General features: G+C 51.0%; 2 protein-coding genes across 7 annotated transcripts; one reads left to right on the top strand and one right to left on the bottom strand.

Moving 5' to 3' along the window:
- Positions 1 to 4858: 4858 nt before the first annotated feature.
- Positions 4859 to 26081, bottom strand: Taf5l (TATA-box binding protein associated factor 5 like). 5 transcript variants are annotated; one of them, XM_026413336.2, is made up of 5 exons: positions 25792 to 25870; positions 18693 to 18837; positions 17070 to 17174; positions 11532 to 12253; positions 4860 to 6774 (listed from the first exon to the last, which is right to left on the bottom strand). In XM_026413336.2, the coding sequence occupies exons 2-5, from the start codon at positions 18832 to 18834 to the stop codon at positions 5977 to 5979; spliced, it is 1767 nt and encodes a 588-aa protein (XP_026269121.1). In that variant the 5' UTR covers positions 18835 to 18837; positions 25792 to 25870; the 3' UTR covers positions 4860 to 5976. The 5 variants fall into 5 exon arrangements, with proteins under 5 accessions (XP_026269149.1, XP_026269121.1, XP_026269130.1 ...); XM_026413345.2 differs by lacking the exon at positions 25792 to 25870 and adding an exon at positions 25441 to 25578; XM_026413353.2 differs by lacking the exon at positions 25792 to 25870 and adding an exon at positions 22884 to 22979.
- A 116-nt stretch (positions 26082 to 26197) lies between these two features.
- On the top strand, positions 26198 to 48146 carry Urb2 (URB2 ribosome biogenesis homolog). Of its 2 annotated transcripts, XM_026413118.2 has the most exons (10): positions 26198 to 26322; positions 27665 to 27803; positions 29222 to 29398; positions 31326 to 34635; positions 37558 to 37718; positions 39194 to 39304; positions 40575 to 40817; positions 42938 to 43025; positions 45501 to 45640; positions 47736 to 48146. In XM_026413118.2, the coding sequence occupies exons 2-10, from the start codon at positions 27678 to 27680 to the stop codon at positions 47931 to 47933; spliced, it is 4554 nt and encodes a 1517-aa protein (XP_026268903.1). In that variant the 5' UTR covers positions 26198 to 26322; positions 27665 to 27677; the 3' UTR covers positions 47934 to 48146. The 2 variants fall into 2 exon arrangements, with proteins under 2 accessions (XP_026268903.1, XP_026268910.1); XM_026413125.1 differs by lacking the exon at positions 47736 to 48146 and having other exon boundaries at positions 37558 to 37722; positions 45501 to 45585.
- The last annotated feature ends 11594 nt before the right edge of the window (positions 48147 to 59740 follow it).

Genomic DNA, 59740 nt, shown 5'->3' with positions numbered 1-59740 from the left:
CTTCCAGGCACTGCCAGGCTCACCTCACCCCTGCACCCTGGAGAGTTTCCAGGCACAGCCAGGCTCACCTTCTCACCCCTGCACCCTAGAGTGTTTCCAGGCACAGCCAGGCTCACCTCACCCTGCATCCTGGAGAGTTTCCACGGACAGCCAGGCTCACCCCATCCCTGCACCTTGGAGAGTTTCCAGGCACAGCCAGGCTCACCTTCTCACCCCTGCATCCTGGAGTTTCCAAGCACAGCCAGGCTCACCTTCTCACCCCTGTACCTTGGAGAGTTTCCAGGCACAGCCAGGCTCACCTCATTCTTGCACCCTGGAGAGCTTCCAGGCACAGCCAGGCTCACCTCACCCCTGCACCTTGGAGAGTGTCCAGGCACAGCCAGGCTCATCTCACCCTGCACCCTGGAGAGTGTCCAGGCACAGCCAGGCTCACCTCACCCCTGCACCCTGGAGAGCTTCCAGACACAGCCAGGCTCACCTTCTCACCCCTGCATCCTGGAGTTTCCAAGCACAGCCAGGCTCACCTTCTCACCCCTGCACCCTAGAGTGTTTCCAGACACAGCCAGGCTCACCTCACCCTGCATCCTGGAGAGTTTCCAGGGACAGCCAGCCTCACCTCACCCTGCACTTTGGAGAGTTTCCAGGCACAGCCAGGCTCACCTCACCCCTGCTCCTTGGAGAGTTTCCCAGCACAGCCAGGCTCACCTCACCCTGTACCCTAGAGAGTTTCCACCCAGGCTCACCTCATCCCTGCACCTTGGAGAGTTTCCAGGCACAGCCAGGCTCACCTCATTCCTGCACTCTGGAGAGCTTCCAAACACAGCCAGGCTCACCTCACCCATGCTTTTATCTTCAGCCACATAAGGTTTCCAAGTCCAAGGGCCTTCCAACCACTCCTGCAGCAACCTGATGTTCACCTTCCCAACTGGGAGCAGGGATGTTACTGGGGTGGGCCTCTGAAGGGCAGACCTAAGTCAAGGGAAGTCAAAGGGTTTCTGGGAGCTTCATATGGGATCCTAGAGTGAGGATGGTGATAGTGGTGCCACTAGCCATGGAGCAGGGTGTCTCCCCTAGGTGGTCCCAGGAGCCCCCTTGCAACCATGGGCAAAGCCAGCCACAGAGCACAGAGCCACTGCAGAACAGGTGGGCCTCCAGACTTGCCAGCATGTGAACCAGTAAAATCCTCCATCTAGAAACCACTTGGAGTCCATCCAGGCCTCCCTCGGGCTCCAGGCACCTCAGTCCAACCACCCACAGGACATTGGCTGGGTTCTCTCATAAGCACCTCAAATTGAAGAAGCCAACACTAACCCAGGGGGGGTGCAGTGGTGTGCACCTGTAGACCCAGCTACTTGGGAGGCTGAAGAGGAGGGTCTCTCAAACTCTGGGGCACAATACACTCCTGGGTAACGTTAAGACCCTGTCTCAAAAAAAAAAAACAAAACAAGCAGGGCATGGTGCTGCATGTCTGTGATCATAGGGACTCAGGAGCCTAAGGCAGGAGGATCACAAGTTCAAGGCCAAACTCAGCAACTTAGTGAGACCCTGACTCAAGTAAGTAAAATGGGCTGGAGTGTGACTCAGTGGTAAAGCACCCTGGATTCAATCCCCAGGACCAAACGAACACAAAAATCTCATACAAAAAAAACCACCAAGAACTCCCCACAAAACACAACACCAGACCCTGGATCCTTTCTCACATCACATCCTCTTCCTCTGCCACTAGTGTTGGTTGGGGTAAGTGGTGCAGGTGCAGCTCAGTGGTGGAGTGCTCAGCATGTGCAGGCCCTGGGCACCACCCATTGTCAAAACCAAAAACAGATGATGCTTATGCCAGAAATCCCAGGCCATCATTTGTCCTCCTCTTCTCCTGCTGTCCAGTGCACAGGAAGTCTAGCAAGCCTGTCCCTGGAGGGCTGGCACGATCGCAGGTCTACCGTGGCCAGCAGCCCATCACCACCTCCTTGCCTCACTCTTACACCCTCCAACCTGGGCCCCTTACAGCAAGCCCCTTAAAACAATCAGCAATCCTTTCATTGTCTGGAAGAGTAGCTGTGAGGCAGGGTAGGTGGGGCGCTTACCCACTGCGGGACGAGTTACCTCGAACTTCCCTGGCTTAAGGAACTTCCCTGGCTTAAGAAGTCCTCATGTCACAGTCCTCTCTGGGCAGGAATCGGGCCTCTGCTGGGCTTTCCTGCCTCAAGGCCCCTCTGGGGCTGCAGAGTCAGCCAGGACCTCAGGCTTGCTGGAGGCTCTGGGAGCAACATTGATACCCAAGATCCCTGCTGGCTGGCAGCAGGATCCACATCTTTGCAGGCTGTTGGAGTCCCCATCATCTGTGCTAAGGGCTTGGCTCCGACAGGCTCAGGGAACACTACAGAATCATCCCCATGCTGGAGCAGAATCCCTGGCCACACCAAGGTGGACACTGGACAGCACCAGGCCCTGTCCTGTAGCATCTCGGTGGCCTCATCCCAAGGACAAAAGCTAGACTCCTCTTCCTGGCCTGTGTTCAGCTTGCTCCCGGCTGCTTTTGGCCTCCTGCCGAGTTGTACTTCCCCAGAAGCCTTTCCAGATCCAAGGTGGGTCGATCTTCCAGTCAGCTCGTACTTGTGAAATCAGGTTCCTGCAGGCACTGTAAGCACAAGGCAGAGGCCACCTGGGCTTTGCCGACCTCTGCATCGCCATCAGCTAACACATCCGGTGCTAGCAGAAACACACATAACTACATGAAGACACTTCTCTTAGGAAATGTTTACCCACAGATAAACTGTCCTTCAGTGAGTCACCCTGACAAGAACATGTGCGTTGGACATTCTGGGATGGAAACCTGATTCCTACAAGTAGTTTGAGTTGCCTGGGCAACATGGGTGTTGAAGAGGCTGACTGGCGTGGCCGGCACAGGGGAGGCCTCTGGGGCAATGGTTGGTGTGGCCAGCACAGGTGTGCTTCTTCTATCTAATGGGTAGTGCAGAATTACGTCTGCATACCCCATCGTTTTTAATGCAACCAGGGCATTTTAACAAATGAATCAAGACATGAAAGGAGGAATCCTGGTGTTTGCACACGTGGGGCTCTGAGCACATGATGGCTGCTCCTGTGCTGCTCTCAGGCTCCCTTGATTTTCCCTTTTCCTTTCAGGAGGTCTTCTGCTAAACTAAAACAGCACTCTGAGGCTGTTGTCCTGACACTCCCTGGCACACATTGCAGAGATGCATCATATTTACAGACTCCCTTTTTGGAAGGCTTTTAGTTTCATTTGTTTGATTCTAGGGATTAACCCAAGAGCCCTCAACTACTGAGCTGCACCCTCAGTCCTTTTCACTTTTTGAAACAGAAACTTAGCAAGTTGCTGAGAACTTGAAATCCTCCTGCCTCAGCCTCCTGAGTCTCTGGGATCACAGGCTTGGCCACCACACCCAGCTTAAAGGACTTTTATTTCTATGTCCAGGACTATCCTCCTAAGATCACCAGGACACCTGGGAGGGAAGCACACCTTGCCAGGCTCCCATTTTAGTTCATAACAGGATATAACATAACAGCTCCTGAGCACTTCCTCCCCACCATCCCCTGGGTGCTGCTGAGGGAGAAGGCACACTCTGCAGGGTGACCTTGTATAGGCACCAAGATACACAAACACACACACTTTTTTTAGTATTTTATTTTTTAGTTTTAGATGGACACAATATCTTTATTTTTTATTTTAATGTGGTCCCGAGAATCGAATCCAGGGCCTCACGCATGCCAGGCGAGAGCGCTACCACTTGAGCCACATCCCCAGCCCCTCACACCCCCCTTTTAATACTTGCACAAGTTTGGGGTAGTCATGAAGGGCAATCTGTAAAGCCAATCACCCAATGTTAATGCGGGTTCACTAGAGAAGGGAGCCAGGCTCATTCTGCAGGTCCTGAAAGCCCAAACCCATCACAGGACTAGTTGTGCTGGTGATGAGAAGCCTGACCAGCCCTAGTGGTTTGTGTGCTTGACCAGGAGATTCTGCATTGGTAAAATCATACAAAATCTTCCTACAGAGTGATACTTCACCTCTGAGAATAATTCAGCCACAGATACCCCCGAGATCTCTGTCACTCAGAATCTGCTGGAGCTTCCAGCTCTCCCCACAGAGCACATGAGGGCAGCCTAAGGGCTGCGCTGCGTGGAATGCTCCTTATGTCTCAGACAGGCTTCAGGAATCACAGCACTCCCAGATATTAGCAGTGCAGGTCAAGCTAAAAAACAGGAATAACATTCCTGTCTTCCTACAATATTTTTGGCAATTCTTGGTGTCATTTCAAAGTACACTACTTTTTTAAAGCTGAAACTAGCCTTATGATTTCACTTACCTGTACTACTTTATGAAAGTCTCAACATAGGAATCATGTCTCAAGGCATAGATAAGGAACTACATTATTCTCTACCAAATGAAGCTGCTGATTTGAGACAACTCTAGGCAACAGGGCCTCCAGCCTCTGACTACAGGGCATCTACTCCATCAGGGCTTATTAGCATCGGTTTCAATTTTGGCATCGTTTAGAAACCTCTTAAGTCTTTATCCAGAATTGTCTATAAGTTCAAGTTTATGAAATGACCTGGTTCTTATGCTCCTTACAGATCTTCAGAGGGTCTTTCAAGGAGCTGGAAGGAGGGCTTTCCCAACGACTCCACAGGTGGTAGAATATGTGCCTCGCAGGATGCGGACAGTGCGGAATGCCACCAGCAATCCAGGCAAAGGCCGAGAGCAACTGCACCTGAAGTGAACCCCAAAGAACCCAAGAACAGATACGATGCCGTGTCTGGGACTGTCCTGGCTGCCACCTGCCTTGCCGAGGCCAAAAAGAGGAGACACTGTTTGTTGAAACTAAATACATTTTAATAGAAAACAAAATACAAAATAACTCTTTTCAGAAAACAGAAATATTTAACCCTTTTCCCACACGTCGGAACTTGCTTTACCCTCAGCATAGCTGGGCTTGGCATGCCCCCAGGGCGGGCGCGACAAAACAAGGCAGGTCAGCGCAAAGTGGCCACCTTGGGAGGAAGATGCTGAGGGCTACCTTGACAAACAGTCCTTTGGAGACTTCATGTCTTGTGACTTATTCCAAATTGTTTTTTATCATAATCTTTTTTTATCTGGTGCTGGGGACTAAACCCGGGGCCTCACGCCTGCTAGGCAAGCAGTCTGCTGCCAAGTCACACCAGCCCACCATCATCTTTCTTTTTAGGGGAGAATTTCTGACAAAAGTGCAGCTGAGAAAAGGACTTTCCCTTCCCAGGGCCACTACAGAGCCAGCGCTCAGCGCCCTCACCTGCTTCCAGAAATGGGTCCCTGGCACCACCAGGCCACACAGAGACTTCCCTTCTCCCGACACACTGTGCTGCCAGCTTCTCTGAGTTCCCTGAACCTTAAAATTCCCAGGATCACAGCCAGTGCGAGGAGTCAAACCTGAAAGATAAAAGCAGAGAAGGGCCCCTCTGCCAGTGCTAGTTTCCTCTTCTCAATAATAATAATAATAATAATAATAATTATAATAACAATAATAAAAAAAATCCTGGTTCTCTGTCATGAAGGAAAAGGAAAGACTCTGCCAGGATAAGCCCTCCCCAGGCCCCACCCCAGTCTCCAAAAGGAGCCCCCGAGAAGCGAGGGGTAGCTCAAGTGACACTGTGCCGCTGCTGTGGGCACTCTGCAGCCTGCAGGCAGGAGAAGGCAGGTCAGTCAGGGAGGAGAGGGAGGTGCAGGAGGTCCTGGGGGTCCTCAAGGCCAGCAGCCGCCCTGGGAGCGGGCCAGTCCTCAGCCCACACTCGGGCACCAATGCTCTGCCCCCCCCATGAGCCCCATGGGCCTGCAGCGTGGTAGGGGCCCAGCAGGAAGGGAGGGGCTCTGTCACAGTCCATCAGTGATTCGGTCTCCACATGTCCACTGCTGCAGCCAGAGGCCTCTGCCACGGCTCAGTTCACCCTAACCAAGGTAAAAGGCTAATGCTCCTGATTTTCCTGTGTGATCCCCGTCACCAGGAGGAGGTTGCAGGCCATGAACTGCACACCCAGGACACTGCTCATGGGCCCCGTGTACACACCCACCAGCTCACTGGAGGAGCCGTCGGCAGGCGCACTGCCGCAGGCGCTCCTGATGTCCCAGACGCGCACAGAGTTGTCCATGGAGGCAGAGGCCACCAGGCCGCTGTCTGGGCTGAAGGCGAGGCTGGTGATGCTGTCCGTGTGGCCTCTCAGCTCCTTGAAGAGGGTCCCGGAGGCCAAGTCCCACAGCTTCAACCTCTGGTCCTCGCCTGCAGAGGCCAAGTACTTCCCGTTGGGAGAGAAGGCAACAGCCAGCACGGGCCCGCGGTGGCCTGTGAAGAGCCGCACAGAGTTCCCCTGCTGGGCGCTCCACAGCCGGACAGTTTTGTCGGTGGAGCCTGTGGCCAGGTAGTTGGAGTTCGGGTGGAACTTGACACAGTCCACATCTGCCAGGTGACCTGCGTATATCCTCAGGGGGTACGTCCGATCCAGTGACCACAGCCTGGCGGTGCGGTCGTGGGACCCACTGGCAAAGTACAGGCTGTAGGGGCTGACGTCTAAGTCCCACACCGGGTAGGCATGCCCTTGGTACAGCACAGTGTTGCTGAAGCTGCCCAGGTCCCAGTATCGGATGGACATATCTTCAGAGCAAGAGAGCAGCCCTGAGCCATCTGCGAGGAAGCGCGTGCTGTATACAGGTCCGCAGTGGCCCCGCAGCGTCTTCATCTCTGTGCCCATGCCATCGTCCTCAGTGTCCTGGGCATGGGGGTGGCAGGAAAGGAAACACATACGAGAGGGTGGTTAGTGGTCTCGTAGGCAAGGATCAGGAGAGGAAAAGGCAGCGCGCAGGGCTCCTGGGAGACGAAGCTGTGACCCTGAAGGGCAGCCAGGGATGGGATGATGAGTGGCTCTCACCACTTATCAACTAACCAAGTAACTGGTCTTGCAGCCAGGGGCGGGGGGAGGGAGGGGGGGATGGGGGGAAGCAGGGTCCCTGCTAAGAGCACTGAGCCCAGCTCACTCCTGGGTAAGAGCAGCTGCGCATCTCAAAGTCTGATCCAGAGGCAGCCCTTAGGGCCCCCTCCACACACTGTCTCCTCATCAGCCCTGGCTGCTTTATGCTCCCTATGCTCTGCCGCCTCTGGGAGTCAGTGATGAGGAAGCACCCGGAGCACATAAGCCTCGCCTCAGGGCTCAGGCACAACTCTGGAGGCTTTAGCCAAAACAAAGCCTGGCTGTGTGAGGCAAGGAGGGCAGCTGTCAGCATCAGGATCCCCCGCCACATCCTAGTGCAAGGATGGAGAGGAGATGGCCGCCCCGATGCTCGGAGAACAGCCTGCTTCAAGGCTTTACATTTTCCCATGGTGCTGGAAATTGAACCCAGTGCCTCACACATGCTAGGCAAGTGCTCTCACTGAGCCACAACCCTGAGAAGCGTTTTTTAGGATGCTCTTTTTCCTGCTTGAAAGTGGAAATGAACGTCTCCACTGTGCATGTTTCTAGAAAGTTAAAAGAATAAACACTGGTGTCCAAGAATGCTCCAATGGCAACTGCAGACACTCCAGTTTAAAAACACATCAGCTCTTGGGAGCTCAGCGTTTTACCAAAGGCTGCCCAGAATATCAGTAATTTCCTCTCTCAAGGGGTTACAGCAACACTTAGAAATTCCAAGCACGACTCACTGCCCCGCTAAGGAAGTCGCTGAGGACTGTAGAACCAAAGGAGACCCTGGGCACATGAGCAAAGACCCTTGGGAATGGACTGTGGGCTAAGGCATGAGGGTCTCCACCTCATTGGGCACTGAGCATATGCCTAAGAGACAATGCGCAGGCACTGGGCAGCCTGCCCCAGGCCTGGATACATGTCTGCCTGACTGCAGAGGCCAGGAACTAGGCACCAGAACATGCCTGCCAGCCATCACTGTCAGCCCTCTGCCAGGACCATGGCCCCAAGTGGTGGGGCTCTGGCTCCCAAAAGTGTTGACACAGCACCCCACAGTAAACAGGCATGCACCCCAAGCACAAGTGTCAGCTTGTAGTTTTTCATACAATAATCAGCTACACTATGCACACTGGGAACTTCACAACAGATGGAGATCTAAAGGTTAAGGGACCAAGCACGGTGGGCCCTCACATCGTCTCAGGCACTGGGGGCTGTGGATTGCTGGCCCCTCCTAGGCCACAGCTGCCCAGGCTGTCTAATCCTGCACTGGCAATGGGGCCATGACTCACACTTATGTCTCCTGGGGCAGACGCATTCCTGGGGTCTGCACTGCAGCCGGCAGCATCACCTGTGGTGGGGCCTGTGAGGAGTGAGATGGGGCAAGCCCACCAAACAAGAGTCCATGGCTGCCTGACCTGCGGCAGCAATGATGCCTACATGTGCCCGTGGCTCGTGGCTCCCGAGACTAGAATGGGAAGAGACCACTGTTTCACTGATGGCTTCATGATGCCAACACAATTGGACTATGACATTCTGTTCATGCTGGATCAAATAAAATACTGTTAAAATGGATTCTGACACTTTTTCCTTTTCTAAAGCAGCTAATAGACCACTCAGGTATAGGGCTCATATCATGTGCCCACTGCAGACCTAAGGGACAGTTTTAGGTATAAATTACAGGGCTGATTGCAACTCTGACCTCTTTACTTTTCAAATTCAAGGACGGTGGGGCAGAGCAGGAGTCCCCAGGCCTGAAAAACTGTGCAGAAGTGCTATGCTGGCAACCCCAGCCTGGAGTCTGCAGCCTTGCCCTGTGGCCAGCAAGGACTGGAGGCAGGCGTGGTTCTGCCTGGTGTCCTATGGAACACAGGCAGAGAATGGAGGTCTCAGAGAGCAGAGGTCTTACCCTGGGCACATGGCCCTGGGGAGCAGACCCTGCCTGGCCAATCGTACAGTTTCACAGCCACACGGGCACTGCCAAGTGGGGAACCGAGGAATGGGCCAGTGCTGCAGATTGTCATGAGACCCTTTTTGCCTAGAGACGATTGACATACACATGAGAGTTTTGGTTATTGTCTTATTATGATGATTGTTATTTAGAATTTTCTTGTGGTACTAGGGGTTGAAGCCAGGGCCTTGTGCTTGCTGGGAAGCACCTGGAACCAGGCTGCACACTAGTCCTGCTGTCAACCTCTAAGCTGAGAACCCAGACTGTCAGATCCACATTTCTGAAAAATAGAGCACCAGGGTTCTGTGCACATGTGGCCATCACTACTACCTGCCAAGACTGCCACGGCCTCATCTAGAAACCCTGCCTGGCCTGGTCAACCGGTCCTCTGTGTGCCAGCAACCCTGCACAACGTCTCCCATGTGACTGCCAAGCTCCAAGCTCCTATCACGGGGAGATGGGAACATGCTTTTCCCCACTGGCCATTTCTTTCACATGAGATGAGTCTTCCAGGCTCATCTTGCAGGTTTGTGGTGCCCTGGCTTTCCCAGTGGGGTAGCCATGCCCTGTGTCTGGGCTGCAGCCTCTTTCTTTGGCTGCCATGAACAAAGCTATGAAGGTTCTTACACCAGTTCTCGGAGGATTTACGTCTTCACCTTCCCTGGTATACACACAGAAATGGGACTGCTAGGTCGGTACACTTTCAGGCCTATCATCAGAACCTCAAGTCCACTAATTCATGCAACAATGACTGCGCGTCAGAAAGAGCAAAGCAGAGGCCGCGTGCTGGCTTTGTAACCTGGTTTCCATGGTTTTCTCTTCTTATTACCTATCTACAGCTTCAGGGCTTCACCTTGACTTTTACCTATTGGCTTCCAAGGGCATGTGAGCTGGAGACCCTTATAGTACAAGCCTTACTTTTAATTATAAATTCTAAAAGGAGAAAGCCAAGTCCAAGTTCTCTCTGGAGAAATATTAAAAAACAATTACCAGAACAAAATCATTCTTGGCTTCTCCCAAGATGCTCCTGGTTAGAAACCAGACACTTCCCCAAACTACCGTGACAAATAGGTGGAGTGCAAAAACTCAAGCAGGAAGCCCTCAGCATCAGCTCCTTGGCTAGAGGCACTTGAGCCCAGTGAAGCAGAGGCAGCGTCTGCAGCACCTTCGGTAAGGGTAGGCACGTGGGCAAGACACCCCACTGTGTCCCAGAGTGCCCTCCTGCTCCCCCACTTGCCTATCACCCGACAACTAGGCTCTGCCCCACACCACTTCCTTCCCACTGCTGCAGCCCAGCCCCAGCTCAGCTACCAGGACTAGAGGATGCGCAGCTGTGGGCTTCCTGCCCCACCCCAGCTGCAATCACCCATCATTCCTGCCTATTCCTGGAGTTTCTCGCATTAATCTTTAAACCTGGACCTCAAACACACATCCTCTGACTCCTAAAAACCCACAAGTCATTGTCCTTTATGTTAATTTCGAACACCAGATTTGTCTACAAAGCCGGCATCACCAAGCTCCACAGGAATGTTTTTCTTTTTCCTTTACAGAAAACTTAAGTCACGGGCTGGGGTTGTAGCTCAGTGGTGGAGTGCCTACCTAGCATGTGTGAGGCAGAGGGTTCAATCCTCTGCACCACATAAAAATAAATAAATAAATAAATAAAATAAAGGCTAAATTCTCTTAAAAAAAAAAAAAAAACCTCAAGTGGTGGAGGGCAGTGGTTCTCAGCTCTAGGTGAACAGCAGCTGGAACTGCTCCAATGGAGGAAGTCTGAAAATTCAAATTCAAGAGCAGTGAAAAGTGTACTAAGGGCACTGCAGACCAGGGAGCAGCGTGGGGTCCAGTCCCTTCTTGGCGGGAGACTGCTGCACTGCCTCAGAACCTCATGGCCGGGAGGGGGCTCCCGAGGTATCCAGGAGGTCTTGACGTCTTTGATAGCAACTCTACGTGCCCAGAGTGACTTCTCTGCTAAGTCTCTCCACGTTGTGCAGAACTCCCACCCAGGAACTTTGAGGCCATGCCACCTGGGTCAGTGGTGACCGGACAACACCACCCTGTCCCATGCTCTCCTAAGGTAGTGATGATGGTGACCAGGACCTTGGCCCTGGGCCTTTCACCACCAACTCAAAGCAGTAACAGCTTGGCCACAGCTGCCACATTGCCTGAGGGGCAAGTAGGCTCTGCCTGGGTCAGAGGGTGGACCCCTCCACGCCACGTTCTACTGTGCTGTGGTGTCTACAGCAGTACTGCCTTGTGAGAGAGATGCTACCCAGCACAAGTACAGACCTGGCCCCGCAGCCCACCTGCACTGCCACACACGCTCAGGGTCACCCAGACGCAGCCTCATCCAGTTTCGGCAATAGGTCTTCAATGATGCTCACGGGTGGCGTCGACCTTTCAGAAGGGGTAGGTACTGACCTCTGATTAACAGTGCTATAAAATACTGTGAGAAATGGCATCTAATCCTGGGCTGGGAATGGGCAGGACTTGGTGGCTAAGGCATGTGGCATGAGACTGGCTCTGTGTATGACGGGAGCAGGGGTGTCTGCTCTCTGGGAGCTCTGCCAGGTGTGGCAGATATTAGCAGTCAGGAAGGACATGTGGGGAGTGGTGCTCCTACCTCCTCCTCCAGAGTGTCACAAGCCAGGCGGATACGAGATGTGTCCACCTGGTGGGGCTCCGCCTTCAACTTCTTGGACCGTAGACTCCAGAGCTTGATGCAGGAGTTGTCAAACCCGGCAGCCAGCAGCCTGCTGTCGGGGGAGACCTCAGCGGTGTTGAGCAGTTGCTCCGTGTTGTAGAAGGCATAGAAGCAGATGGTGGTGAGGGAGGGAGGCCCGTCCTTCACACGCTTAATGCTGTCCTGCAGGACCTCCAGGGCGGCCTCATTCTGTAAGAGAGGGCTGGGCACATCTGGGGGCTCCAGGCTACCGCTCTCACCACGGGGGCCGCCACTGGCATAGAGCTGGTAGTCTGTCCTCTTGGCAGGTTGCACATCCAGGTGGATGTGGACGGCCAGCACCCTGCACAGTGCGGTGTTGTTGTCGCTCTGGAGGTAGCGCACCAGGTAGTTGTAGCTGTCTTCCGGCAGGCGGACCACGTACTTGTTGTCCAGGAATGCGCGGAGCCTGGAGTCGGACAGGACGTCCTGGACCGTCCGTGTGGTCTGCAGCTGCTCAATAACCTCTTTCTGGCCTGCGTTCTGCAGGAACATCCCATGAAAGCGGCTGTAGAAACTCTCCACCGTGCTCTTAGGGCTGTTCTGGACCAGGTTGAGATGGAGGTAGACGAAGAGGGGGTAGAGGAGGGGCATCACTTCATGGCTGTGCTGGGAATCAGAATCTGCAATGAGAAAGAGAGAGGGCTTTCAAGATGCAGCACGAGTAGACAAGGTGACCCAGCTGGGGAGCCCTGCCACACTGCTTCTCCTCCAACTGCGCCCTGATGCGGCAGCCCAGTGGAACTCTGGACTTCAAAGTTTTTCTGGTGGAGGAAGGAAAAGCAAGGGCCCTAGGGCCCAGCCTGGCCCAGAGTGTGAGGACATGCCCGGGCTTAGGGCAAAGAATCCCCCAGAGGCCCATGTCTCTCAGAGCAGAAACTCCAGGTGCGAGGGCTCTAAATGTATTTTTGGGAGAATGAATTCTAAATGGATGGCAATCACCTTAAAAACAATGAACACAAGTTCATTCAACACTCACATGGCCATGTGGCAAGAAGTTCTGGGGAGCAAATGGGTCTCCAGCTCCTCTTCCCCAAGCACTCTAGCTGCACACAGCTGGACTGAGGCCAGAGCACTACTCAGTGGGCATCCAACATGCCCACTCTGCAGACTGAAGTGTCTTGACACTGAATCAACCTACACCCAAAACCACCCGTCTGCATCTGTTGAGGGCCGCAACCCAGTAGGGATGAAGCATGGCATTCTGCTAGAAGGAAGTGGTTGAGAGGTGACTCTAGCGAACCATTGAGATGTTGATGGTTATGTTAAGCTATGTATTTAGTTGTATATAGACCCCTGCTGTCCGCCTCCAATACAGGGCATGCTAATCTTTGAGGTCCTGCTGGGGATCTCATCTATCAACTAGGGGTGGGTGGTGTGTGTGTGTGTTGAGGGCCACTCAGCATATGTTGTCTCCATAGGTGGAGCTGTTGGTTGGACACTTACGCCCTCTGGTGATAGAAAGGTTTTAGCAGCCCTCTGGTGATAGAAAGGTGTTAGTAGCAACCTCCCATTGTAACTTCTCTCCGGATAGCCTCTCCTTCTCTAAACTTTTTTCCCCTGTCTAACTCTTCCTCTTTTACTTGATTTAAAGTGTCTTCTCCTAGACTAAGCAAACAATGGTAATGTGCCAACTGGCAGAGTTCCTGGGCTTTCCTTTTGTATCTTTTTAAAATCTTCACCATGATGGTTCCGCTGTGATATATTTAACAACCCCTCTTTAATGAAACATGGGCTACACCTTTGTATTGTCTTAACGTATGCCCTAACTGTTCTTGATTTTACTGAGATGCCTCCTTCCTCTAGCACTTTACTTAACGCCCTTTCGGTTTGGTTCTTATTAATTTTTAATTCCATGACGAAGATATCCCTCATTAAGATAATGCAAAACAAAACCGAGACAAAATGAAACAAAAATTCATTATATCGCCTTTCTATCCTCCTGAAATGTCCATCCGTCCTTTCTCCCTATCTGTTCCTCAGAGGCAAATAGTTTTTCCTCAGATGTGAGCAGTTTTTTTCTTCTGTCTCACCCATCTCCAGGGACTGGCAACTTAAAACCAAAGTGAAACAAAACAAAAGAAGAATCTTTAAATGGTTACCATTCTCTCGCCTTCCCTCAGGGGCGAGCAATTTCACTTACCTCCAAGCTTCAGGCGTTCCTGTACCACCAAATGCCACAGTCTGGCTGGGCACAAATCAAGAGAGCCACTCAAGCAGGAACAAACACACCCCCCACGCGGGCCTTCCCAAACTCCCCAGGAATCCCTGTGAGAACTCCAAAGTAGCAGGCACCTGAGGTGGGCCTGAGGCAGGTCTATATACAACTGAATACACAGCTTAACATAATCATCAACATCTCAATGGCTCGCTGGCTTCACCTCTCAACCACTCCCTTCTGGCAGAATGCCTTGCGTCATCCTGTCTCGGCTGTGGCCCTCAACATGCATCCTCATATAGACATTGCTGGTTAAAATATAATTTTTTTCTTTTCAGCACTAGGAATTGAACCCTTTTTGTTTTGAGACAGGGTCTTACTGAGATGGTGAGGCTGGCTTTGAACTTTGATCCTCCTGCCCAGCCTCCCGGGTCACTGGGATGTGTGCCATAAAATCTAATGCTTTTTCAATGGTAATTTACAAATGAGACACTCTGATGCCATTAGGACCACACCACTCACTTTACTACTGAGACACTGAGACTTACTACTGGGACACTACATGACTAAGAAGGTTGAAGAAAACTTTCACAGGATAACGAGACCAGAGTTGTGAGATACTAAGTGCTCATGCTGTCAGGCTGGGCAGCAAAGCGAGAAAGTAGGGCAGCAGTATGGCTGCACGGCCACCAGGACCACATGGACACAGGCACAATGGCAGTAAAATCCAGCTGCTTGCTGTACTTTGAGCTCTGCTGACTACTTTGACTTTATTTGTCCTCATCTGAGTGAGTCTGGGTTTGTACAGACACGGCAGGTGTTAGGGTCACATGCAGGATCACACAGCATTCCAACTCAGCGCCGTGCCCTGCAGGCCTTTCCTTGGCACAAGCAGGCATGCTGAGTGGGAGAATCCACCTGCCTCACCTGGCAACAGCAATCTCCACAGTTCCCTCCGAATGTCCACCACCCAAAAGACAGGGAACAGTGCCAGATGTGGTGTAGGCAGCCGTCCCCTCCTTCACAGAGAGACCACTGTCTACAATGACAACAAACGCCCCCATTGCCCGGGGTGAGATGCCTGACCACTGTGCTGCTGGCCCACAGGTGAAGCTCAGAGCCTCTGGCTGGTCAGGACACAGCACCACTGCCCAGGGGAGCTGGACAGCTGCCCCACGTAGGGCAAGGAAGACTATGTGGCTGAAGTCATCCTGTGTCTCTTGGTGAGGTTGTCCCATCAGCCTGTGAAAACCACAGCCCAGTGCAGGTGGAGCATGCTCAGCATAGCCCCTCCTGGCAACAGGCCTGGCTCAGCCCACAGGCTGTGGCCAGCTGCAGGCATGTGACTGTCCCCACCTCCTGTTTCTCCTGCTTAGCTCTTGAAAGGCTGCTTCTCTAGAGAGGGAGCATGCTGGAGGCCACCCACAGCACGCAGGTGCGAGGTGGAGTGAATCTGTGTGTCCAGCTGGCTGAGCCACAGCACCGAACGTTTGGTCAGACATTATTCTAGACTGCTGCTGTGGAGGCATTTTTCGCAAGCAAGTAACTTCTAAGTCAGCTGACTTAACAGCTAAACAGACTTCAAGCAACAGCCCTCCACAACGTGAGTGAAGGCCTCAATAGAAAAGAACCCAGGTGCTCCAGGAAGGAATTCTGATCACAACTCCAGCTGTCGCTGGACCCCTAGCACTGCCTGAGACGACACCTCTCTGCATATCCTGTTAGTTCTGCTTTTTTGGGAATCCAGCTGATGCAGATTCTGATGCTTCTTTAACTATTGCAATTTGCAATGAGCTTTATGTACCAACTACAGGAACAGAAGCCCCAATCCTGCCTGACTTCCAGCAAGTCCTGCAGAGATGCAGGACCTGGGGAGGGTGAGGCACTCCCACCATAGACCCTATTCCTGAGTGATGTTTTCACTCTGATGAGCTCCTCTCCATAGGGGGCACCTGGCCTTCTTCCACCCGTGTCTCCCTGCGGAAGAGCAATAGCACCAGCTCATGCCAAGCCAGGATGACTATACTGAGGCGTGGGCCCACTGCAGGGCGTGTGAGCAGAACATGCTTATTGGGGTCATCAGAGGAGGCTGCCTAGGGCAGGTGTCATTCATGCCAGCAGCCACAGAAGATGTGGAGGAGTGGGAGGCTTGGGAAGTGACAGCCATGGGCACAGTGACAGAGGTAGTGGCCAGATTTGTTGGTCCTAGGGCTTTTAGGGTGTACATAAATTATGCAAAGAAAACTAGGATAATCTACGCATATATACATCCAGGGGCATCATTTTATTTGTGGGTCTCCTCAAACACATCGTTACCATTAAAAATTATTATTATTTTTTTTATTAGTTGCGCATTAAAAATTATTAACACGTGGATCGTTCAAATAAAAATAGAACAAGTGCCAGGCACGGTGGCACAAGCCAGTAATGCTCAGGAGGCCGAGGCAGGAGGATTACGAGTTCAAAACCATACTCAGCAAAATCGAGGCACTAAGCAACTCAGTGAAATCTGTCTCTAAATAAAATACAAAATAGAGCTGGGGATGTGGCTCAGTGGGCCAGTGCCCCTGAGTTCAATCCCTAGCACTTAAAAAAAAAAACACTCCAAGTTTTAAACCAAAGGTGGTTCAAGGGTGGAGCAGGCTCACACTTTCTACAAGGGGCTCTGCACAGAAGTTACACGACAGATGACACCAGCTGCTCACCGCTTTCTCTGTTGCCACCTCCTAGCACCTCAAGGGCTCCAGGCACCTAAGGTTGTAGGGACGCGCAGGTTCAGCCTTCAACTGCCTCTGTCCCAGACAGGTTAAGTGACTCGTTTTTCAACAGTGGCTACATTGAGTTGACCTCATGGTGATAAAGGAGCAGATGGAATACCCGTCTATCGACTTGCATTACAGAGGTCACTTGTCCCTGTGAGCATCCAGCCCCTGCTGATTCAGGAGGACTGCAGTCTCCCACTTTTGGAAACACAGGACAGAGACCACTTCAAGACGTGCTGTGACTGGCACAATAACTAGGGGCGTTCCCCATGCTGGACTTCTGCTTGGAGCTACTCAGCACACATCACATCCCTGTGCTGAGGGCTGTGGCAAGACAGAACAAGCACCTGAGCTCTCTTCTGGCCTCTGTGAACTTTAGCCTCAAGAACTTCAACTCCCTTGTCAATTCCATGAGGCTTGTCTGCACACAGTCCCAACACTGTGCCCACTATATGACAAGCTCCGAGAAAAATTTGCACTGCTCTATCTTAGGAAAGGTTCCCACAACTGAGCACTCACCAGTGAGAAAATTCCTCAGCCGTCCGAACTGTACTTCATACTGCTGGGGCTCTGCCTGGCAAGGGGCTGCAGACACTATGTTGACACAACCAGATTCAGACTGGACTGAGGAGGAAAAGAGAAAGGCAGGAAGGAGATTAATAGCAGGACAGGTGGAGGGCCAGGGGAGGTGCTGGGCTGTCCCAGCGGCACAGGCAGTCCATAGGTGACCACCAGTGTGCTGCTGACCTGTCTGCCCCCTCCCTCCTGACACCTTACTTTAAGGGCAGAGGAATAGAAAGGCAGAGAGCACAGGACCCATGAGAGGGAAGAGGACAGCCTGTCACGTTGCTAAGGCACATCTAGAAATGCCGGGTCTATGAGTTTCCCATGCTACAGCATGTAGTAGTGCAGGCAGTGGGGGGTCTTTTCACTTCCTTGGAGGCCTCCTTGATTTTCAGTCCTCTGCCAAGTTCTCCTTTCCACTACTACATGTTTAGTTCTCCTTCCCCAAATAGCACTCTCCTCTTATCTCAGGCTAGAATCAGGCAGCACTGTCTGCTCTCCATCACCTGCACCACAGCCACAGGAGAGGGCAACTCTGGCTGCTCCAGGAGACCAGGCCCCTTAATCTGCACCACACCAGCACCTGGCTCCATCTTGTCCAGGATGACAGTCTAAAGATCCCTGAGCCCGAGAGAGCCTCAGAGGGAGCGAGGAACCTGCCTGAGGATGTCCTTGGGTTTCACCATCCCATCTCCTTCCTGTAGCAAAGTCAACCCACCCTTGAAGCAGGGAGGCCAGGTGCTGACAGCAGAGTGAGGGGAGCAGGGATGGAAGGTGGGGATGGGGTCTGTAAGAGCAAAAGTACAGGAAGAGAGAGAGAAGGTGCTGCTCCTGCTCCACCTCCACATAGCCACCAGGCCCTTGGCCCACACCCCCAGCCCCAGCACTGTGCAGGGACTCAGCCGAGAAAGTCGCATCACAGAGAAGCCTAAACTCAAATTGAGCAATCACCACTTGCTATTCCAGGTGGAGGACAGGTTTTTCTACAGAACCTGATTTCAGAACAATAAGACTTTTTTATGCATGCTAGATAAGTGCTCTACCACTGAGCTACACCCCAGCCCTAAACATTACAAAACAGCACTTGGTCCCCCATTAATATGCACAACTTTTATGGTTTTGTATATTAGTTAAGTTTGTTTGTTTTTCTGTACTGGGGATTTGGTATAGGGGCACTTAACCACTGAGCCACATCCCCTGCCCTTTTTACATTTTATTTAGAGACAAGGTCTCGTTAAGTTGCTTAGGGTCTCACTAAGTTGTTGAGGTTGATTTTTTCCTCCATTTTTTGAAATTTGTTCTACTTAATTATACATGACAACAGATGCATTTCAATTCATTGTACGCAAATAGAGCACAACATTCCAAGTCTCTGGTTGTACACAGAAAGATCTTTTAAAAACCACTGTCCTCAAAGTGCTCATTCGCCCTACAAAACACTTCTCGCCAGTGGAGGGGACCTGGCCCTCAGGGTTTTGGAGTGGGGGGCAAAGAGGCTGTACAGACCAGCAGGTACAGGTAAAGCATCTACAAGCAGAGGAGCCCGGCTCTAGGCCACCTGCAGGGGCCCAGCATCACCTGAGAGGTTGGCCGCCATCTCCTCTGCACTCTGTGACAGCCGCAGGCTTTGTTTCAGGGGGCCATCGGAGTCCACGTACTGCCGGCGTTTGAGGTAGCAGGACACTGCCGTCTGGAGCTGCTCCGTTCGCACACGTTTCATGACCTTCATGGGGGAAGCACAGGTGGGACTGTAAGGGCAACGGGCCACAGCACCAGAGATCAGCTGGGGCCAGGAAGACTGGCCATGTGGCCACACGCACAGCCTAAGCCAGCTGCCTACCGCATGCTCCTCCACTTCATCTGTTTCCCATGATCATATAGCCAACATCAGTCGTGGAAGTGGGAACAGAGCACAACAGACCCATAGGCCACCCCAACACCATGATTTCAGTCAGATTTAGGACTCCACATCAGAGCAGTTGACAGGCAACGTACCAGGCCTGTCTCCTCCCCACCTGCCCTGAGAGGTGTGAACCAGCAGCAAGACCACTAAACATGGGCAGAGGCAGCGCAGAACCCAAGACACAAAACCCAGAACTGGTCAGGAAGCCCTGCTAGCGCCACAGCAAGGGTCAAGACAGTGTGCTTTCATGCGAAACAAATCACTTCTGTACAAACTGAACCACAGGCACTGAAAAGCGCCACAGCTGCTAGAGGGCAAGTAAGTGTGTGGAACGCCTCAGGTCTTGTCAGGCGGGAAGAAAAGTGGCAGCAAATGAGCTGTATGGGGCAAACTATGTTTTAATAATCTGTAATAGTCTGAACTCATTCCAGGGTTCTCTCTCTCTCTCACACACACACACACACAAAAAGGGAACAAGGAGAGGAATTATTTTCCTTCATTACTAAATTTACTTTCAAGAACTAAAGGAACCTCTAGCATTGCCATGGCCACAAATGCTACTGTGCAGGAAACTTATTCACTATCATGTGATGACCCCAGACAGTGGGACGAACAGCACTTGGTCCCCCATTAATATGCACAGGGAGTAGCCTGCTTCTAGCATCGGGGCATGGGCCACCACTACAGTGCCTCACAGGTACCTCGCCCCCAGTGGGCTCCTGAGAACCAGGGCTGCAGGATGTGGAGCCTGCTTCTGACCCACACCACTGGGTCTGCATTGCATTCCAGATGGACCGTGGCAGCTTTCTCCTGAGTGCTCTCATTATTGAAGATTGAAAATTCTACCTTTTCCAGAAATTTGTCATCCATCTACAATTTCTTAGTGCATGGCCTGTGGTGAGGAGCTCCTCTGGACTCCTGCGGCCGGCACAACCTTCCTCCATGCTGACTGGTGTTGCTCTGCAGGCACCTGGCTCAATTCTCAGGGCCTCCTGGCAGGGAGGTGGGAGGCTGGACAGACATGCCCACACCCACATCCATGCAGCAGAGGACAGCACTCTGCTACACCACAGGCACTGAGACAGTGCCACCTAGTATTTCACTCCAGGGGCTGCAAGGAACACAAAGCACACCTGGAAAGGAACAGCACTGGGGGTGCTGGGTCGTGGCTTGATGGCACAGGGAGAAGCCTGGATGACCCACAGAGGCTGTCTCACCGTGAAGCCCTCCTTTCTTCCCCAGTTGACATTCCTAATTGCTGACATAGTTCTGCTGCTTTGGGAGTGACCTCCCACTCTCAGCATCACCCATCCACCTTGAGGACAGACCACTAGTCACCACATTAGGATGCAAGAGGTCAGCGACTGTGCCTGTGGTTCTCTATGGCCCCTAACCTGTTGTATGAGTCTCCTGGGGTGTGTGCACCAGTGATGTCAGCCCTGGACTAGATTCTGACTCAGAATCACACAGCAGCCGTGGGGGGTGCTTTCTCGTCATCCACACCAGCCGGCTGCCCTCCTGAACACAGACAGCTTACTGGGTGGCCTGCTGCCACGTCCTACTGATGGGGGAGCGTGTCCCCAAGCAGTCTAATCAGACCCCTCTGCAAGGACAACCTGCTCATGAGAGATGCAGGAACAACCAACCAGTGGGAGGCCAGACCCTGCAAAGACGCAGGTAGCCCAACACAGGGTATCTGTAGAGGAGGGGAAAGGCCAGATGTTCTGAAAGGACAAACACAAGACTGTCATCGGTGCAGCATGGCTGCATTTGGGCAAGAAGCCAGTGTGCCAACACCTGCCCCAAGGGCACCCTGTCTGATCCATGCCAGGACTTGGGGCGAGGACCCCTCTACAGGTGGTGTGGACCAACTGTGAGGTTGCAGACCTCAGGGTAGGCATTTGGTGTGACTCCTTTGGCCATGCAGACTAAAGCCCAGGGCCAAGGTGCAACTGCCCCTGCTGGTGTGATCCTCAGGCCATACTTGGAGAGGAATAAATGAGAAGGTACCTCAGAGAAATCAGCCCCAGGCTGCGTTCCACAGGTCCATGCCTGCAGATAAGATAAGAACCTCCTTATGACACCCTCCACTCCAGGCTCAGAACTCGCCCAGTACTGCACTTTCCACTGCCCACTTCATGTTTCCTGGAGCCACAAAACCCCTTCAGAGGACACCAGGTCTGGACATAACTATACACCCCTTGCTGAAATTTCAAAATTCCTGTACTTTCAACTATAATCCTTAAAGGCAAAATATATGTCAAACACCTTTCTCTTTATGTGGTTTGTATTTCTAGAAATCAGAAAGAAGGTTCAGACAGTGTGTTTTTCTCCTATTGCTCCACCTACATTCCATGTTGCCCCAAGACTCCCAGCATGATGACCTCAACTGAAGCAACGGGTGGCTCTGGGCGACCACTTTGGAGATGTGGGCCAGAATCCTGAAACCCTGGCTCCTGCCCATGATGGGCCTCAGGCTTGGCCACACACTGCATGCCAACCCCTCCCACCTGGTCCACATGTGAGTGGCTGACAGAGGAGGTCTAGGAGGCACCCCCAGGCCACCATGTCCCAGCTGAACATCATGTAGTCCCTAAAACACACAAAGCTGTCACATGGAGGCCCATCCTCCACAAGGCGGCAGTCTGAGCAAGGTAGTTCAGAATAAACCCTTGGCTCAGTTCCCAGGAGTCTCTGACCAATGGTTAGTGGGTGTAATTTCTGTTGTTGCTGAGTAAATATATTTTTCCCACTGTAAATTTATGCTTAAAACAGATGAGAAATCGCTTTGTACTTTGGCTGAATGAGAGGTCAAGGGCCCATGAGGTGCTTAACACTAGTTCTCCACTAAGTGGTCAAAAGGTCATTCTAGGTGGGACCTCAAAACCGAGTGCTGCACTGATGGTTAGATAAGTGTGTTCACCTGGCTGAGAAACACCACTAGAACTGAGAGTAAGGAGCCGGCCCTGCTCGCTGAGCAAGGCTAATCCCACAACCACACTGGCTTCCCCAGACCCTTTTGCCCAGCTGACAGCCACACCTGAGCTATATAAGCTGTGCTCCTGCCCAATGTGTCCACAGGCAAAGGCAGAGAACCACAGCAGATGCCACCAGAAACCGCGGGTAGTTGGGACCACCACAATGCTCTGCACCCCACCCTGGCTGCTTTCAACAGTCGCAAGTCTCCTCGCCTGGCCTGATGGTCCCACCTGACCATGACCTTGACTCCCTGACTCTTGGCCAACCCAAGTTGCCTCTCAGCACTGTGTTGTCCCTGGTGGGCTTGTGGCTGACAGGACTGTGCTGGGCGCATTTCCTCCCTCAGACTCTCTTCATGTTCCCAGCATCACACCACCCTCATGAGACTCAGTCTTTAGACAGGCCACCCTCCTGAGCAAGAGGCTAGCAAGACACTTCCATGTGGATGATGCAGATGCAAGACTGAGTCTTACCTTCAGATCCTCCTTACCCAGCACTCCTGGAGAGCAAGAGGCCTGGCCTTCAGGCTCCCTTCCCCCTCCCTCACTTCCTGCCCTGCTCCCTGCCCACAGCACAGATCCTTCTCCACTGGGAGGGGCACTCCCACCCAGATCACTCCTGGACACTGCCAGAGTAAACAACAGCTCCACCTTCATCTCACCCCAGGGGTTCCTGCCCTCCCTCTCTCCAAGCAGGTGGAGCACCCTGAGGAGAGTTCTTCTCACCTTTGGAGAATAATTAATGGAGCACTGTCCAGCTTTTGCCGGAAATTCCTGATGGTTCCCTTTAGCTTGTGGTCTTTTGTGATTTCTATAAAATGAAAAGGCCACATATATTTTATTCCTCCTCAAGTACTGACTCTACAACACAGAAAAGCTGACACGTACACAGCCTCGTTACCATGGCAGATGGTGATGTCCACACAGGGCATTTATACACCTCTGGCTATGTCTGCCACAGATGAAATGCTGGTGTGTGCTGTTACCACTGCAGGCAGGACACATGGTGCTCACCACTGCTCCCAAGGTTGAATTAAATGCGGCACATGAGGTTTCAGATGCCTTAGTGACATTAGGACATCCACATGAGTGAGCCTGGAACAGAACAGTCCTCAGGTGTCCATCCTTGGTCCACACAGGTTGTCACGGGAGACACCAGCCGTGCAGGTTCTGAGCATGTGTGGCCACTGCACCTGAGGAGCTGTGTCCAAACTCTAGCGGCCACACGTGCAGACCAAGGAGTTCCAGATGCATGCACTCAGTGAAACAGAAGCATCGCACCTGAGCTGAAAATGCTGGCTCATGACACTTCTAATCACAAACTGTCCCTAAGTTGGCATTTTGATTGTAAAGACAGAGCTATCTTTACCACTGCAAATATCACAGGATCAGTAAGACACTTCAACCCGTTTAAACAGGAAGGAAGGAAGGATGCCCAACCAAAAGGTAGCTCAGTCTGCCTCACTCTTACAAATGGGAAGTGGAAAGAAATCTTTTTAGTCATCTTAAAATATGGAAATTAACAGCTGTAAGAGCTGTATGCATTATAGATGAAGGATAAATGCTTCATTTTAATCTTTAATTTATCAGTTTACACGTATTTAAAAATACTTATGACAACATGCTAATTAATGAAAAACTTTTACTCTACGCATTTGCATATATCTCAAATACCAGTAACCATGACCAGTTAAACCACTCTGAACGTCAAATTCCACTTTTCAGAGCACCTCACCTTCACAAGCACCAACTCATTTACTACAGAAACTTCCTGAATCCACCTGATGCTCTTACTGGAAATCTTGCCCCAAGCCATCAACCAATGCAGGTGGATGGCACTTTTTCCACTAATCACTTATGGTACTGCTCCCTGCCCCCTATCTGCACAGGCTTTTCCCAGTGGCACCTGACATTTGCACTATGAGGCACTGAGCAATAGTTGCTAAACCCTTCCTGGTTTCTCCTTCACACAACCGATTTGGTAAGACAGAAGAACTATCCGACCTAGATCATCTTTCTTATACAGTGCCCTGTCTTTCAGGATGGTGACCTAGGTACCGTGCAGGACAGCCCTCAAGCTGGGGTGGCATCCTCTTGGGAGGGAGACTTCTATGGGCAGTCATCAGACATGCCAGAATGCACTCTTCAGGGGGAAGCTGCCTGGATAGCCCAGCAGCTGCTCTGTGCCTTCTGTCAGTGCTCTTTACACTTCCAGATGGTTTTGGAAGCCCATCTATGGAAGCCATCATTTCCTTTCAGACTCTAGATAGATGCAAAGTTACCAGAACAAGTAATCATGGTCTTTCCCACTTCCAAACCAAGGCCAAGAAATAGCTAGGTACCACCTTCCTGAAAGGTTAATGTGAGGCTTAAAAACCTCTACTGCTTCCACTGCTGCGGAGAATAAGAAATCCCGTTCTGACTGAGTCATTTCAGGATCTACCCACATGGACAGACCCTTAATATCTAGGAGGAGCCCACACACCTCCCCATTCCAGAGGTTCTAGGCACCCTCACACTGGCACTCTAATCAAGTTTAGTTAAGTCCTACTGAGGTGTATAACTGAACCTAGCCACCTCTTCTCTCTACCCACAGAACCCAGGAACACCATGCCACTGAGTGTCTCCTACACCACCATTAGGAGCTCACACCTACTGATAACAAAGCACTGGTGCTTCAGTGTCTCCTCTAAGCTTGCAACAAGTCTAAGAGGCAGGCAATCTTTTTCAGATGGAAAGCTGAGGCCCCCAGAAGTCATAAAATTTGCCCAAGGTCACACAGTTTCTACGTGGGAACTGGGGCTACCTGGCTGCAGGATCTGGGCCCCAATTCTCTGCAGGACCCTGCAGCTCCACAGATCTCACATGGGGCCATGGGCTTCCTGGGGGAGCAAGAACGAAAATTGCACACCAGACGCTTGCTGAGAGAGAGAGAGAGAGAGAGAGAGAGAGAGAGAGAGAGAGAGAGAGAGAGAGAGAGAAGCACAATCCCACAGGGGATGCTGATGGCTAGAGGAAGGGGCTGGAATGTGACAGCCAGTACTGTGCACTGAATAGTACTAGCTTAACAACTGACTCCTAGGCCCCTCTCAGCTAACACCAATCAAGAAAAAATGACTTTCTTCTGAGCTGTCTTTCATACATAGAAATACATTGACTACAGAAACAAAAATGAGATCAGCTACCAAGTAGTCAGATGAGGCCTCTACCTAACTTCACAGTGACAGACCACACCCAAACCTCACAGTTAGAAGCAGGGACAGGGCAGGAACAAGGCCTTCCTGAGGTACCCTAACCCAATCTTTGATGGCAAGGAAGAACGCTCAAGCAAGCCCACATTTGGTGTCCTGGATAAACACTGACGTTTAAGGCAGAAAGGCTTTATAATAAACAGAAAAAAGAAAGTCAACATGCATAACATTCAACACAAGAAAATTAGGCCTACCGGGAACCTAGAAGGTACTTAGCCCAAAAGAAAGTCACAGCAGCTCCTAAGAGTGCTTTCTGCACGCCAGGCTGCACCCTGGTGTGGACACCTTCGAAAAGGTCCAGGCGAGTTACCGTCCTGGCTTACAGAGAAGGAAACCAGGACTGGGAAAGGCTACACCACAGGTAGCCGGCTACAAGGTTGCAATCTGGGTCCTTGGGTCCCCGGGCTCCGTCCGCTGCCAGGGCTTCCCCGGGCTTCCCGGCGTTGAGCGTGGCCACAGCTGGCCCACGGGTCCGCGCCCCTGCCCCGCGCACGTGTCGCCAGCCAAGCGCGGTGGCCACGGCCCTCGCCCGCCCCGGGACTCACCTCCCGCCGCCGGAACCTCCGCGCCCGCGAGGTCCGCGCCGCCGCCCACTTCCGCCGGCCGAGCGCGGCCCAGCGCGCAGCCGCCTCCCGCCGCGCCCCGGTGCCCGCCGCCCTCGCCGCGCAGGCGCCCCGCCGCCACGTGCGGCCCCCGCCGCGGGGACCCGGCCGCGCAGGTGCCGCCCCGGGAGCCCGCCCCCCGCCCGCGCTCACTGAGCATGCCAGGCGGCCGCGGCTGCCCCGCCGCCCGCGACCGGCCGCCTCCGCCGCAGCGCCTCGCTCCGCCGCCGCTAGCCCGGGCCCCGCGCCCCGCGCCCCGCCGCGCCCGCGGCTCTGCGCGGCCGCCCCATGACCGCCAGACGGAGCGGGAGCGCCGGGCTGGGCCGCCGACGCCGACGCCGCGGCCAGGGCGCACTCGGCGCTCGGCTGGCGATGTCTGCGCGCCAGCTCGCCCCGCCCCGCGCCGTCGCCGTCGCGTCAGCGTCGGCCGGAAGCGCCCTCAGTGCACGGGGCGCGGAGCGGCTGAGTGGCCAGGTGAGTGCCTCACGGCCGGCGTGCTTGACCTGAACTGGCCCTGCGGGTGGGAACGGCTGGGCTGAGGGAGCCCCGCCCGCGGTAATACCCCCAAAGGATGGACCGCCCCGGGACGAGGCCCCCACGGGATGAGCCCCCGCCCACGGGGCGAGCCCTGCCTGTGATGACACTCCCAAGGGATGGACCCTCCCAAGAATGGGCCCCCCCAAGGGATAACAACCCCCCTCCATACCTCCCCAAGGAATGAACCACCCCCAAGAAATGAATTTCCTTCCTGGAATGAGCCCCCCACCCCCAGGGATCCCCACAGCGAAGCGATAAGCCTTGCTTCTAACCAAGGGCTGGCGTACCCCTCCCGCCCTGTTGAATTCCCCCCAAGGGATGAGCCCCTTTCCCCCATTTGAGTCTTCGCTCAGGGCTGGGCCCCACCAGAGGGAGAACCCACCTGAGCTGAGCCTCACCTGCTCTCCTCCGCGGTGGTTCTGGGCCAGCTTGGGGGCTTGGAGGTGGCCACGCCCCCTGGGAGGGATGCCCCTGCCAGGTGGCTGCAGTTGCTTACAGGATAAATTGCAGCAGTCCTCAAGGTAGAGGTTCCTTTGGTTTGACCGAAAGATAAAAAAATCACTGTGATGTTTTTTCAGTTCTTGAGTTAGTCTATTTTGTTTTTATTTTCGATAACTACTTCTATGTGGTGTATCAGAAAAGTTTTTCTCTTAAGCTAAATTGCTGGTTTTTTGAGATGAAAATAACTTAACATTTTACTTATGACTTAAGAAATCTAAAGCTGCTTGCCTCAGTTTTGTATTAATTGTGGATGTATCTGTTGTAGTCTTCTCTGCAGGTGTGTATGTGGGGGTGTGTGGGGTGTGTAAATTTCTTTGTGAATACTGACTTTACAGTGGGGAGTTACTGTTGCATTAGATATAACAGTGTTTCTCTTGGGATGAGTTAATGCTCTCTCTTTTCCTTGGAGAAATATATTTTTCTAATACTATATTGCATATTTATTTCTTTGCACTGCTTAACAGAATTTATCCTAACAGGTGATACATAGTACACTTTAGAGGTTATGTGAAGAGTTGATGATTCTTTCCATTCCAGTCATTTGGTTTTGCCTTGTTGAGTGCTTGCACACTTACCTCTGGGAGTGTGTTCACAGCAGAAATATTTGTAACACGTCTTCTGCACACTTTTGTCTGAATTTCCCTAGGAAATTTGTCATTGATGTGTTTTAATTTGTTAAAATGTTTAATAGTACGTAATAAGACTCCTGCTGTTCCTTTTCTGGTGCCTGTTAAGTTTGATCTTGTTGTAATACAACTTTCTGTTGTTTTTATTATAGATAACGTGTGGCAATGGCTGCTGTATATTCTGGCATTTCCCTGAAGCTTAAGAGCAAGACGACTTCCTGGGAAGATAAACTAAAACTTGCTCACTTTGCTTGGGTTTCCCACCAGTGCTTCCTTCCAAATAAAGAACAAGTAAGTTTAATGTGACACTTATATTTTTATGATTTAAAATAATCACTGTACAAATTGCATATAGGTATTTATTTAAAAGAAAAAAAGATTAGAAAAATTGGGAAGGAAACTTTGTTGGAGATTGATTAAAGGTAATGTCAGTGAAAAAAGTAGTCAGATCTTCCTGATTTCTTTCAGGTTGAAGGTTGGGAAATGGAAAAGTGTTAGTATTAATCTGTGCAGAGAAGGGGTTGAGATTAGGGGTAGATTAGTGGTAGACCACTTGCCTAGCATTGGGTCTAATCCCCAGTATTGTAGGGTGTGTGGAGAAAGCCATGCTAGAAATAGGCTGGTCCCACGGACATTGCTCTTTGCTCAAGCTTATTTGGCTAAAAATGGGATAACAGTAGGATGGCAGACTAAAGACTCATGAGATTGGACTGACACACATCCTGATACTGGTATTAAAGGAGGCAGCATAAGACATCGGACATGGATCATGTTGTGGATGTGCTCAGGGGAAGTCTGTAGAATACCTGTCCTGTCCTCACCTGGTTATACATAGAGTCATCCTCACAGTTTGGTGGTTGCCTGGCTGGTGCTGCTCAGGGTCAGATATGGGTAGCCTGACAGGTTGTGTGATCAGAATCTTCACTGTCCTTACCTTGAGAGTTTTCCCCTTTTGGCTTGTGCCCCTCTTCCTACTATTCCTGGCAGCTCTGGGATTTCTGGCACTCCGAACAGAGGCCTCACCACTTCTCACAGCTCTCACATGGACAGTCATAAAGGGCACATGTGTGCATCCCCTCTTGTCCAGCCCTGTGCATCAGTCCACACCCACTGTCTCCTGGCTGCGCTGAAGGTGGGCTGGGGAAGCACCACACAGACCCCAGGGTTCTGACTCTTTTTGCCTTTGCTTTGTGTATGTGATTCACTTGTGGCCACCTTCCGAGCAGTCGAGCTTCTACCTCTTAAAACTCAGCACAGCATGGGAAAGAGGATAAGATGTTAGCATTTCTCCTGGAATTTTTAATTGGCCCCAGATGAAGACAAAGTTGGCTATTTTTCCCCTTTCTTTTCCTTTTTGGGGTATTGAACCCAAGTGCACTTTAACACTGAGCTACATCTTCAAATCCTTTTTTTTTTTTTTTTTTTGGTATTGTTTTGAAACTGTCTTCAAATTTGGGATCTTCTTGCCTTAGCACCCTAGTTGATGGGATGACAGGCATGAGCCACCAGGCCTGGCCCTTTTTATTCTTCTAAAAGTAAATTTTTAAGATGCCCTGGTGTTGACATGATGTGATTTTACCACAGGTGAACCTTCCAGGAGAGTGTTCTTCTTGCAATTGGATTTGGTTGGGTGTTCCCAGAGTGTTCAACATCTTTTTCTCTTGTAGAAGAAATTCATTTATATAAGAGTATGTTTCCTTCAAATTCAGGTTTTACTTGATTGGGCAAGACAGTCATTGGTTGCATTTTACAAGAAAAAACTTGAACTGACAGAAGATGTTGTTGAAAGGCTTTGGGCCTATATAGATAACATTCTACATAGCAGAAAATTGCAGAATCTTTTCAAGAATGGAAAGACAATCAATCTTCAGATCTCCCTCGTCAAGGTAACTTGTGAACATTTAGGAAATTTCAAGTGACTTATTGATTTATTTCAAGTGGTCTACACTGTGCTAATAAGCTTTTTATAATATGTAATGTTAAAGAAGAGCTTAGACTGGCACAGTTGTGCACACCTGGAATCCTAGTGGCTTCGGAGGTTGAGGCAGGAGGATCATGAATTCAAAGCTGGCCTTAGCAACTCAGCGAGATCCTATCTTTAAATAAAAATATTAAAAAGGACTGGGGATGTGGCTCAGTGGTTAAGTGCCCCTGGGTTCAATCCCCAGTATCAGTCAATAAATAAGAGCTTAGAACTATTTCAGAACAGATTTTGATTACCTTTTTAATTGGAAAAAGTAGCCAGCAAATTATGCTAGTCTTAATTTTTACCCTCAAAACAGAGGATTAAACTCAGGGGCACTCTACCACTTAGCTACATTTCAGCCCTTTTAATTTCTTATTTTGAGACATAGCCTCACTAAATTTTCCAGGCTGGCCTGGAACTTGTGATCTTCCTGCCTTGGCTCCTGGCTAGCTAAGATTACAGGTGTTTGCTACCACCCCTGGACCTCACAGTTTTTTGACTGAAAGTAATTTTGAAAGCTGAAATCAGAGATGTGAATTTCATTGTCAGAATAGTACTTTGAAATGTCATGAGTATAGCTAATTACACAAGGACTACTACTAAGGAGTGTTTTGTATGGGACAGGCTCAAAGAGGTTACATAACTTGCTTCCCATCACTTAGGTGGTGGGTGTGAGGTAGAGTTGAGAGTTGAACCAGCTGGAGCTGATCACAAAGCCTGCCGTCACGGGCAGAGGGGAAGTCAGTGGAGGAGAATGCCATGAGCTGCAAGTAGTTCTTGGGATGAGGCCCTCCACTGTGTGCTTTGAAGTAGCAGACAGTGGGTCATTTTGAACCGTCCTTTGGAGCATGGAAGGAATATTTAGAACATCTCAATGTTCAAGAAACCACACTTACTACACTTAAATTTTTAAAGTGGGAAAGATTTTTACTGATGAGCCCATGGTGGCACATTGACTCCTAAGGATTCAGCATGTCCGCTGCAGCTTACCAGAGCAGCCCCTGAAGTTCGGCGTCAGCCCTTGCTAGGTGGAAGTGACGGTGCTCCTCGTGCTTCTCATAGGTAGCATAGCATCCTGGGCAGGTTGGATTCTTACCTCCAATAAGGAGCGAGTCACTCTGCCTGTCAGTGAATTTAGGAATCTGGTTGGCTCTCATCTCTGTTGTCTTTGAATTTTTGAATTTTGAGAGCAGTAGATAGTGGGTCTGCTGTGTAATGATGAGCAGTGACTGGCAATTTGCTTTCCTTTATAGAGTACCTTTTTTTAAAAAAAAAAAATATATTTATTTATTTTAGTTTTCAGCGGACACAACAGCTTTGTTTATATGTGGTGCTGAGAATTGAACCCAGGTCGCACACATGCCAGGCGAGCACGCTACCACTTGAGCCACATACCCAGCCCTAGAGTACCTTTTTTTTTAAAAGAAGGAAAAATATAATTGACTATAAAAACATGTTAGATCACATGGTCATGATCCAAGTGCCACTGTCCACCTACCTGGTAATATCAGAGCTGAGTTAACAGATTCAGGGGCTGAGAAGAAGTGACGGCTGATATTTAAATCTTTTAAAGCCCAGCTTTTAAAAAATGGTGAGCATACCTACAAAGGATTAGTGCCTGCTTGGAGTTGATACTGGCAAAAGGTGGGTGTGTGAATGAATCAAAGCAAGTACTTGGCTGTCTTTCAGTTGCTCTAAGCAAATGTCAAGTTCAGGTAGATATGATAGCCTGGACATCTCTTTCATATCAAGTGTGGGAGAAGAATGAGCTGATTGGTTCTGTGGTACTATTTTGTGTGTGTGTGAGTTTAGGGAAGTAACGAGCTTTCTTTCTCTCTTAATCTCAGATCATCAATGAGAGAATAGCTGAGTTCTCTCTTTCAGGATCCCAGAGAAACATCTCTGCTGTCCTAAGCAGCTGCCAGGGCATCCTCTCTACGCCTGCCCTGGCTGTCATCTACACGGCCAAACAAGAACTGCTGGTGGCCTTGCTGAGCCAGCTGTGCTGGTCAGCCTGTAGGCAGCCAGAGGGAGCTGTGGCAGTCCCACTACTTGAGGTCATTCACCTAGCCTTGGGCCACTACCTCTTGATTCAGCAGCAGCAGGCCAACCCAAGACGTGTCTTTGGGGAGGTGACTGGGCACTTGCTCCAGCCCTGCCTGATCCTGAGGCACCTTCTCTCTGGGGGTACTTGGACACAGTCTGGCCAGGGCCAGGTGCCCCAGGTGCTCAGCCGGGAAGTCAGAAGTAAGCTTGAGGCTGTGCTTCGAGGAGGAGTTTTTCAGCTTGATATGCTCTCTTCCTACACAGAGGAGCTTCTGGGCCAGCAGCAAAGAGACACAAAGATCGGGACCCCAAAGAGTCTTCTCACTCCCCTGGACACAGTGGTGACCAGACTGCTAGATGCTGGCCACTGTGAACTGCACCTTCATGCCACCGTTGTGGCCACCTCAGTCGCTGTGTTGTACAGGCTCTTTCTGGATTCTTACCTCAAGGAGGGAAACCAGTTTCTCTGCTTCCAGGCTCTCCCCAGGCTGTTTGGCTGCCTGCGAATTTCACACCTGCAAGAGGAGCCAGGGAAAACCATGTCTACACCAGATTGGACCACAGAGCTTCTGGTAGTGGAGCAGCTGCTAAGCTCAGTGGCTAGCAGCAACATCTACAATGTGGCCACTGACAGGATCCGACATGGGGAGGCGCAGTTCCACTTCTACCGCGGGGTGGCTGAGCTGCTGATAAACCACCCACAAGCACCCGTGCCAGCCTGGTTCCGCTGCCTCAAGATTTTGATATCTCTCAATCATTTGATTCTGGAGCCAGATCTAGATGACCTGTTGTCTTCAGCTTGGATTGATGTGGAAGTAACAGAGTTTCGAACCAAAAAAGCCCAGGAGGTGCTTATTCACACCCTCTTCCAGACATATGCCAAACTCCGACAGGTGCCACAGTTGTTTGAAGAACTTTTGGGAGTGATCTGCCGCCCAGCTGCGGAGGCACTGAGGCAGCCTGTGCTGGCTGCAGGCCCCTCTGCTGCACTCTGCACATGCCTCCTGGAACTGCCACCAAGTCAGGTCCTGGACATGTGGTCCCTCGTGCTGGACAAGTTCCAGTCTTTAATCCTGCCCTGTTTGCAGAGTGATGTCGACATGGCCCTGAAGTCTTTGTCCCTCAGCTCACTGCTACACTGCGTCATGTTCAACATGCCTAGCCTGGATAGTAGCACACCCCTGCCTGTCATCCGACGGGCACAGTGTATGATGGAGAGGGTGCTGGGAGAGCTCGTGAAGCCCCTTCTGGCCCTCCTCCTGGACACCCCAGGCCCAGAGTCTGAGCTGTGGCTACAGAAGGTGAGTGACTCTGCACTCCTGCTCTCTTATACCTGGGCCCAGGTGGATGCCATGCTCAGTTTGAACTGTGGCCAGTATTGCTCTGTGGCTGGGACCCAGCTAGAGATCTCCAGCTGCCCTTCGTTGCTCCCAGGTGTGGAAACACGGCTTTGGAAGAAGGTCGAGAAGTTTACAGCCCAGTCCAGATCTCTTGGTAGGTATTGCTTAGAACAGCTCTACCTGCAGAGAATGAGAAGGACACTGATGCAGACTAGCTCCCAGTCCGAGCAAGTCCTCCAGACTTTGAGGTGTGATGCTGCCTACATTCTTGGTTCTGGCAGGGGCAGCTTGAGTTTAAGGATGACAGCTTTCTGGGATGGGCAGGTGGGAACAGTGAGTGCACCTACGTATCCTGCAGCACACTGGCACTTGTTAGTGTCAAACCTCCCAATATTAATACCCTACTTATGTCTGGATGATGTCAGATACCTGGCCAAAGTCCTGTTAAGAACTTTGCCAACCAGCCAAGCCCAGGGAGCCTCTGCAGATGAAGAGCCATCCATCACACTTGAGCGAGTGTCCACATCCCTCCTTCACAGCCCTCTCTTTCCAGAGATGCAGTCCCTCCATTCTGCCTTCCTGATGTGCGTAGCTACAAGGTGTTCCAGTATTCTATGCTCCGGTTCCCAGAGTGGCCCAGGTCCTCTCAGCCAGAAGTTACCCTGGCTTTTTGAAAAGGACCACACAGTTATGGCTCACTGGGAATCCAGATTTGCAAAAGTTGGACCTGAAGGTGTAGAACCAAGAGGAGAAATTGCCCAGAACTTTCTGTCCCTGCTCAAGAGTGACTTTCCCATCCGGCTGGAGGATGAACAGTTAGGAGACCTCCTGGGGCTTCTGAACATTATTTCTGCTCTGCACCTGGACAGCCTTTTGCCATCCCATCATCTGCATTACTTTCTTTTGCTACTGACCATGGCTGTCAGCACACAGGGGCGTTCCTGTTCCTCCCTGGCCCTCCAGTTCCTGACGACCTGCTACCAGCTTCTTGGTTGCTTGCAGAGGGGAAGGAATGCCCGCTGTGTATTTAGAGTCATGTATGTCAGTGATATTTTTGAGATTGTGCTAACCTCGTTGTTGCCAGCCAGTGGTGGACTCTGTCTTGAGGTGGATGACCCCTCTTGGCTGCAGTTCCTCCAGGTGGTGGGGTCATTCTTGGAGCAGCTAATGCAGTTGCTCATCCAGAGCAGACTGAGCTTGGTGCTGAATTTTGGGAAAATCACCACATTCCTCTCAAGGTGTAAAATGCACACTGAGGCAGCTTTCAGTGAGCAATTGGGAAACCAGAGCCCTCTGGGCAGCCAGCTGCTTCTGGTGTGTCTAACTAAGTTGTGCCAAGTCCTGGGGCCTCTTGTCAAGGACCGGAGGCAGTCGCAGGAGGCACCAGCATCACTGCCTGAGTTGCTGCAGCAGGCTATGCTGCAGATGGCCACTGGACTGCAGCCATGCTTGGTGCCAGGGACCAGGGGCCACTGTCTGCCCTCAGCACTCCTCTCAGCTGTTGCCACGCTCTTGGAAGTGGACCTAAGCCATCACCCAGATTGGGTTGGGATTGCACAAGGGACGGACAGAGTAGTGCCCACCAACGCTGCCCTCTACCAGAGTGTTTACTCCCGACTGCTGTTGGAGTTGCCAGCCCTGGCAAGGGACACTCCGTCTTTCCAGGCAGCTTTGCAGTTTCTAACTCTGTTCTTTTCGGCCCCAGCGCTCTATCCCTCAGAAGGAACTGTTTTTGCCTCTATGCTTCAAGCCGTGAGGACAGTTCTTGCAGGTAAGATGCCTTCTCGTGAGCAGAGGCTTGGGCAGCTGGAGCCCTGTCACCAGCATGCCTCTCCTTTTGATCAAGGAGTAAGTGATACCTGCTGTCTTTGCAAGGTCTTCCCACAGGGACAGTGGGAAGGGTGCCCTCCCAGTGCTGGCCCCAGGGTTTTCTTTTCTGTTTACACCACAGGCAGGTATGAGCAGTAGGTCTATGGCTCTCCCACAGTACAGCATGGCCTGCAGGTGTGCCCCTCAGCACCTTGTTCCTCACTGACTCTGGAGAAGGTTCTGTGGGGGGGGGGTATTTTTTTTTTTTCCCTTAGCACTGGGACTGAACCCAGGGCCTCACACCTGCTGGGCAATGGTTCACTGCTGCTCTGCTCTGCTGGCCCTTGTGTGTGTGTTGAAATCTAGCCCCCCTCTCTTTTTTGGCCTTTAACCTGCTCTGGCTGTGGATGCCTGGCATTAGTTAATTTCACCCTTCTTAGACTCTCAGGGCTATACTTTGATTTTGTTTTTTGATTTTTTTTGTGTGTGGTGCTGGGGATTTAACTCAAGACCTTGTGTATGTGAGGCAAGCACTCTACTAACTGAGCTATATCCCCAGTCCTTGATTTTTAAAAGATGTAAAATCTGCCAACTCAAAAAAAATTGCAAATGGCTCAGTTTGTAGGGGCCTTCTATGGCTCCTTAAGGGCAGTGCCACCTTCCAAGCCCTACTCGTCATGCTGCCTGTGGCTCATTGCATGGTGTTAGTGGGTCCAGAGTCTGTCCTGTTTTAAGATAGCCTACCATAGGGCTTTGCTAAAGGACTGGGCTAGGACTTAGGATAGTCTTATCTTTATGGTACTGGGGACTCAGCCCAGGGTGCTCTACCATTGAGCTACACCTACAGAACCTTTTGTTTTGAGACAGAGCCTTGCTAAGTTGCTGAGACACGCCTCAAGCCTGTGATCCTCCTGCCTCAGCCTTCTGAATGGCTAGAATTGCAGTCATGGCCACCACACCTACCTAAGACAAGTCTTTTGAGGTGAAGCTGAGGACTTGGGCCCAGCCTGACCCTCAGTACGTGCTGAGCTCCTTTTCCCACAGAAAAATTATGAGGGTCAGTGGGGCCTTGTAGGAAGTAAAGCCACCTGGTCTGCCTGAGTCTGTGCCAAGCCTGAAGTTGGCCTGAACAAGGCTGCCGTTGTCAGTGCCCTTCTTCTCCAGCTGGACTGTGGGTCAGCTGAAGGAGCTCGGCATGATGCTGTATCTTCCTGTCATCTAGTTTTTCTTTTTTTCTTTTTTTTTTTTTAAAGGAAGATATATATATTTTTTTAAGAGAGAGTGAGAGAGGAGAGAGAGAGAGAGAGAGAGAGAGAGAGAGAATTTTTAATATTTATTTTTTAGTTCTCGGCGGACACAACATCTTTGTTGGTATGTGGTGCTGAGGATCGAACCCGGGCCGCACGCATGCCAGGCGAGCGCGCTACCGCTTCAGCCACATCCCCAGCCCTCCTGTCATCTAGTTTTTCAAGGAGTGGTGTTCCCCTTCCTACAGGGGCTAATACTGAGCCTTTTACTCAGATCGGCAATATCCTCCTATGTGGGCTTCCCAGGCAATAGCAGCTGGGGTCTGGAGTTCTGGCCGCTTGGCCTTTTTGATAACAGAATGCCTTGTCCCCCATCCCCTGCAATCCATGGCAAGTTGAGGCAGTCTTTAAGCCCTGACTCTTGTGTCCCTGTGCAGGTAGTACCTCTTACCCCAGGGACAGAGCCTCAGCTATGGTGAGACCAGTGTGCTACCTGTCCCTAGTCCAGCCCTCATACCTGAGCCATGTGACTATCCAGGGAAGTGCCAGAGTAGAGAGCCATTCTGGAGAGATGCCATGCAAGGAGTGGCTCAAGGCACTAGCAAGGGACAGGGAATGCAAAGGTGGTCTAAGAGAACTGAAGAGTGGCCACACAGGTTACCCCGTGGAGGTCCCAGTCTCCTTAGTGGCTCAGATATGGCTTTTGGCTTGGACACATGAGCCTTTATGAAGAATCCTTCCTGGCAATGAACGACTTCCTCCCTGGGGTCACAGAAGCCAGCTTTACCGTTGGTCCTCCTGGGTGTAGAACTGTCTCCTGCTCTGAAGCAGTGAGCCGCTGGCTTTGGTCTAAGAAGTAACAGCGTCTTCATGGATCCCAGGAGAGAGGCCATGAGATTCTACACACCCAGCCAGGACTCGGGGACACCAAGCGGCCAAGCCTAGCTGTGTGAAGGGTGGTGGGTGGGAGGGGAGCATGCACGAGAGGTCTCACCATGGCATCCTGCTCTTTGCCAGCTGCAGGAGTAGGTGCTGTAGTGCCTATTTCACTGATGAGGGGACTGAGGCCAAGTGGCCAGGAGTTAGGGTCTCACAGCTTGTAGGAGACTCAGACCTACCTCTGTCTCATAGAACTTCTGGTTCCCTGCCCCCAGCTCTGAGAGTAGTGGGCACAGACTGGCAAGTGGAAGGCATTCTGGCAAGATGGGGTGGTCAGTCAGCTGGAGGATCAAGCTGGGGCCAGAGAAGGAAGGCTGGAGGACTCAGGTGACATTCCTGGGGGTTAAGGTTCTCTTGCTCTTTCCAGCACTCCTGTCTAGTGAAAAGTACATTCCCACTCCTGCCCCTAACTGAATTTATATGATTCACCAAGGAAGTAGGCACCAGTTGCCAGGCTGCCAAGGGCAGAATGCACTGTTGCTGAGCCTGCTGTTGGTGGCCGGCATGTGTGTGTACTGTGTGTGCACACTTTGCTTGGCATAGCTCTATGTCAGTGGCACTGCCAGGGCTGTGTTCACCAGCACTTGAGTGTCCCAGGCCCCTCAAGCTGGGATTGCTAGTCTTTGTGGCTGCTCACCGCCTCCTACAGCCACTCTGGCTTGTGTCACTTCTTTACACCTTGGATTCTTTTCCCACAGATCCTGCCATCTCTGCTCTGGCTGCCCAGGACATTGAGCCTCACTTGGGAGCCCTATTCACCCAGATGTTGGAGGCTGGGACGATGGAGGACTTTGGGCTGGTGGTCCGGTCTGTTCTCCAGGGGCTGGACATCTGTCACGTGTGGACAGCAGACCTGCAGGCAGGTACCCTCCCTCTGTCCGCATGGCAGGCTCACATAGTGTCAGCCAGTGGGCTTGTTTAGGATTCCACTCATCCTTGAAGTAAGCAAGCACATCCCCACTGAGAACAGAAGCCCAGCCTTGGGAGGAGCCCTTGATTTCAAAGGGGACTGTCCTAGGTTACAAACTGCCTTCTTACTCTATAGAAGCTAGGTGTGACATATACGCAGTACTGACCCACAGAATGCTTAAATTCCACCTGTTCGTCACACTTTCGTGAAGACAGCCTGACGTGAGCACAGCCCACAGACCAGCACTGGAGAAGCATGTGGTCCTACAGCCCAGTGCAGGTCCTAAGAAAGCCCTGGTGGTGCGGCCCACTGGGAATGACTCACACACAGCACTGAGGTGTTGGAATCAGCTCCTCTGGGTGGTCCCAGGCATTGACTTCTCAGAAACCTTGTCACATGGAGCTGACAGTTGGTGATCAGTACTGTAGCCATGGCCTCTGGTCCAGCTGCCTTCACTCCTGGTCCTATTAATGCCTTGTGATCAGTTTTGATTGGGTGGGAAGGGAGCTAGGGATGGTGATTTGGGAATTCTGGGGAAGAATGGGGGTCCAGGGATAGCACAGTCTTTTGGTGGGCACAAGGGCTCTACCTAGCCACTCCCCTGCCTGCACACTGACCCATCTCTGGAATTTGGACTGTGTTTCTGCAGCATACTTCGGCCTCTGGACTTTGGGGCTTCCTCCAACATATTGAGGCAGTTTAGCCCCAGGTTTCCATGTAGACAAGCCAGTCAGAGGTCTTCATGAGGAGGGGGGCTTTAACTGAGGGCTGAAGAATGGCAGGATTTGGGGAGTAGGAGGAGGGCACAGTGCAGGCAGTGTGCTGCTCCGCCAGAGCAGAGGGTGGGTGGGGGAGGAAGTGGCTGGGCATGAGGCCTTCAGGGGCAGGAGTGTGGGAGCACATGGGCTTGTGAGTGCACAGCCAGAGAGGTGAGCGGGGCCAGTGGCCAAGGGCAGCAGCAGGATGTGGGCTGCACAGTATTAGGGAAGAAGAGGCTGGCATGAGGCCAAAACCCAAGATGTTACATGCTCGGTGGGCAGTAGGTGCCCGTTCACTCATGCTGTGGCTTGAGGCCAGCGCCTGGGCCCATGACACTTCACCCAGTGTCTTCTTCCAGCCCCTCCTATCTGAAAACTGGTACTCCTGCTCTGAAGGACAGCCAGCGTCCTCCGTGGAGTCTTGGTGAATGGCTGAGTTCATTATCCTGGTCCTTTTGTGAGCCTGGCTGAGAGGCTCCTGAAAGGCCCCACTTTGCCAGAGCTGTGCTCACCTCCCTGCCTCTGGGTGCTGGTGAGAACTCACCCTCAGGCCTCGTCACTGCCCTCAGCATGGCTCTCAGGGCTCTTGGGTCAAGGTATCAGCAGCAGTGAGGGTTTCTCCTCCAGGTTGGGAGCTTCCTGCGCTGACTGCCCTCCTTGTTTCAGGCTGTTTTGTCTGCTGTCGGATTGCTCAAGCTGCTACTAAGCTGCCCACTCAGTGGAGAGAAAGCGAGCCTGTTGTGGCGTGCATGTCCCCAGATAGTCTCAGCTCTAACGGTGAGTGGCCTCTGGGGATGTGCTCTCCTGCTCTTCCCCTCTTCCCTGAAGACAGCCAGCGCTGGGTTCTGGCTTGGGGCAAATTTCTGGGCTGCTTCCTGCAGGTGGTTGTGAGCAGCAGCCCAGTTTGTGTGTTCCATCTGCAGCCCTGGCATGGGGGTGGGGAAGGAGGCATGAGAAGCACTGGGTGACATGACTCAGGGAGGAGGGGCTAGGGCTTGCTTCATCCCCACAGATGTTGTGCTCAATGCAGAATGTGTGTACATTGGAGAGGGTGTAGGCCTGCGGGACAGTGAGGGAGATGCCTGTGGAGTGGCTACTAGTGTCAGGGACAGGAGGGTCCTGTGTTGTTGTCTTCCCCGGGACCTATGTCCAGCGGTTGTCTTCCCCGGGACCTATGTCCAGCGGTCACTCAACTTTGTTTCACTTTACAAAACCCTAGTTCAGTTTGGCCCAGGCTTGGCACTTCCTCCCTAGGATGAACCTGACCAGAGCCTCCTGGCCATGGTGCCCAGGGCAGTGTCTGTTTCACCATTGTCCCCAGTGGCTCCTGGCCCTGCCATCTGAGGGATGTACTCTGGGTCTGAGTACGCTCAGAGAGAGGATATGGAGAGTGGCCCTCACCCGCCCTGTGTTTCCCAAGTCTGCACCATGGTTGAAGCAGGTGGTTCCTACGTGTGTGCTGCGCATCCCTAGTGGAGGGCCAGTGGGGGGTCGGGTGGTGATGGCATGTGATCATCTGCATGCCACGCAGGTTGGAAACACTTCATTTTTTTCATGTGTGGCAAGTTCTCTGCATGGCCAGCACAGCAGGGGCCCTTAGTGTCAGAGAGAGGGCACAGAGTGTCCCAGGTGAACTTGGGGAGAGTTCGAACTGTCCCTCTTCTCCAGTCTGTTCTCTTTGTTTTCTGGAACAATGATTAGACATCTTTGATGGGATTTATAAGGAGTTTAACAAGTCACATTTGGTCCCAGATGTGGAACTGATGGCCTGTTTTGGGAAAATGTCATCATGTGTGTCTGACGTCTAGTTTTCTTGTGGGAAACTGGATATGTCAACTCCTTTGTGAAAACAGCTTCTCTCTGCAGTAGATGAGTCCAGCAAGAAATGACCACATCCATAGCAGGTGCCTTGGGTGTGACTGGCCTCCTTGTCCCTTCACCAGTTCATTTGGAGCCTGGACGGTCTCCTCTGCCTGCCAGTGCTCAGCGTTCGTGTTGTTTCTTGGAGAATCAGTTTTTTTCTTCTTTTACCTCTCTCAATCTGTAGCTGCAAAGCCGAGAGGCTTGTCAGGAGCGGCCTGTGGTCCTCACAGTGGTCGAACCTGTTCTAGATGTCCTGGCTCTCCTGCTGCGGCAGGGCGAGGAGGCCATCAGCAACCCCCACCACGTCAACCTGGCCTTCAGTATCCTGCTTACAGTCCCTCTGGATCACCTGAGGCCACCAGAGTATGGCAGAGTCTTCTTGGGGCTGCACAATGTGCTCTTCTCCATCCTACAGTGTCATCCAAAGGTGAGGAGGCAAGGGTGCCAGCAGTCTCCACAGCATGGGCAGTGGACTTCAGCCTTCAGCAGGGCACACAGCCTGTCCTGCAGAGCAGTGGGCAGGGTGCTCTGCTAAGCAGACTGTGGCTCCAGGAAGTTACAGGCTCTAGACGAGTACTGGACTCTGTGTGTTCTTTGATGAGTCTAACACATCGAATGGTGCTAGTTACTGATATTCAAGGGCTCGTGTTTGAATAAACCCCTGTTTTGCTGGAGTCTCTTAGGCTCAAGTTCGAGTGGGTGGAGGACTGAGGTCCCTGGCTCTGGTTTCAGAGTAGACTGACTGCCTTTGGCGCTTCACAGCGCAGCAGAGCGCACTCAGGTAGCACTCACTGCCTACCTGCTGCCTCCCCAGTTGATGGCCTGCAAGGGTGGCAGTCACCTCTCTGGTGGTGAAGCAGTGGAGGTCAGTACTGGGATGTCCTGGGCCAGGGCTCTAAGGCTCACTGCATGCAGTGGGGACTCCCGAACATGAAGTACTCGCATCTTCAAAAGCACCCAGGTGTTCTCCAGGGTAGGCTGTTCTGGAGAGGGAGACCTGCTGACAGCACGGTTTTTCAGACAGATCATCTCTGGCAAGCTAAGCACTTACCAAGTTGGGTTCACTCCAGAGCCTTCCCCAGCCACCCATCACCTGTGGCCCTGCCTCTTCTGTCAGGTCCTCGTCAGTTGTTAGGTGACTGAAGTGCACCTGCAGTGCCAGTCAGTCACAATCCAAGGCTGCAGAGTTTTGCAAGAGATGGACAATTTCTCGAAGTGGTGACACGCAAAGAGGCTGTGTGGATCTTCGAAAACACGATCACATGAGCATTCAGCAGACCTAGATAGGAACATAGGAGCGTTTTGTGATCCGAACATTAGGCAAGAGGAGGACACACAGGTGACCACAGTGTGAGTCCACACTGGCACAGATGCCCACTAGCCTCAGGGACACCTGAGGGTGCAGCGGGAGGCTGGCTGCCAGTGCCGTACTTGGCAGCCATGTGTCTTGTCTCAGTCCTTGTGAGAGTCCTTCATTGTCCTTGTTTGCTGAGGAGGAAGCTGAGATACACACACACACACACATAGAGGCCAGATGACTTGTTGCAGTCATGTGAGGAGGTGGTGTGGAGAGTCTGCTCCTGGATTTGTGGCTTTTCACCCTAAGGTGGCAGAGGGTCAGGAGAGGCTGGGGAGTGGCAACACTTGGGGATGCTGGCAGAGCCCGCCTTTCTGTGGCCGTGCAGTGACTTGACCTGTGCAGTGCTGCCCAGAGTGTTGCTGGATACACACAAAAGACACTAGTAAGTCCCACATTTGAGTCACAGCAGGGCAATGCTGTCCAGTAAAGGGTTCAGTGGCTTCTGTATAGTCCAGCACAGTGACCACTGGCCTCCTAACAGAATGGCCATGTGTGGCTTGCAGACTGGCATGACTTAGAGCTGCATACCTAGCTGTATTTAGTGTGTGCACTGGTTTAACCTGAGTGTTACACTGCATGGGGCTGCCTGGGGATGGTGCTTGGTCTGCTTCCAATGTGTGCACATTGCCTGGGACTGCCTGGGGACCGCGCGTGGTCTGCTCCCAACAGTGTGTGTGTGCACATCCCACAGGGCTGCCAGGGATGGTGCGTGGTCTGCTCCCAAAAGGGTTGAATGTGAGGAAGCATTTTGTCATTTTGGTCACATAGTTAAAACAGTCCCAGCAGACCTTTTCATCCCTCTGGATAGAGGAGTCTTGCTCCCCATTCTACGTGGATTTGCTTGTGAGGCCCTTCCCTGGCACTCTATCTGAATGAGTCAGATGTTGCTGTTTGTTTCCAGGAGTGTTAGAACCAGCTTAGGGGAAAGCACAGCTTTAGCAGACTCTAGGCCAGGCTTGTCCACCAGATTCTAGAAGTTGTTCAGTGTGGAACCTCTACCACAGACTGGAAGCAAGGGTTAAAGAGTCGAGTGCAGGGTGGGTGAGCAGTCATACCAGAGATGAGGCCAGAGGAGCCTCCTGGCAGTAGGGCACACCTATTGTGAGCGCCCTGCAAGGCAAGGTGAAGAAAGAAGCAGGTGGACAGACGCTTGCATGCTCACCCTATTCTCTGATCTGCCATTGCAGGTGGTGCTGAAGGCCATCCCGTCTTTCCTGAACTCCTTCAATAGACTGGTGTTTTCAGTTATGCACGAAGGGCGGCAGAAAGACAAAGGTAATTCAGAATAGCAGCCTCAGAGGCAATTCCAAGTATATTTATCAAGTGGTCACAGATGTAACTAAGATAAATCTACTTTAGCCGAGTTCAGATCATCAAATAATCACTCAAGATATTAAAAGAAAAAATAAAACTCATTTTATCCTATTCAAAACAATGGACATGTTTGTCATCTCTAATTGAAACAATTCTTTTTCTGGAAACAAAAGTATCTAGATTTAGGAAATTTTTTTTACCACATAGCTTATACAGGATATATTTTTATGACTACATATGTAATCATTTTTATGACTACAGCCAGCCAGGCACAGCGGCCTACAGGGGAGGCCAGCCTCAGCAACTTAGTGAGACCCTCTCTCAAAGTAAAAACAGACTAGGCTGTGTCTCAGTGCTAAGGTGCTCCAACACCAAAAGAGACAGAGACAGATGGCACTGTGCTCCTGCCCTTGAGTTGGTGGTTTCTGGGAGGCAGAAGGAGCAGGGCGCAAGCTTCCCACTGACAAGGCCCTGTACCTTCCCTCTTGCCTGACCCGCAGGGTTGTGCCTCTTTCTCAGGGAAACTCACTCTGTCACATGGCACTACCAGGTACTGTGTCTGGGTCTTTTTTCCGCTTTGAAGGTGTGAATGCTGTCTGCTTTTCTGATTTGGGAAGTTTTCACTATTGGGAGGGGTTGCACTGAAGTAGTACTTGCTGTTTTACATTACAGTTTTAAAGTTGAGACATGGTACTCAAGCATGGGGACCAGGTGTTGCGGGATGCCCTGGTCAGATGGGAGGATATGAATCTCCTCGAGGATGTTGGGGAGCCCAGCCCAGCAGCCTGGGCTGACAGGAGCAGGCTTGATACCTCCCACAGGTGCCCCAGGCTGCGGCAGTAAGCCAGGTCCTTGACCTGCGCTGGAGAGCAGAGCACAGTGCTCAGCTGCTCTGCTGGGGGCCAGGCAGCGGCACAGTGAGCAGTTTAGCCTTCTGTGCTCAGCAGGGAGGACTGCGTCTGCTAAGGAGCAGGGCTGGGAAACATTCCCTCTCACACCAGCCTGGGCCTGCAGCTAGTGACTGCCTGCTGTTCTGTGCTAATCCCCGCAGATAGATCCCATCCGAGCGCCTTCAGGGCACTGTTCTGATGGTGCTGTCTGCCTAAATGGGAGATGGGCAGGCCTGGCTGAGGCCTGTGGTGTGGAGTGCAGCCTGGCCTGCCCTCTCATGTCCTTCGTCATTGTCCTTCCACGTGCCCACATTGTCCAGCCCAGTCACTTGCATCTGTACGTTCCCTTTGTTTGGTGCACTCTTAAGTGGTCATATGTGAAGTCGGAGGCTGAAGTAGCCCCTGCCAGCCCCTTTCACTCATTGGAAACAACAGGGTGAGCTTCTGAAAGGAGGAGAAGCGGCGGGCTGCCACGGGCTGTGGAGTGCCCCCTGGTGCTGCTATCTGGTAGCTTCACAGGAATCACACTGAAAGACTGCACCCCCTAGAGGTGGTCGCACAGGGTTTACAGAATGTGTTGCCTGTCTAAGAATCAGCCTCACTGAGGTCCAGCGTTTGTGTGATAGACCACCTTTGCTCAAAGTGCAGGGCTGTGTGAATCCTGACAGCCTGCAGCAGTGGAAAGCACAGTAGTCCCGGCGGGGGCACCCCATCTCTGCCTCCTATGGGTGCCTTGGTCCCTGCCCTCTTGGCCCAGCCCCAGGCAGCTGTGGCAAATGTGCTCTGTGTCACTACATTTCCCTGCATTTTTTAAAATTTTTAAAAATATTTTTTAGTTGTAGATGGACGTACTTTTATTTATTTTTTATGTGGTAAGGAATCTAACCCAGGACCTCACATGTGCTAGGCAAGCATTCGCTCTACCGCTGAGCCTCAGCCCCAGCCCCTCACTTGCATTTTCTAGATTTACAGAACTGGGCTGCCACCAAGCTGAGCCAAGCAGGGAAGACGTAGGCTGTGCAAGTTTTTGGACTGAGTCAGGGCCTGGGGGCTGCAGCATTGCAGGAAAGTGGGTCCTGGAAGATTGGAGGCTGCTTGGTGACAAGGTGAGGCCCAGATCCACCTATCCATCACCTTCACCACGACACAGACGCAATTTGGCATCTTATTTTTTTGAATCATATGATATTGGTGCATCGTTGTTTTTCTGTAAGACAACTTACCATTTTTCCCGTTTTATCTGCCTTGTAGAAGCGCGTCTCCTGTTTAAACACAGGAGCAGTTCTAGGTGTCATCCTGAAAGTCTTATTTTCCTGGTGGGATTCTTAAACATCCCATGCACTCTTGAGTGTTGTGGATGTTCTTTGTCCCCTGAATGTCTAGGTAAATATTTGGACATATCTTTTCTCCCTTCTCTTTTCTTCAAAATAAGCCAATCAGAGAGCCTAGAAAATGTAGAGGCTATCTGCTTGTAGTAGAGGTAAGACTGGAGGAGCTGGTCTGACTGTGCTGTGTCTGGAGCTAACCGGTTGGCCTTTGTCTGCAGGATGTGCCGATGACCTGTCAGTGGTCCTGGAGTGTGCGCGCCTGGTGGAGCGGATGTACAGCCACATTGCTGTGCGGTCCGAGGAATTCACCACGTCGTCCCCCTTCCTGGTGGCCCAGTATGTGTCAGAGGCGCAAAAGGTAAAGTCCAGGCTGAGTCTCTTTCTAGGGTTATTGTTTTTTTTAATTTTATGGTACTGGGGGTTGAATCCAGAGGCACTCAACCACTGAGCCACATCCCCAACCCATTTTATTTTGAGGCAAGTTCTTGCTGAGTTGCTTAGGGTCTCATTAAATTACTGAGGCTGGCTTTGAATTTGGAATCCTCTTGCCTCAGCCTCCTGAGCTTCTGGCATTGCAGGCATGTGCCACTGTGCCCTGCCCCAAGATCTTCTTCCATAGCCCTTGAGTGGCTTCTTCCCTGAAAGGCGAGTGGGCCTGAGCCCACTGTCCTGTACATGGCCAGGTGTGTGTGACATCACTGTGGGATGGCCTGAGGCCTGAGTGGAGCCGCGCCTGGGAGGTGCCAGGGCTCCTCGGCTTGTTGTCACTCTAGCACAAACTCTGCACCTATTTGGTCTATGTCCTGAGTGATCTGACAGGTGGCATGCCACTCAGAACGAGAACTGTTGTGGGACCAGGCTAATGAGGAGGGGCTGGTGGTCTGGGCCCTCTGCCACGTGGCAGGGATCTTAACTCTTGGGGTCGCTGTTGTGAGACCCAGCAGCCCCAGATGCTCAAAGCAGATGGCAAAGTGGAGAGGCAGGCAGAGTTGGTCAGATTAGTCCGACTTCCCAGCTCAGTGTTCTGGGTCACGAGTTTGTGGCCTGAGTCATCTTACATTGGGATGTCCTTGCTTATTTTTGGAAGCCTGTGGTACCCTTAGTACATTTGCCACAGGACTAAACTGGGCTGCACCAACCTGCTTGCTTAAGTGGCCCTAGGTAGAAAGCCCACAGCAGGTCCAGAGAGCAGGCCAAGTGGAGCGCTCCCATGTGTCCGTCTGCTGTATAGTGCGTGCCTGTCTCACTGCTTCTGCCTTCCGGTGAAGGAGTCAGCCTCTCCTGCAGGCTATGCACAGGAGCTAGCAGGGCATGGTAAGCAAATCGGGACACTGGGATGCGCACTGGGCGTTGGAGACAAGGGCCTCCTTCTCCAGGGCTAAGTGGACTGCTTGGCATGCCTCCCTGCCCCTGCTTCAGGCAGGACTAAGACTGTCGCGTGATCTTATGACCCACCTGTGCTGACCTCAGCTAGTGGCCCTGTCCACCTTCTGTGTGGGCAGGGGGCTAGGGACAGCCTGGCCACATGTGTGAGCAGCTGGGTCTTTGCCTGCTGGAGTGGAGACCACAGAGCGCCAGAGGCCCTGCATGGTCCTTGAGCGGCACATGCCACACCCCTACTTTGGTAACTGCAACTGTATAGCATTTGTGTGAATTGTGGTATTTCCAAACACCAACTTATTATTATACAAACTTTGATGAAAGAAAAGTCAGCATCATGTTCTTTTACTAAAAAATACAATGAGGTAGTGAGATCACTTTACTAAGGGCCAAGAGAGCAAGCAGTGATGGGAGCCTTGGGTCACGCGATTCCGACACTTACCTTAGGAGAGGCCTCTGGTCTCCTGGCCTCGTTTTCAGGCCTACTGTTCGTATATCTGTTGTGTTATTTTAATCTTGAAGTCCATTGGTTGCTGTGTATGTTGTAACCTTCATCGTTTTTTAAATTCAGTAATGAGAAAAAGGCTCCCCGTGTACTGGAAGCTTCTACTGAGAGCACCATCAGTCTTTCCAGATCAGTGCTTTTAGGTTTAAATAAGTGCTAGACAGCAGGTGCAGCTCAACAGACTGCACACTCTCTGCTTCTGGTGGGAGCACCTTCCTGATGGGCAGACCCAGGTGAGCACATGCGAGGTAGAACTCTCTGCAGCCCAGTTGTCTTGTTCCGCCCATGGTCAGAGCCACCATGGGAACAGGTAAGGACATTGCTGCAGCTTTTGTCTTCTCTGCCCTGTCCCCTTTACCACCAGGGCTCTATGTGGCTGGCTTGGGGTGAGTGCTTTGAACTGCTCGTTGGTCCCAGGAACTGTGGCGCTGCTAGTGGTGTTCTGTATGTTGGTCAGCGGTCCTAGCACTGTACAAGTCTTAAAAATCAGATATCCAAAGCCTCAAGGCTCTGGTGCAGCCAGAGCTCTGTCCCAGGTGTCCTCATGGAGCTCTGCCTTGCTTCCCAGGTGACTTTGTACCCCGCTGTGAAGGACCTACTGCAGGAGGGCATCTACCTCATCCTGGACCTCTGTATTGAGCCTGATGTCCAGTTCCTCCGAGCCTCACTACAGCCAGGGGCCAGAGACGTCTTTAAAGAACTGCACAGTGACTACCTCCGGTACCACAAAGCCAAGAACGAAGGAGAGAAGAGGTACACTGCCTAGGCCTCGCAACACAGTGTCTACCTCAGGGACCACAAAGCCGAGCATGCAGAACAGCAGATATACCACCTGGGCCACGCAGCATAGCACCCCCGGGGAGCCCAGGCAGCGTGGCCTTGAAGCCTCAGCAGTGTGGATGGTGAGGGCCCTGAATGTTCTGGTGCCATGTTGACCTGTGGAAACTCTGTATTCTTACATCATGTTTTTTAAAATATATCTTCAGTATGGTTCAGTCTGTCTTTTTGTCATCACTTTTTACCTTTGGTCTGGGATTGTATCCAGGGTCTTCGCACGCTGAGCACACACTCAAACCACGGACCACACCCTGGCCCAGTGTGTCTTTTTGTAAGTATGTGTTGCGTTAGAATCCTGAAAGCAGACCCTGGAATGAGATTGCTTCAGTAGAAGAGTTGGTGGTTCTTGACCTGGCTCAGTGGGTTCTGCCCCCTCCCGGTTAGCAGCTATAAGGAACTGGATTTTTGCTTCTGGTGCATGAGTTTGTAATTAAATCCTGTTTAAATACCTCTGCCTTTTAAATTCAAGCCAGAAATAGTGGGAGAGGGATTCCTGAGATGCCATGCTTCTGCCTCCCCTCTGAGAACCCTCCCGATGACCCTGGGAGACAACACCCTGGCTCCAGGGAGCTGTGTCTGCTGAGACAGCAACAGGTACCTGGGAGGCTCCTGGCACCTGTCTGGTGGGTGGCTGCTCCTAGCAAGGCACCAGGGCTCCTACGTGCTCCTTCTGCTTTGCTCTATGAAGTTCATTTTGGAATTAATTTTTTACGTTCAGTTTATTACAATAATTTTGTTTTCATTGCCTAATTGTTACAATTTGGGTATGAGGTGTTTCCTGAAAAGTGCATGCATCAGGCAATGCAGGAATGTTCAGAAGGAAAACATTCGATTAGGAGAGCGGGGACCTCACTGATGCAGTAATCCATTGGATGGATTAATGATGTGAGTGGAGCACTGTGTGATGACTAGGCAGGTGGGGCACTGGAGTGTGCCTTGGGCATGGTGTGTCTTGTCCCTGACTCCTTGGCTCTCTTTGCAATGAAGCTGCCATGAACTGGCAGTTTCCTCTACCACACCCACGAGCTCTGCCTCACCTCAGGCCCAGAGCAATGGATCAGCCCACCACGGACTGAACCTCTGAAACCATGAGCCAAAACCAACTGGTTCTTTTTTTTTTTTTTTAACCAGGGATTGAATTCAGGGGCACTTGACCACTGAGCCACATCCCCACCCCTATCTTTTATTTTATTTAGGGCAGGTCTCACTAAGTTGCTTAATTCCCTGCTTTTGCTGAGGCTGTCTTTGAACTTGCAATTCTCCTGCCTCAGCCTCCCGAGCTGCTGGGATTTCAGGCATGCGCCACTGTTCTCAGCTTCCCAAAGTGCTTCTTGCCCCATATTTTGTCTTAGATGAAAAGCTGACTAACACACTAAGCTCCATGTTTTCATTTGAGCAACCTGAGCAAAAGAAAAGGGAAGAAGGCTTGAAAACTCACTCATGGTGCCATGTGCCCAGACGACCTCTGCCACCACCCTGGAGCACCTCATTATCCTGAGTGTGTGTGTGGACGAGGAGGGATGTATGAGCACACCATAGTGAGCCTGATAAAAGTGCACTTGTAAAAGCTTAGTGGCTTCGTTTGTAATCATTCAGTGTCATCTCAGGTCCGTGGAGATGGCTGGTGTCATTCCCAATGCTGCACAGTGGTCCACTAAGCAGAGCCAGCTGCTGGGTTGACTGGCCCTGGTGATGTCGAGGTCTTTCTCATTATCTTTTGTGGCTGGCTCCTGTGGCCAAGTCTTTATGTAGGGCCAGCCCCTGTGAGCTGTCTGGAAACCATATCAGGCTATAAGACTTCTGTGTGCGTGGCCAGGTTGCCCTCTGGAAAGGCATGAGGATACTTTGCCCTGGTCAGTTGGCACCATTGGCTTTGTCTCCCTGACAGGAATGCACTGCATTTCTCTAAAAGATGAGGATGGTGTCACAGTCACTTGTTTGCTTCTTATGTGAGGGTCATGCAACGTCCTTGTCCGTCTCATTTGGGAGGTCTGCTTTTTGATCCCTGTCTTGTGGATGTCTCATGCCCCTTTTCAGTCAGCCATGAGCGCACTTCCGCACCATTGGGATGGTGGCCCTCAGAGGCCCCGTTTATTTTATTACTGTTTTTGAAGTGTATATGGCTGGAGTAGGCAAAGAGGAACACCTTTGAATACCTAAGAGAAAGAGCTGGAGCTTCCCATCCCCAGACTAATTTTATGTCCTGCATTGGCTGCATGTGGAAAGGGCAGTCCTCTGCATTAGCCTGTTTGGTCCTTCTCCACCCGTTTCCCCCCTACTTTCACTGGTGCATTATAATTACATGTAATGATGGGGTTCCTTATTACCTATTCATATCTGCACAGGTGTAATAGTGAAATCCAGTCAGCTTCTTTCCCAGTGGGCCCAACCTGTTCCTCTGCTGGCCTCCCTTCCATTTTCATGAGGACCCCCGTCCCCCACACCTTTTCTCTGGCTCTTGCAAGGGAGAACCACGTGACCTCGCGTCTGGCCTGCTTCACTTAATGTCCTCCAGTGCCTTTTGCTTGTGCTCCATGCTGCAGTTTGTTTCCCTGCTGAGTTTCCAGCAGGAACCTCCCAGGGTCACCTGAAGATGGAGCTGGCCATCTTTCAGGAGCCTAAAACAATAGGAACTTGAACCTGCCTCCTGGGTTGGTCCTGGAGGCCAGGCTTAGGGACAGGAAGGGCAGCTGGGCCTGGCCACACTGGCCCCAGGATAGCCTACACCGGCACAGGTGGGGTGCAGCTGCGGCACTGGGGGGTGGAGTGGGCGGAGCAGAGCAGGTGGGGCAGAGGTAGGGTGCAAGTTGTGACCCCTTCCAGCAGGGAACATCCGGGCTCAGGCGTGGCACTCCCACACTTGTCGTGGCGGTGAGCTTGCTGCCTGCCTCGAATCCCATCACAGCTGCTATGGAGGCCTGGGCTGTAGCTCCGTTCCTCCTTCCACCTGCTCAGCCTGCACCCAGTGTGGCTCCAAGGGTCATTGCTGCTATTCCCCTGGGTCCTGGTCTGCCTGTGCTCTGCTGCCCTTGGCTCTTCCACATGGGCTCCAGCTCCCAGCCTCTCCTTCCTATGGTCACTCTGCCATTCCCTGCCTCCTCTTCTGTTCTCTGTGGGTGTTCTTTGCAGCTTCGTGTCCATGTTGCCCAGGCCTCCATGGCAGCTCTGATGGGACTTGAGGCAGGCAGCAAACTCACCAGACCAGAGATGCTGCTGCCACCAAACCAGGTGACAGGCCTTACACCCAATAACTTAGGAGACCGAGGCAGGAGGGTCACAAGTTCAAAGCCAGCGTGGGAACTTAGTGAGGCGCTGTCTCAAAATTTTAAAAATGAAAAAAGAATAAAAAGGGCTGCAGGTGAAGCTCAATGGGTGGAGTACCCCCAGGTTCCATCCCCTATGGTGAAAAAGAAGGAAAGGCTGAGCATCTCTGCTAGTGACTAGCAGCCCCTCCTGAGCATCTCTGCTAGTGACTAATGACCCCAGCAGCCCCTCCTGGCCTCCTCCCTCAGGTAGCAGCCAAAGACAGGAAGAAGCTCAGTAAGGAGCTGGTGGGCAGGAGGCTGCTGTCTGTCTTCTTGGGTGCCACCTCATGTGCTACCGTCCCGAGGCCTAAGGCTGGGCCCACAGACTGAGACTTCTCAGCCCCCAGTGCCCCCACTGTCACACCTGCACGTCTCTACTGGGCCAGACCCAGGCTAAGGCTTCCTGTACAGTGTTAAGGCCCAATACCCATACTGAAGGGCCTCCCCACAGGCATGGCTGTCTTGCTGCTCTGCCTCTAGCCCGTGACCCCTCTCGCTGTCGTTAGCATTCCCGACTACAGCAAGTTCCCCAGAAATAGGGCTATGACCCCATGCTCAGCCTCGTCCTACCACAGAGGTGCCTAGAGTGCCGGCTGGGGGTAACAGAAGATGGGAGGGCGGGCACAAGAGGGGCAGGTCTGAGGACCGCCGCTGAGTGGGGTGGGGGCATCTGGGACTGAGCATGCTGGAGCTCTGCTGCGCAGCCCCCCTGAGCCACCTGGAGATGGGATCCTATGCCCTCCAGCCAGCTGAAAGTGACCCTCCCTATGGGATCCAGAGCTGACAGAAACGACAGTAGGGGGCCCTGACACCTCAGTGTCCACACAGCTGCTCCGGAACTGGGCCTCCAAGGCCAAGGTCACCTGAGGCCCCAAGGACCACATTTCTCCCAGAAATATGGGTTGGAGAAAGGGTGCTGGTGCTGTCTGGTGAGGCAGGTGGCCAGACCCCATCTACTCCACCCCTGGCAGAAGCTCAGGAGAAGGAGGCTCATGGGAGTCATTGCAGAGCTGGGAGATGTGGCTGCAGGTACCTCTGGCCCCTGGCCACCCTTACGTCAGAAGCTGGGTTCTAATAGCCAATGTAGCAGAGCACCTGCCCACTGTGCCTTCTTACCACTGCCCTTCTGGTCTGGCCAGATCCATGTGCTTGAGTTGCTGTGTCTGGCTCCAGGCAGAGGGCTTTTGGGCATAAAAAAAAGGAAGAAGTTTTGAGTTACCCATGTGGAACTGCCCGAGAGCTAGGCAGAAGCATCTCTGTCATTTCCACAAGATTTGCAGGTATCTCCTCTTTCTTTACCCCCTTTTGGAAACAGCTCTGTTTCTCAGAGGTGTGAGATCACTTCTGCTCTATTTTGTTTCAGAAACATCTGAAAATCAACGGGTAGAGATGAATTTTATGCCAACTCTGGGCTTTCCTCCATCCAAATTACACATTTATTGAGAAGAGCTATGTCTGTAATTTCCGCAGAACATGAAAAGATCATTTAAGAAAACTGAGAAGCAGGGTGCTCTGCTCCTCATATTGTATTTGCACAGCAGTTCTGATTTGGGCTTTTTATAGAGTTTTGTTATTTTATTTCCAGTGCCCCAGGTTGGCAAGAGATCTGTCCCGTTTCCCTCTCCTGGTAAATAAACCTCTAGTCAGAGCTGTAGATTAGAAGTACTAAAGCGTCGTTCTATTGTGTGTGCATGGGTGTGTGCTGAGAAGGAGTCTACAGTTCTTGTGCCTGCTGGCCTCGTTTCTGGGTCTTGGTGACTTTAGTGGCACTTCCCACCCCACAGGGACACTTGTGCGCATGGCTGGCCATCGTAATGTGTTTCCATTGGAAATCATACTGGCACAGATGTTTTCAGGCTACAGGCTGCATGCTAGCAGAGTGACCTGTAGCTGGAATTCCCTGGCATAGAAACACTCAGGCTGCTGCTCAGGCAGGGCACAGGCGTGAGGTCCCTCATGGAGTCCTGTGTTTGGGGACTTGATTCAGCTAGGCAGTTCTAGAGACTTCACTGTACCAGGAAACCCCGTGTCAGCAAGGTCCTTGGGGCTAACTTGGGATGAGTGATCACCAAGCCTCAGAATTGCCAAGGTCAAGCTCCCCACAGGCTGCCGTGCCAGAGCTGCTCATGGGGCACTGTTGCTCTACCCACTCATTTCGGGACTTTGCTCACAGGGATGAGGTGTGCAGGGAGCTCATGGTCCTGTGATGTGTCCTGCAGGACTTTCCACCACGATACTCTCACCTTTCCGGAGGTGCTACTTGAAGCTCTGCTCCTCTTCAAAGCGGAGCACGAGGAGATGCGAAGAACTGGAAACTGCAAATGCCATTCGCCAGCTTCAGGGATTTAGCTTTCATTGGTACCAGAATCCCTGGACAACGCTCTTCAGATGATCCCAACACACTGCCACCAGTCCTCTGTGCTGTCCTAGAACCTGCCCTGCCCTTCCTCAGCGATAGTAGTTTTACCCAGGGTGGCTCCTGCACATGAAGACCACATTTCCTAGCCTGCTTTGCAGCTGGTGGCCCTCTGGCCAGTGGGTGTGAGCCCAAATGTGTGTATCCATAGGGCTGTGCTCTTAAAAGGAAGGAAATGTATGTGCTCCTTCTTCCTGGGGTGCACCATGTGGGGCCATGCAGCTGAGGAAGATGTCTTGGGGAGGGCCAGTCAGCATGGGGAAAGAGTCTGGCCACCATGCCTGGGTGCTGCAGCTGCTAGGACAGAGACAGGGACCACAGTTTCTCAAGCGCCCTGGAGCTCCCAGCTTCATCCATCCATCCATCCATCCATCCATCCATCCATCCATCCACTCACCCACCCACCCATCTGCCCATCTACTCGCTCGTCTACCCATCCATCCATCCATCCACTCACCCACCCACCCATCTGCCCATCTACTCGCTCGTCTACCCATCCATCCATCCATCTACTTACCCACCCATCTGCCCATCCACTCATCTACCGACTTACCCACCCATCCACCCATCCATCCATCCATCCATCCATCCATCCATCCATCCATCCATCCATCCATCCATGCATCCATCCGTCCATCCATGCATCTATCTGCCCATCCATCCATCTATTCACCTGCCCATCCATCTAGCCATTCACCCATCTACTCACCCACCCATCCAGCCACTCATCCATCTACTCACCCATCCATTCAGCCATCCACCTATCTACTCACCCACCTCTCTACTCACTCTACCCTTCTATCCATCCATCTGTCCAAACGGGGGAAAAAAAAAACTGCCCTCATAAAACTTATGCTTTTTTACTAGTAAGGAAATCAGAAAAATAAAACATTATTCTCTATTTCCAAGGTCCCATTCTGTCACGTATCTTTTCCCCGTAATATGTAGAAAATCAGGCTTCTCTTTTTTAGGTTGCAGCCACGCTCATGTTGTGAGGCCCCAGAACTACGCAATGTCTTGATTATCACCCAGGCCCCTTAGACCTCTGCATCTGCTCCCACAAAAGCATCTTGTAAGTTCCAAGGGCATCTTGTTTTGCATCCAACAACATCTTTGTAGAAAATTCACTCATTTTTTTAACGAATCTTGTGCCACTGTTATGTACCGGCTTTGCTAGGTGCTGGACACAGTAGTGAAGCCCCAGGGGCTTGCATCTAATGATATACCCAGGTTGATGAGCCACTCAGCTACAATCACAAAGGTGTCCTGCCAACAAGAAAGGACACCTTCCTAAGAAAAGGAAAGAGTATTTGACCTAATTATTTATATTCTAGGCAAATCAAGGAATCTGCCTAAAATCGGATCACAGCTTAAACATCAATCCTTAACTTCTTACCATACATCACTGCAGAAAAAGACAGAGCTTAAAAGGTTGGTATAGGCCCACGTTTTTCTCATGAACCTGTCCTGGTTCCTCTGCCTGGCCTTATGAAGAGAGCGTCCTCTCACCGGCCACTGGCTTCTTCTGAGGGTGGCACCTTGTGCGCTCAGTGTCTGCAGAGCCCTGGGGCCTTGGTCTGCACCAGCTCCAGCTTGTTTCGCCAGGACCAATCCCTAGCAGAACTGTGGAGAGAACAGAGGGTAGATTCAGTCTTGAATACTTCTTGGTGAGCCAATTGAATATTCTTCACTCTTTGGCAGTTGGCTTATTCATTTCCATCACATTTCCAACATAAATAGAAACAGCTGAGTGTTTCTTCCTGCACTGGCGTCCGAGTCCTGCGTTTTTCCGTGTGTTTTGGTACACGTTTGTTGACTCCTCCTCACCAGGCCCACATCCCATGTTCCTCTCTTGCTCACCTCCTTCCCCCCATGCCCCATGAACACCCCCATTCACAGGCATTTATTTCTACTATGAGGAAGAGAAGCAAGCCTTTCAAAGCACAGTGCTGACCACATGTGCAAAGCTGACCCTCAGGGAATGCCTCACTTGCTCCTGCCTACTCCAGCTGCAAGCCCTGGTCATTAGTTATTAGATTAAACTGCGTTTCTATTTAAATTAAACATTTAAGAGTCACCATTTTATTTTCAAAATAATGGAAAGAACACCAAATATCACTGGCATATAAATTTACATTTCACATGTTCTTAAAGTAGGTTAGAATGGTACAATTGTCGAGATGGGTTCCCTATGTCCCCAAAGGTTCTTGTACAGGGAGTTTGGTCCCTGTGTGGCTGTGGGAGGTGACTAGGTCATGGAGACACTTTCAGGAGAGAGTAGTGTTGGTCTCATGGGAAGTCCCAGTGAGTGAATTCCATGACAAGGCAGCCAGCAGCCCTCAGAGAGAGCTGGTGCTAGAACTGTGCCTTTGTGCCTCCAGAACTGTGGCTCAAAGAGGCGCAGTTTATACAGAATCCTTTTCTTCTGTATAAATGATCTAGCCTCAGGCATTTTGTTATAGCAACAGAAAATAAGCTGAGACAAATGGGTTAGTATTTTGCTTATTGATAATTTAAAATTACTTTTATGATATATTTATTTGAATATAAAAAAATTATGAAAAGAATCTCAGTAATGAAAGCCAAATTATTCCATTTGGTAGGGTGACCAACCATCTGACTGGATCTTGGTTAGATCCTCAAGTTTAACCTCCATCTCTCTATGGGGTTCTTTTTTCAAGCAGCTACATAATCTCTCCATACTCCAGATTCAACTCAGAAATCATAGTGGACTCTGTATAATTCTTAAAATAGCTGATAAGACTAAATCTATAAATTCTTTTTTTTTAAAGAGAGAGAATTTTAATATTTATTTTTTAGTTTTGGGCGGACACAACATCTTTGTTTGTATGTGGTGCTGAGGATCGAACCCGGGCCGCACGCATGCCAGGTGAGCGTGCTACCGCTTGAGCCACATCCCCAGCCCTAAATCTATAAATTCTTACACACACACACTGACCCAGTCAAAATAGGCTCTCCAGGGAGCTGTGGATTAGTCTTCGATGTCCATACAGAGTGTTCTTAACCAGCATGCCATTTGCTTCATGCTGCCTACAATTGAGTGTGTGAATCACGATGGTTAATATAAAGATGTCAAGGACATTATCTGTGGCACCACATAGAATTCTTATATTCCAATAAATGGGAAACCCAGAAGAAATGGATACATTTCTAGACACATGTGACCTGCCAAAATTGAATCAAGAAGACATAGAAAACCTAAACAGACCAACAACTAGCAATGAAGTAGGAGCAGAAATCAAAAGTCTTCCAATAAAGAAAAGTCCAACCAGGTCAATTCTCAGCGGAATTCCACTGAACCTTTAGAGCACAACTAATGCCTATTCTCCTCAAATTATTCCACAAGATAAAAAGGGATGGAACACACCCAGGTTTGTATGAGGCCAGTGTCACACCCGTACCAAAACCAGATGAGGACACAACAAGGAAAGAGAACAAGCCCAAAGCCCCTGATGAATTTAGATGCAAAAATCCTTCATAAACTTAGCAAGTCGCATTTAGCAACTCATTAGAAAGATCATAGCCCACCATGAGGTGGGTCTAGTCCAGAGATGCAGGGATGGCTGAACAGATGAAAATCATAAACATACTTCATCTCACGAACAGACTGATGGGCAAGTCACTCAGTCATCTCAGCAGATGCAGAGAAGGGGTTTGACAAAATCCAGCACCCGTCCAAGATAACAGTGAATAGGGATAGATAATAGTGATAGGGATAGAGGGAATCTACCACAACACCACAAAGGCTATATATAAAAAACCCAAAGCAAACCTCATAGTAAACAGAGGAAAACTGAAAGCACTTCCTTTAAAATCTGGGACAAGACCAGGATGTTCACTCTTAGCACTCCATTGAGTGCAGTGCCAGAAATTCTAGCCAGAGCAACTAGGCAAGAGAAGGAAATAAAAGGGATAAAAATAGGAAAGGAAAAAGTCAAATTATCACTGTTTACAGATGATATGGTTCTATACCTGAAAGATCCAAAACACGCCACCAGAAGACTGCCAGAGCTAATAAACAAACCCAGCAAAGCAGCAGGTTACAGCATCAACATACAAAAAAGCAATAGCTTTCTTATACACCAATAATGAATCTGCTGAGGAAGAACTCAGAAAACCAATTCCATTCATAATAGCCTAAAAATGCCCATGAATAAATCTAACCAATTGGGTTAAAGACCTCTACAATTAAAACTATAGAACATTGAAGAAGGCTGGACATGGTGGCACCTACTTGTAATCCCAGCGACTTGGGTGTCTGAGGCAGGAGGAACTTCAAGCCAGCATCAACTTGGTGAGGCCTTAAGTAACTTAGTTATACCCTATCTCAAAGAAAAAGAAATTAAAAGGGTTGGGGATGTGGCTCAGAGGTTAAGATCTCCTGGGTTCAATTCCCAATACCAAAATAAATAAATAAAAATTTAAAAAAAAACTAAGAAGAAGATGGAAAGATCTCCTATATTCATGGTCAGGGAGAATTGGTACAGTTAAAATGGCCATACTACCAAAAGATTCAATGCAATCCTTATAAAAATACCAATGACATTCTTCATGGTACTAGAACAGACATTCCTAAAATCTATTTGGAAAAATAAAAGACCTAGAATAGCTAAAGTAATTCTAAGCCAAAAAAACAATGCTGGAGGCATCACAATATCTGACTTCCCATTATACTACTGAGCTATAGAAATAAAATCTGCATGATATTGGCATAAAGCAGACACACAGACCAAAGGTACAGAATAGAAGGCACAGAGACAAACCATACAGATACAGCCATCTGGTCCTTGACATTGGAGGAAAGAGGCTTTTTAACAAATGGTGCTGGGAAAACTGGTTATCTGTATGGAGAAGAACAAGACTAGTTATTTATCTCTTATCTCTCCCCATGTACAAAAGTCAAGTCAATGAATCAAAGGAATTGGACCAGAAGCTATGCAACTCCTAGAAGGAAATGTAGGGTCAACATTCCAGCACACAGGTAGAGGCATCAGTTTTCTCAGTAGGATCCCTAAAGCTCAGGAAGTAGAATCAAGAGTTAATAAGTGGGATGGCATCAAATTTAAAAGTTTTGCACAGCAAAGAAACAATTCAGAATGTGAACAGAGAACCCACAGAATGGAAGAAAATCTTTGCTAGCTTCTTTTCTGGCAGAGAATTAATATCCAAAATACATAAAGAACACAAAAAGCTTAACACCCCCCCAAAAAAAATCCCAAATAACTCAATTAACAAATAGACAAATGAACTAAACACACACTTCTCAAAAGAAGAAATGGCCAACAAATACATGAAAAAAGTATTCAATATCATTAGAAAGATGCAAATCAAAACTACACTGAGATTTCATCCCACACCAATCAGAATGGCAGTCATCAAGAATACATGCAATAATTAATGTTGGAGAGGATGTGGAAATAAAGGACCACTTTACACTGTTGGTGGGACTGCAAATTAGTACAGCCACTATGGAAATCAGTATGGAGTCTCCTCAATAGACTAGGCATGGAACCACCATGTGACCCAGCTGTGCCACTACTGGGTATTCATCCTGAAGAAGTAAAGCTCTCTTACTCCAGTGACACACACATACCTGTGTTTACAGCAGCACAATTCACAATAGCCAAACTGGAACCAGCCCAGCTGTCCATCAATGGATGGATGCATAAAGGAAATATGGTATATACCCACAATGGAGTTTTACTCGGCCATGAAGAAAAATGAAATCCTGTCATTTGCAGGAAAATAAATGGAACTGGAGAACGTTATATTAAGGAAATAAACAAAATGCAGAAGGCCAAGGGTCTCATGTTTTTTTCGTATGTGGAAGCTAGAGAAGAAAAGGAAAGAGAATTGGGGGGAATCTCATGAAAATCAAAAGGAGACTGGTAGAGTAGGAGGGAGGAGGTCGGGGTTAGGGCAAGTATGAATACACAATAACAAGTCCCACCATTGTGCACAACTCTAACGCACCAACAAACCACAGGGAACAAG

The sequence above is a fragment of the Urocitellus parryii genome, chromosome 9, assembly GCF_045843805.1.
Source record: "Urocitellus parryii isolate mUroPar1 chromosome 9, mUroPar1.hap1, whole genome shotgun sequence".
In the NCBI taxonomy this organism is placed as follows: Eukaryota; Metazoa; Chordata; class Mammalia; order Rodentia; family Sciuridae; genus Urocitellus; species Urocitellus parryii.
This window is presented reverse-complemented; position numbering and strand designations above follow the sequence as displayed.

What these genes read in the sequence shown, in the direction of transcription:
- Taf5l (XM_026413326.2), bottom strand. Translation starts at nt 18,834, where the DNA reads ATGAAACGTGTGCGAACGGAGCAGCTCCAGACGGCAGTGTCCTGCTAC. An exon ending in GCTGAGGAATTTTCTCACTG is followed by an intron (nt 12,254 to 17,069) that starts GTGAGTGCTCAG and finishes TTCTCATTGCAG; the next exon opens with ATTCTGATTCCCAGCACAGC. An exon ending in GTGACACTCTGGAGGAGGAG is followed by an intron (nt 6,775 to 11,531) that starts GTAGGAGCACCA and finishes CCCCATGCCCAG; the next exon opens with GACACTGAGGACGATGGCAT.
- Urb2 (XM_026413118.2), top strand. Translation starts at nt 27,678, where the DNA reads ATGGCTGCTGTATATTCTGGCATTTCCCTGAAGCTTAAGAGCAAGACG. An exon ending in CGTGAGGACAGTTCTTGCAG is followed by an intron (nt 34,636 to 37,557) that starts GTAAGATGCCTT and finishes CTTTTCCCACAG; the next exon opens with ATCCTGCCATCTCTGCTCTG. An exon ending in AGGGCGGCAGAAAGACAAAG is followed by an intron (nt 43,026 to 45,500) that starts GTAATTCAGAAT and finishes CTTTGTCTGCAG; the next exon opens with GATGTGCCGATGACCTGTCA.